Source organism: Hyaena hyaena, unplaced genomic scaffold (assembly GCF_003009895.1).
Source record: "Hyaena hyaena isolate Hyena2069 unplaced genomic scaffold, ASM300989v1 scaffold_211, whole genome shotgun sequence".
NCBI lineage: Eukaryota > Metazoa > Chordata > Mammalia > Carnivora > Hyaenidae > Hyaena > Hyaena hyaena.
The window spans coordinates 1199093-1268399 of NW_024080847.1; the positions used below are offsets into that span (position 1 = coordinate 1199093).

Consider the following 69307-nt stretch of genomic DNA (forward strand, 5'->3'; position numbering starts at 1 on the left):
GTCCCACTGTCTTGTCTTTCCCTCGTAAGCCCAGTGCTCTCCAAGGGCCCTTTCCTGCACACCTTCGAAGACCAAGCAGGCGGTGCCAGAACCACTGGGAAGTCCAGCCCGCTGTCTGTTTATTTAAATACAAGACTGTCCCCCTCTGATGCGAGCTCCTCAGCGACACGGACCATCCCTTGAAGCTTCTTCGGCGACCTCAGCAGGGTCAGCGCCTACTGGATACGAACAGGTGCAAGCCTGGTGTGCGAGCTTCGTATCTGGGTTCCTCTTAATTCTCCCCTTAACCTGCATGGTCAGGGCTCCTCGCCACATTAGAGATCAGGAAATCCAGCTGCAATGCAGCTGCCCGGGCCTCGCCCAGCATCACAGCATGTGGATGTGCGTTGACAATGGCAGTGGTGGGCCGGGCTGCTGCCTCTCTCGCCCTGATTCAACCCTTTGTCTCCTGCCACACGAACCTTCCCGGAGCTCCAGTGAATCTTCTCTACGGACCTAAAACGTCTCTCCTCTCCCTTACGTTTCCTCTCCCTACATCCCAGCCTCTCTTGCAGGGGCCCCTCCAGGAGCACTCTGGTCCCCCTCGCCCCCTTTGGTGACTGGCATCCGAGACTACATTTTATTAGCAGTTATTATGTGTTGTGGGCCCAATATGTGCCACTTTTTCCATATGTCATTAATCTCAACAAGCCAGAGATGCTCCAGTCTACGGATGAGGAAACAGACGCCCAGAGAGGTCATGAAGTTTCCCAAAGCCACAGAGCTAGCAAGTAGCGGACGTAGGATTTAGACCCTCGTTGGGCCGACTGCCGGAGGACCCGAGTTTTCTTCCTTGGAGCGCAGGGCGCTCAGCCCACCTCCATCAGGTTCTCAGCCAGAGAACTAGCCCTCTGAGAGCAGAGACCCCTCCGGTAGTTCCCTTGGTGTCCGCCCCCCGCTACCCGCCCCACACGCTTGGCCCATCCTAAAGCCCAGGCAGTGGCCTGATGTAGACAATCTGAGCTCCAGGTTCAAGAGCAGGAGGGCCACAGACCCCTAGTGCAACTACAGGCCTTCCGGTCTGGGCCGGAAGCTTCGGAGTGCCCCTCCCGCCTCCGTCCCACCCCGCCCCCATCGGCCCCGCCCCCGGCCCCGCCCCCTCCTGGCTGGGACTCAAGGCCTTTCAGCCCTGGCTGCCACCACGACCACCTTCTCCGGGAGGGACTGTTTTTCTAAACTTTCGATCCTGGGGTGGAGACAGAGTGCAGGTGCGGAGAGGTCCTGGGCCTGAGTGATGGGATGTCTCTGTGCCTACCGCGTGGAATGCGTCCCTGCCCTGGGCGTCCGCGGGGCTTAATTGCGGCCTTTCAGGATGGAAGGGACCTCTCGGTGTAAACATAGCTAGAGTAGCCAGGGGCACGTGTGAGTGCCCGTGTGTATCTGCACACGTGCTCAGGTGTACGCTTGTGTGTGGTCGTTGTGAATTCCCCACCTCAGACAAGGGCCTCTTTGTCCTCCCTGCTCGGACTCTCGGCTCCATCGGAAGGCCCCCGCTTGCTTATTTTTATAGGCTCCTCTCTCCCGTTCCCTCGGTCCCACAGTGGCTATTCCAAGCCCCAACTTACCTCATTCTGCCCAGAAGAGAACGGCAGCTGGGGAACTCTGAAGCCAGTGCCTAACTCCTGGCTCTGAGCCGCTCTTACCTCAGTTTCCCCCTTGGGAGTCTCCAAGAAGGGGTGGGGGTAAGGGGAAGGCAAAACAAATAGTGTCACTAAAATGCTGAGACTAAGCCACTGAGCCTCCCTCTTCCCTTTCCCCACCGTCGACCACGGTATTCCTCATTCCCAGTCCTCTATCTGTTAATCTCTTTGATTCCTGGGTCTCGATGTCCTCATCTGTGAAATGGGGATAATAACGGCACGTAACTAAAGAGTTGTTGTGGGGGATTACAGGAAACAGTGTCTAGAATTGTGTCTGGCACATAATGAGAGCTCATTAAATGTTAGTAATTATTACCATTAAACATCTTCATTGAGCCTGTCTGCTCGGTAGACTAGTCTTTAGAGACTACTTCCTTCTAGATCACTCAGTATTTCTCTTGCCTTCTCCCATTTCTGTTCAGGAGACTGCCTAGATCACCAAGTTGGAGAGGTCTGCGGAGTCCCCACTCAGCAGAAGGAACCTTTTTCTGCCCTGGGCCGGAGGGGTGAAGGGTTGTTCTTCTCACCGGAGGGCGAGCCCTTCCTCCCCACCTCCCAACCTCCTCAGACCCCCATGTTTGCCCAAAGGAGGTGCCCAAGGTCGGCTTTGTCTAAAGCGCCCTCTGCTGGCCGCTGGCAAAAGACCTCGAGCAGGGGTGGACAGTTAAACGTAGAGGGAGCGAGGGGAAGAGCTTTCTGAATGCGAGGGGGACTATCGCCCAGCGCAGAGCCCAGAGCACGACCTTCTCATCTCCAAAATATCCGGCTTGGGGTAGCCCTCATTTTTTTTTTTTTTTTTTTTTGGCCAGCCTGAGAAAGGGCTCAACAGAGAGCCTCCCTCTCCCCATCAGGGCAGAAACGCTGAGACCAGGCAGGATAGGCTGCCAGCCAGCACTGACCACCTGACCCACCTCCCTGAACAGGAGGAAGGAGAGAGAAGACCGCCCGCAGGGCTTCCTGACAGCAAAGCACGACGAAGGGCTTGGGGGGGGGGGGGTCTGGTTCTTATTTTGAAGAAGGTAATGGGAGAGGGCCCCACCTGGAACCTGGAAGACTAGTGAGAAAATGGGTGCACTCAGAAGGTGGTGGCCCACCGCTGTCTCCTGTCGCTCCTATTGCAAGCCCCTCCTCCTCAAAGCCTGATAGAGCCTCCCGCCACGTCCAAGTGCACTGAGCAGACATTTGCTGTACCTCTGGGGGGAGGAATTAAAAATAAAACCAAAAAACAAAACTCTAGTTGAAGCAGGAGGGACAGAAGTCAGACTGTGGGAAGGACTGTCCTGAGAGTGAGGCTGGGTGTAGTCTTGTCCCTTTAGTCTCTGGTGCAGGAGGGATGTCTCTGGGGCTAGCATGGAGAACAGAGACCTTCTCCCCAGGGTGGAGTAAGGGAACTGGGAGCTTGGCAGCAGATACCGCTAGATTCTCCGGGGCCTTGTAGGGGGTTGGTGGGCCCCGGAGGGAAAGTGGCTGCAGTGACATCGTAGGGGATTCTTTTATTACGTTGCAGGGGATGCCACTGTCCACCCAGATGACACCCAGCCAGTTCTCCTGGGCCAGCAGCCTCCACAGAGGGCCCGCAGGGCCGGGTGACAGCACGTCGCACTGCTGCTTCTTGACATAGTGCTGGTGGGCGTGCCTGTGGGTGGAGGGTTCGGGGCGATTCAGACTCCAGGCTGAGCCCCCCCCCCCCCCCCCCCCCCCCCCCCCCCCCCCCCCCGGCCTGAGCTAGCCAGGCCATCTTGAGATGCCTGGAGGAGGTGCCGGGAATTCACCCCAGGCTCTATGCAAGCAGCCAGGGGATTAGGGCAGGGGGAGGAGGTGGCGTGGACAGCAGTGAAACAGAGAGAAGAAACAGGAGGAGAAAGAGACAGAAGGTAACAGACCATGGTCGAAAGCAGCAGGAAAGGACAAGATGGTTCTGAGACAGAGAAGTCAGTGAAGACTCCTATTTCCAGATCCCGTCTCCTTTCCTCCCCACTTGGCTCCCCACGTCCCAGCTTGGTTTTTGGAAAGTTCTAGCAGTTTGGTGGGAAGGGCAACAGATTCCAAGTGGGTTGCTTTCTCCACACCCTCTCCTCTACCTCTGGGCTTCCCCCCAGGTACACACATTCTTTCTGGGGGCTCAGGACACAGGTCTGGGGGCCCTACCCTCAAGATGGAAGTGTTTGGAAGGTGCTTAAGGTGCTAGGAGAAGGGAACTGGTAGATGGCACTGGTGGGTGCTGGGCACTGGGGACTGAGGAGGCCAGAGGCCCAGGAACTGCTGTGGGACGGAAGGCTGAGGGAGGCGTCAGGACACGTTTGGTTTAACAGGTTAGACTTCCCTCCCTCCTTCCCTCCCTCCTTCCCTCCCCTAAAGACCGAGGGTGCCCTTATGAGTGGGTCAGAATAACCCCCTTTCCTGATCCTGAGCCCACCAGCACTACGATACTGACAGAGCACACAGCGGCAGGCCTGCGCCCACTGACAGCCCCACCCCCACACGCACATACACGCCCCTATCCAGGTGGCCCCACGGAAGCAGGGTGATGGGACCAGAAGGGCACCTGGGCCTGCAGGCACCCGTCTCCAGGGGTGGTGGTCCTGCAGCAGGAATCCTCTCCATCCCCGGGGGAAATCTCCCTGCTGAACCTACCCTTAAAGGAAGGGGTGGGGGGTGGGGGGAGGGGGGCAAGAAGGAATTGTGACTTTGGGAGAAAGCAGAATGATGACGAGACCTGGTTTGAAAGAAAATACCAGAGAACACCAGGATGACAGTGGAAGGAGCAGGCGGGAGCTGGGGACAGGCACCCCCCCCCACACACACATCCCTCCCTCCCGTTCCGCTCGCGTGCCCTCCCAGAAAGCACCCCTAAGGAGCCCCCACTGTCCACGGGGCTCCTTTCCCCAGCCCCCCAGAGCAATCTTTCCCCCCTCACCCTGGTGACACACGCAGGGCCCGGTGAATAGAGGACGTTTAATATTTCTGTGCTGGTCAAACAGAACACAGGTGGGGGGTACATAAGGGAGGGGGCGGAGGGCCCCCTGCCTCTCAGGAAGGGTGGCTTGTGAAGGGGCGTATGTGGGGGGGTTCTTGGGAAATAGTCCAAGGAGTCTTCTCAGCAAAGGGGCCTGGCCTGGGGTATCACGAGCATCCAACACACCCAGTCCGTGGCCTAAGATGGGGTCCCCCATAGGGGGTCTGTGGAGTCTCACTTCTTTTCCAGCTCCTTTGCTGGAATCCGCACTCCCAGTGTGATGGGGGGCTTGGTCCTAGGGAGGGGTCTGGAGAGCCCCCAGGAAGCGCAGCCCAGGGTTGGGACTGGGAGGAGAGGAGGACCCCCGCCTCCTTCCCTCTGCCCGCATTCCTTCCTCCTGGCTGGCCAAGAGCACAGTGGGGGTGAGCAGGGCCCCCGGCCTCTGCTGAGTCCCAGGGTCCTCAGGGTGGGGTGGAGGAAGGGTGGAGAGAGGGTCTGGGCCACCAACAGACACTGTAAACTTTGGTTTAAAACAATAACTTAAGTGGAGGGAGGGCTTCCAGCCTGGGGCCAGGGCGGGGGAGCAAGGAGGGTGAGAGGGGGGAGGCGACAAAGGAAAAAGCCAACAAAAAGTTTTGGTTTTTGCTTCCGGCATAAGAAAGGTCTTTGGTCATCGGTTTAACTGGGGGTGGGGAGGGGGGGCTGAGGGAGGGTGAGGGAGGACTGCAACGGGGGGACCCACAGGCTGGGGGTGACCTGCTGGGTCGCAGCGGCCACCTGCCCCTCAAGCCTGGTGTCCGCCCGGCCTTTCCTGGGACAGAGGCAGGATGCTTCCTGGTGGCTCTGGCAGCTTCCGCCTCAAGGGCAGCGTGGCTCCCCCTCCATTAGTCCACCGGGCACAGACCTGGGTGAGGAGGCCAACGGCGATGGGCCCCTTCCTCTGCTCCCTGGTGCGAGCGCGGCGGGGGAGCACCCAGTGAACGGGGTCCAGGCCCAGTTCAGCCCGGGGTCCGCCCTGCAGCCGGTGGCCTCGCTCCCCCAGACCCCCACAGGGCACACGACTTGTCCCACCCCAGCCGTGGCTCTTAGTGGACACCGCTGAGGGGGCTGGTTTCCTCAGGGGGAAAGTCTGGAATGGCAGCTCGCCTGCCCAGGCGGGGGCACGGGCTGGGGTTGGAGTTGGGGGCTTTGGGGGAGTTTCTTCACAGTACGGAAAAGACGGTGGAAAGGAGCACAAATTAGGCAAGTTGGGCAGGGGGGCGGGGGGGAGGCTCTGGTCAGAAAACACTGCCAGAGCCAGGTGCGAGGGGCCCTGGGTTTGAGAGGGGTGGCTTCGCCCCGCCTGCGGGTCTCCATGGCGCTGAGGGGCCCTGTAGGGGAGAGCTGGTGGGGGGGAGGGCCCTGCTGCTGCTGGTGGTTGGGGGGAGGCGGTATTCAGATGCAGGGCAGGGTCTGAGGAAGGGTCTGGGCCCTCCAATTCCTCTGCCGGTCCCAGACCAGGGGTTCGGTGTCCCCTCGGGGGCAGGGCCGTCCCTGCCCACCAAGCGTCTGTCAGGTCGAGTTGGGAGTAGCTAGCCCAGTCCCCCCCACCCCCATCTGAGTCCTGGAAGTGCCTTGAGGTTTGGGCGGGGCTGAGGAGTGGGGGTAGGTGGGGCCTGGGTTCCAGAGGGAGGGGTCTCACCCCTGCCCGGCCGGCCCCTAGAGGCCCTTAGGACAGTTCCTCTCCCGGCAGCTCCTCCTCCAGGTCCCTGTCTTCTGGAGGCCCCGCGGTGCTGGGGTTGGGGGGGCCCAGGGGAGGGCCTGGCCGCCGGTCTTCCTCTGCCTCAGCCGGCTCCTCTTTCACCTGCACCTGGTGGCTGCGACATAAGGGACCCCGTGTGGGCACCTGGCAGGGCGAAGGGGGGCGGGTTCCCAGAATTTGGGGGTGCAGCGGGGTGTCCACAGCTCACTTCCCTAGGACCACATCATCCGTGAGCCACTGGGGCCTGACATCTTAGGTCTGATCTCCCCCAGAGCCCACCTCCCTGGAATAGGGCTGGGGGCTGGGCAGAAGTTGCCTCTGCTTGTGGAGAAGACAGAGAACAGGGAGAGAGGAGGAAGGAGAAGAGGAAGAAGGCACGACGGAGGGAAATAAAGAGGAGGAGACAGGAGAACAAGAAGGGAGAGGGAACGGAGAGGCACCATGAGAAGGAAGGAAGAGAAGTCACTTGTCTGGGAAGACAGGTGGGTGGGGGGTGAGAAGGTGGAGATCCCACTGGTGAGGGGCCTGGAGCCGGCGGGGGGGGGTGTGTGTGGGGATCCATGCCAGTGTGCTCACCTGTACTGGGGAGGGGAGAGGCGAGGGGGGCTGCTGCTGCCATTGCTGGGCAGCGGCTCCACGGACGCACCCACATCGTCATGGCTGAGGGGCAGGAGGCTGCTGGCGGAGCCGGGGTTCAGCATGCCAGGGCTGTTGAGGAGGGGGAAGCTGCTCTCGGCCAGGGCGGCCTGGAGGGCACAGGGGTGGCCTTGTCAGCCGGCTCCATCCAGTGATGTCCCCTCCCCACCCCAAGAGAGCCTCCAGGGTGCCCGCTGCTGGCAGGTCCATCTCAGCAAGTCCTCAGCCCATTCTCGGGCTTTCCCACGCGGCACCCCTCCCAAGGCCACACGGTGACCCCAACCTGCTGCCTCACAACTTTCCTGGGAACGTGCGCCTGACCCATCCCTCCCCAGGAGGCAGAAGGCCCCCAGACTGACAAGCCAGGGACAGAGATGAGGTACACCAGTGGTCATGCCTCCCTCCCTCCCTGCTCTTGGTGCCCTGAGTGGGGGTGGGGCAGAGGGCTGGCGTTTGGGGCCCCCTCTCCTCAGACAGATGGGCCCTCTGCAGGGGAGAGCGGATGAAGGTGTGTCTGCGTGGGCAGTCAGCAAGGGGGTGAGAGGGAAAAGGGCTCCCGTCAGGGCGCACTCACCTGGTAGCTGGCATTAAGTGCTCCGTAACTGAGGCCCGAGATCATGTTCTTCACCAGGGTGGGGCTCCTGGAAGACAGAGAAGGCAGTGTTCCGTTCATTCATTCAGGCCTTGACCGTGACTAGGCCCTGGCCTGTGCAAGGCAATACTCCATCCCTGCTGCTAGGAGGCTAGAGCATGGTCAGCACTACCTGCTGAGCCCCTGAGCCCCGCATGCGCTCTATCTCCCTTAGTGCTCACGCTGACACCGCCATGGTGTGTGCAGACAGCCCCCTTCCCGGGTCGGGGCTCTTGGGGGCTCTGGAACGTGTGCAGGGTCTCAGAGCCGGCCAGTGGGAACAGGGGTCCCTCCCAATGCCTGTCTTCCCGTCATGTGGCCCACGGCAGTTTTTCTCTGCTGCCTAGATTTCCCGGTGCTCGGCAGGTCCAAGCTATAGCTGATAGTCCCTTCTGTAATATCCACACTCTCTTGCCATCGGGAATTGTGGGACATCTAATAAGCCATGGGTTCAGCCTGTCCCTACGTGCTCCATGCCAAAGGCTCGTCTGCACAGGAAGGGGTTCAGGAGTTGGGCCAGGAAAAACAGTGGCTCAAGGCTGTCCCTCTTCCATAGTGACTGACCCCCTACCGCCCATTTACAGAGCATCTAAGAGAGGTTAAGGAACTGGCCGAAGGGCACCCAGCCAGTGAGAAGCAGAAGTACACCTGAATCCAGATCTTCTGGCCAAGTTGGTAAAGAGACATAAAGATACCCGCCCCCCATGTCCGGGGGGGTGGTACCCTCAGAAGGGGATGGCTTTCCTTCCCTTTTCTAGGCCCCAACCCTGCCCAGCCCCCACAGCTGCGTGGGGTGGAGAGGCTCTTTTCCCAGGAGAAGGATCTCTGAAGCGGAAAGGCATCCACACGAATAGACATCCACCTACTTGCCTCGCTTCTCTCCCCCTCCCAACAGGCCTCTGGCCCAAGAAGCATGGGCGAAAGGTAGCCTGTGTGAGGGACATTTGGGGTGGGAAGGCCACTGGGTGTTGGAAGGGAAGCCAAGGGGAGGTTTCGACCCGCCCCCACATGCCTCAGTTTCCACTGAAAATGCTACAGGCTAGAGCAAACACCAAAGGTGGAAGTTCAGAGACCCAGTTCTGCCATGAATCTGCAGTGTGGTGTGACTTTCCCCCCACCCCTAGCCCTCTCTGGGTCTCCTCTCCCTCTAACACACAGCGGTGGGGCCTGGGGTCCTTAGAGATCAGCTCATCCTGTGATGAGATAGGGGAGCACAGCTCTGAGGCTGGCTGCCCCTTCACTGATGGCCACCTGGCTGGCATCTCCCCATGTCCCAGCTCTGGCCATAGCTACTTCGGGTCTCTCTCTCTCTCTCTCTCTCTGCTGCCAGGTCCCCCTAAGCTTCTTCCCTCAGTCAGAAATAGGGACAGAATAAGGCATACGCATCCTCTTTCTGATCGCTTGTCACTTCCAGATTCTAGGCTCCCCCGCGTTCCTCCACCCCAGCCCCAGCGTGGGAAGGACCCGGCTCACATGCGTGTCCTGGAGAGAAACTGGGGATGACCCGGTCCACACCCCAGGCAGATGCCTCTGCTCGGGGCTGGGCCCACATACCCCGTCATCTTTGGCGGCCTCCGCTTCTGATACTCGCGCTCGTCCACGGTCCACACAGCGCCCTTGACGTTCTCCACGCGCACAAAGCACTTGTGCAGGCTGAGGTTGTGCCGCACGGCGTTCTGGGGGTGTGGGGACAGGGTGAGTGCTCAGAGCCCCCTGCCCCGCTCCGGCAAGCACACATGGCCAAGTCCCCGTCCCACCGTGTCCCACCTCCCCGAGCCAAGGGACAAGCAGGCTGCCCCAGGGAGGAGTCCCAGCCTCTCTCCTGCCCTCGACCCAGGGACTGCCAGGGTCTTCACGGCCCACAACCTGTTTTATGATCTGCTCCCTTCTCCCTGCCACATTTTGGAAAATGCTGTCTACCAACTAAACGCTGTCTAGGTAGTGATCATTCATCTTCCCGGCAGCACTGATCAGACACACGTCGCTGTTACTTGGGGCTCCTGATCACGAGATCACACTCGGGCCCTGGCACGTCAGTGACCTGTCATCTCAGGTGCACGCAGAATTCCCACTAGGCTTTAAAAGTTCTGGACATCAATCAGGAACCCTTGCTGAGACTTCCCTCAACCTCTAGGAGTGCGGGAGCCATGGCGTGGAGAACAGACGCTTGTTAAGAGCATGAGGTAAACAGCAGGCCTAATGCATACTTGTTGAAATACACGGGGAGAAAGGAGAGCACGGGTTTAGTAGCTGGGAGGCAGGAAGACGAGAGAGAAAAGAGGGAAAGTCACCTTGTCGCTCCCACCTCCTCCTGGCAGGGTAACTTCAGGAATTGAGGCCATCTGAATTGTAGGACACTTGGGTGAGGGCGGGGGTGCTTGGCCCAGTTCCCCCCAGGGGGCCTAGATGAGGGCCCTAGCGCACCCACTCCCCGCACGGCCCTCTGTCGGGTCCCTGTGGCTCTCCTCTCCCAGTTTCGCCCCCTCCCCACCCCCACCGTCTCTGTCCCTGCTACCTGTCCTCCCTCAGCTTCCCCCGCCTTGTCCCCATCCTTGTCTCCTCTTTACATTTCTAAACGGGGAAGAAAGCCGGCAGGGCGGGCAGCCCGTGCCCCTGGAGATCCCCTCTCCCTCTCTCCCTTCCAACTCTTGCCACTTGCAACTGGCCCGATTTCATTACCAATTTTAATTTGCCTCTAATTAAATCCTGTGTATTTTTCCGACTCGCTTGCTAATCCACGAGGGAGGCGGGCGGCTGGAGAGGAATCTCTTGGAGCGATAATTACAAAGGGCCTAATCACGCCGGGGCTCCTGCCTCGGAATAAATTTGCCCGCATTACGGGGCTCCGATCCTCCGCTTTGCAAATGAGAATGACCCCAATTTCCGAGGATGGCCTCGCCGGGGCTTTTTTCCCTCATTTCGAAGCCTGATTCGTGATGAGAGACTAATTCGTTACGCTGAAACATTAACGGCAATTTAAGGGGTCTGGCAGGGGGCTGCGTAAACAAAAGGAGGGCCCACAACACGGGCCCTGGGAGGGGACAGACACCGGGGGGCAGGCTGTTGAGGACCATCAGCGTGGCAGATGGCAGCTCTGTCCCCGGATGAACGGCAGCTGGCTCGGCCCTCGCTGGCCCCCGACCCTTCCTTCTGCCCTGGTCTGAAGTGGACAGTGACGGAGGGAGCGGGCCAGAAAGGGTGAAGACAGAAGAGAGGAGGAGAAACAGTTGAGGAGGGGCCTCAAGGGGCAGACAAATGGGTGGAAAGTGGAAGAGAAACGGCTGGGTGTGGACAGGGTACGTTTCCTGAGGACCATGAGTGAAGCCTGGCTGCAAAAATCCTGAAGGTCAAAGTGGACCTCAAGCGGAGACAGATTCCGCTGTGGCACAGGGAGGGCTGCGACTTCCCTTAGGCAGTGCCCTAAGTGGCAGTCACAGCAGCAGGGCACTAACTAGGAAGGTCACCTACTCCCCCAGCTGGTGTTACACTGGGACCTACACTAGCTGAGGCGGGCGGAGGTGAGGCCCTGGGGGCCAGAGACACACCACTGGGCCGACCCTGGCTGGGCGACGACAGAAGGTGGCATGGGAGGCCAAAGGCACTGGGCTAGAGGGGAGGGGCTTCAAGATGGCCATCGAGGGTTTTCAGCAAGTCCCCCAAACCACCCTTCTGATCTCAAGAAAGGACAGTGGGTTGGCACAGCGAAGAGAACAGGAAAGGAGGGCAGGTGGCTGAGTGATACTGTGCCCCCAAGGAGAAGGCTCTCTGTGAGGCTGTATAGTCTCACCCCTAAAGATAGAGGATTAATCTGCATTATTAACATAAACATTAGATGAACACTGTAATGATCCTTTCTGTTTGTATAGGACTCTTCTCATTTAAAAGACCTGGTATCCAAACTGGCCTGGAGGTTGGACACCGGACTAGGTGGTCCCCACAAGGCCCTGCTGGCTCAGGGAGAGGGCAGGACTGTGGTTGGCAGGAAATGACATCACTCACAGCCAATCAGAGCTGCCGTCCCAGCCCCACAGCCGCTTTCCCAGGCTTTGGGAATTGGGCACAGCGATATGGAAGGTCATGGAGCGGGGTCTCCTGCAGCAGTTAGCACATTTCGGGGCAGAGGACTGGGCCCTGTGCAGCCCCCGCCCAATCCCGCACTGGTCGGGAGGGGTCCTCAATGACACTTGTTGAAACCTGGAGGGGTGGCGGGGAAGTGGCCTGTTTTGTTGCACTTTCTGAGCTGGCCAGCAGGGGGACTCAAGAGCCAGGGATCCAATTAAGGTTCTGAAGTAGGGACTCCTTCCTTCCCCAGTGTCTAACCTTCCCCGCAGGGTGCCAACAATCCCTTCTCCTTCTCCCCTCCTCCTTCCCAATTTAGATATCACCTTCCCACTCTGCTGCATAGACCCTCATACTCTCACCCATCAGACTCACTCACTCTCTCTCTCTCTCTCTCTCACACACACACACACACACACACACACACACACACACACACCCCATTCATCCATCCATCCATCCATCCATCCATCCCACCTTGGCTATGGAAAAAGAAATCGCTGAGTGCCCCAGTCCACATCTCTGTGTCCCATTTTTCTAGAGTCCCTCCCTTCCCTGCCTCTGGTCCCCCGAGAACACTCTGTGGCTGAAGGTGTTGAAATGACTAATTGGATGGAGACAATCCTCTCCCTGCGGCCATGGCAGAGCTGGGGACAGGGTGTGAGCGCCTGGGTTTGTGTCCACGGGTCTTGCTCGGTCCATCCATGCGTCCAGGCCTGCATACAGCCCACCCCGCCCCAGGCTTCAGAACATGCACCTTTCGCCAAGGTACCCAGACCCTTGGGGTGTCTTGAGGGTATAACCTGGGCCTCCCTAACAGGCTCGGGCTTTACAGACTCCCAGAGGCCCTACTTCACGGGGCTGGAGCCCTTGGGGCCTATTGGGGAGCACTTCAGAGAAGAGGAGCATTTCTTCTCAGAAAGAAGGCAGCACAAAGCTGGAAAGGAGGGGCTGTTAAGAGGTAGCTGGAGAGCATTCCATAGCCCATGCTGAGGTGGGGGTGGAGGGGCCCATGGTGCGGCCTGGGCCCTGCTGGGGCCATTTCTGTAGAACTGCCTCTCCAATGGGACTAAATATTACGCAGACTTGGTCTCGAGGGGACGTGGAGATGCCCGAGGGTGACCGGGGCCCTTGGCAAGGAGGAAGGAGCGGCCTCACCTTCCAGGTGGCAGTGTTTCTCCGGAAATAGGCGAACATCCTGGTGAACCAGTTATAGATCTCATTCAGGGTCAGCTGCCTGTCAGGGGTTTCCAGAATGGCCTACAGGCAAGCGAGAAGCAAAGGGACCCTCAGTCTGGGCCTTGGAGGGTCACAGGCCTGTGTTCTCCCCTCCTGCCTGGCTCTGACTCTCACGCTGAGGAGAGAGGACACCTGCGACAGAAGCCTGTGGGACAAGAGGACTGGTGGTGCTTGTCAGTCCCCTGAAGGGAGCAGGCTGGGGACAGCCCAGCCAGGGGCCAAAGGAAACACGAGCCTCAAGGGCTACATGCACTGTACAAGCAGCACATGACTCCCTTCTGCAGGGAAACTGGTTTTAAGTGCCCTGCGCTGGAGTCGGAATGAGGCGGTATTCTCGGGAGAGAGATGTCCTGGGGTGGGGGTGGGGAGATGGCGTTTGGAATTTACCCTAATTTTGGCAAAGGGCACCCTTTGCATGAGATGGGCTGTGTGTGCATGTACGGGAATAAGTGTGAGGATGTGCGTGCTGGTGTGTGCAGATCAGAGCAGGCGGACGTATGTGTAAATGTACATTAAGCATTAAGGACATGAGGGAGGGAACGGGGTGTGTGTGTGTGTGTGTATGTGTGTGTGTGTGTGTGTGTAAGAGCATTGGGGGGGAGAGGGAGGGTGGTGGAGAGGGAGAGAGGGGGAGGGGGGCAAAGAGAAAGAGACAGAGAGAGAGAGGCAGGCAGACAGAGGGCAAGTCTGTGAGAAAATAATCTCTCAGGAGTGTATTCACACGGGAGTGAGAGAATGAATGACAGTGGGTGTGAGCAGCAAAAAATAGTGCGTGTGCCCCCAGAGACAGGTCTGCACCAGCAGCACGCTGAGGCCAAGGCTGTGCCAGAGGCCGTACTGCTGGGAAGGAAAACCCACAAGCCGGGACAGGACAGGTGCTGAAGGGGAAGTCTCTCCTCTGGCCTCGGGACACTCCTGGCGGCTGGGGCGCCGAGGTGGGGGCCCGTGTGCCCTGCCACCCCCTCTACCGTCCATACTCACCTGGCGGATGAGGGAGGCGTAGGTGAAGGGGGGCCTGACGTCGGCGTTCTTGTAGAACTCGTGATTCTGGGCCAGCTCTGGGGGAGACAGGCAGAGGGTGAGGTAGCCAGATGGGGGGTCTGGCTCGCCAGGGGCGGGAGGGGGGGGACGGGAATGACCCTCCTGGCAGTCCTTACCTGAGGAGATGGGGGAACAGAACTTGTCACTGCTCCTCCGCCGGGCAGGGCCCCCGCTGTGCAGGGAGGCAGAGCTGAGGCCGGGGGGCCGTAGGGGGGTGACAGGGGCAGCAGCCGAGGTTGGGGGGTGCACGAGACCATCTGGGAACGAGTCTGCTGCAGAGACGGTCACCTTGGAGAATGAGGAGGAGCCGGAGACCGGGTTCAGCTGTGAGCAATGGGGACGCTGCTGAGACCAGCGCCAAGGGTGGGGGAGGTCCCGGGGGGTCCCGGGAGGGCTGCAGGGAGGGGAGAGTCACTCACTGGCTGACTGAAGGGCTTGGGCTCGGAGGGCCGCATGTGCAGATGGGCCATCATGGCCTGCAGCCTCTCACTCTCCTTGGCGAGCTGTGGAGAGGCGGGAGGTGGGCAGGGGCTGAGCCCCAGGGGCATCCGGTCCTCTTCCTCCTCCACCAGACACCCAAGAGAACCCCTATTCCCACCACCCCTCTCCTCCACACCTCTGCGTCTGGCTCCCACTGTCCCCTGCTCCTGGAAGGACTCAGCTCTGCTTTACACGCCCCCCACCCCCCGCACACCCTCAAGGCCAGGGCCCGGGGCTGCTGGCTCTGTACAGCTCTCCCCACTTCTCTACACTGTGTGCCCCAGGCTCAAGCTCAGGAAGCCGCTACAGGTCAGGGGCCTCCCTCCTCACGGCATAGGCCTTTTCCCCCCATCGAAGGCAGAGGCTGTGGTTGAACAACACCCAAGTTCAGTGGCACTTGCGTGTGAGAGGGTCCTCCCGTGATGAATGGAGACGTGGGAATGGATGAATGATTCATTCACCCCCATTCATAAATTCAATAGATCTTTCACAATTGCCCTCTCATGGCAGGGCGCTCCGCGAGGCGCCAGAGGGAAACGGGTGAACGTTGACTGGCTGCTTGATGGACTGTCCTGAGTGTGCCTCAGGGTGAGGACTCAGGAGACGGGCTGCCTGCCTAGGTTCTAGTCCCTGCTTGGCCACCCACTGGGTGAGTGACCAGAAGCAAGTTTCTTCACCTCTCTGGGCCTCAATCTTCCGTATCTGTAGAGTGGGGCTGGTAACAGTACCTGCCGTGTAAGGTGGTGAAGATCCCTTGAGTTACACGGGGAAAGTATTTAAATCAGCACAAAGGGCGTGCTCAATGTTAGCTGTTAATATTGTTATTGTTTTTAGAAGGATGGCGCTCTTCTGGGCGCCCCCCCCGGGTTTGCTCAGAATCTGACTGCGATGACCTCGCGACATTGGCACACATGAGAAGGGATAAGATGACCCTTCCCTGAGACCCTCTCTAACCCCCTCCTGGAAAGTCCCCACGTCCCCGCAGTGCACACCTGGATCTCCAGCTGCTGTACCACCTGCATCTGCACCCGGCACTGGGCTGTGCTCCGGTCGTCCAGGGCGTGCTCTGTGTTGAGGTGTCTTCCAGAGGGCAGGAGGGGTCAGAGCAGAGACAGTTGGCCCTGGCTCTGGGCTGCTACCACCCTCCCATCCCGCAGTCTAATCCTGCCTACAGTCTGCAAGGCAGACAGACCAAGGGATACAACGGGAAAGAGGTGGGAAAGAAAAAAACAAAAAACAAAAAAACGAAAAACGGGGCAACGGGGCGAAGAAGGAAGCCGCCTTCTCGTCAGCCTCCTTTGATGTCTTTGCTAAAATCGCAGCTACAGAGAGATCTAATTGCAAATGAACTAATTAAGTAAACCTCTGACGAAGCGTGAAAACAATTTGTTTGACCCTGATGCTGCAAGGGTCTGGGAGACAGCGGAGTTAATCAGTCAGTGACAGAGCCTGGCACGGCTGTGGCAGCTGGCCGCCTGCTGCCAGCCGCCTGTCCGCCTCCCGCCCTGCCTGTCCACCGGCCTTCCGGCCTGTCACCAGGCCATCAGTCTCCAGGACTGAGTCTGGGGGAAGCTGAGGAGGGTGGCGGGGGAGTCCAGCTGAGGAGGGTGGCGGGGGAGTCCGCTCCTGCTCCTCACGCCCCCACCCTGCTGGGCTCTGACAGCCTGGGGATCGGGTACACAGAGGCTGCAGGCCCTGCAACATACTGGGAGGGGGGGCGGAGTGATCAGAGCTGGCGGGAAGGAGCTAGGCACCCCAGGGGTGAGGAGCGCAGGACAGCTAGTGGCTGGAGGCCCAAGAAGGGGCAAGCTAGGTGGCAGGCTGGGGGGTGAGGGGCCCCATGGAAAGGCTGCTGCTGGGGGGGGGCCACAGAGAGTGGGGGTGACACCTACTTGATAAACTGGCCGAGGTCTTCACACAGGGTCTCACAGCCTGGCCACTTACACTCTCCATGTCCGTACAGGGGGTGGGAGCCTGGCGTCTCCTCATGGGAGGAGCTGGGAGGGCAGGACGGAGGCAGTGGTCAGGGACCCTAAGGACTCCAACAGCCCTGGGCCCAGCTCAACCCCCACTCCCCCGCTGTTGATGCTTCTGTCTCTGCTATGGGTTTCCCAGAGACGGAGAATTTTGTGTGCCCTGGGAGAGCGGTGAACTTCCGGTCCCGAGCTCCACGTCCTCCCCCCCATCCCTGGGGCTCCAGGGGCGCCCTGGGGGGCAGGTGTGCAGCACCCTCTCCCAACCTGGGCCCCCGCACCTGTCTCTCCGAGGTGTGAGCACAGTGGGCTGTCCGTTGGGCAGGGTGTGGTGGGAGAGGGGGGGTGACACTTTAGGGGGGGCGGCAAACGAGGTAGCGGTGGTGGCTGAGCCAGTGAGGTCCAGCCCCTCCTGCTTGACGCTGTCCTCGGCGGGCTGCCCAGGGGCACCCTCGCCCTTCCACAGCTGGGGCAAGTCTGTCGGGCACACAGCTGCTGCGGGAGACAGAAAGGCAGGAGGCTGGCAGGGGCCCCCCATCTCTGCCCCTGGGGGGACCTCCCACCTCATCCCCGGGGAGGGGAAGCGCAGTGACAGCGGGAGGGGAGGCAGATCAGGGAGCGAGGGGCACTCACCTTGCGGGAGGGTCTGGAGGGGCCCTGAGGCTTGGCTGGGCTGCAGGCTGACCAGCCCCTGTCTCTGCAGGTTGAGCAGGTGCTGCTGCTGCAACTGTTGCATTTGCAGGAGCTGCTGCTGGAAGGCCAGCTGCTTGTTCCCCAGTGCCTGGTGGGGGGCCCGAGGGGGCGGGCAGAGAGGGGTGCCATCAGCGGAGGGCGAGCCGTCTGGCCCCCACCCTGCGGCCACCCCCTCCCAGGGCCTGTCGGCCCCCGGAGCTGTGGGAGCGGCGTCCGCGGCTGCCGCCTCTCTGCTCCCGGCCCAGCTTCCATAGGGCTGCATGCCTCCTCGCAGTAAACACACGCACGCACGCACGCACGCGCGCAAACACACACACAGCGGACCCAGACACGCAGCACGACGCCCTCCCTGCTCCCGCCCCCCTCCTTCCGCTGCCTCGGCTCCCCGCACCGCAGCTGTGCTCGCCTGGAAATGGGGAGGGGGGCTCTCATCACAATGATCGATGAGCCTGTCAGACTCCGGGGCCACTCCCGCCTGGCGGGCACCCTTCCCACATGCCCCGGTGCCCCCCTTCTGCGCCGAGGAGGGGGCCTACCCCCTCCAGCTTCTCTCTTGCTTCTTAGATACAGGGAATCAAAGAGTCTGACCAGACTTTCGAAGATCAGCATCAGCTGGTCACTGGGACCCAGGCCCAGGGAAGAGCCATCGCTACTGCTCAGGCGCACACTAGCTCACTGAACTGGAGCTCTGCTCTCGCCCTGTCTCTCCCCCCCCCCCCCCCCCCCGCCCCCATTCAGTTCCTCACACAGGCACTGACAAGTCAGGCCAGCAGCAAGTCATTTCTGAGTCCCAGGAGTCAAGCATGTCCCGGGTGCTTGGGAGGCAGGGACCAGGGACGTCTCTGCCTGCCTGCCTGCCCTGGGGGTGGGGTGTGGGGGGCTGGCTATTCAATAACCCCAGCCTAGAGATAATGCAGAGAATGCAACAATTACTAGACCCAGACGGTTGAGGGGGAGGCTGTGGGGCCTTGGGCAATGACTAGGCATCAGCAGGGCGGGCTTCTGGAAAGAAGCAACTCAAGACTTGGCTGTGGTTTGGCCAGCAGGAGGGAGGCACATGTCTAGGACATGGAGGGAGAGCCAAGGGGCCTGATATGGAAGCCCAGGAGACATGGTGGCTCAGATGAGGCGAGTGGGTACAGGCTGGGGAGTTCTCTGGAGGGAAAGGGCAGGATATCGCAAGTGGCCGAGGCTGGGGCTGGGCTAGGGAAGGGGGGTGGGCGCAAGTAGGCAGGAAGCTTCCCCATAATAAAGCAACTGATCCTGAGCAAGGACTGTCGGATGCTCACATACACGCATCTACATGCATCTTCACGCCTGTGCGCAGTGGAACCCGGGGCTTAGCCTTCTGCTCTCATTAACCCAACAACACAAGGGCACATCTGCCCCCCACGCCCCTTACCTCTTTGGGTTGCTGCTTCCCAGCCTGCTGTTGGGTGAGGAGCTGTAAGTGGAGCTGCTCTTGCTGCTTCTTGTAATATTCCTGCAGCTGGGTGGGGGGTTGGGGGTGGGGGGGGGGCAGGGGTGGGAGTGGGTCACCATGGGCAGGGGACTGCAGACCCTAGTGCAACCTCAGCCTGCTCTTAACTGGGCTCCTGGAGGCAGAAGGAGAGTCTCACTGGGGTGGTGAAACAGACACAGAGAGAGGTCTGCTCTCCCTAGTTGTCTCTGAGGGTCCCCAGCAGGGCCTGGAAGGGGAGGCAGTGGGGGAGAGAGTGCCCCCCCCCCCCCCCCCCCCCCCCCGCAGCTGCTGCTTGGTGGGTCTCCTGAATAGGTCATGACAAGGTGCCTGGATGTTCCAGTGCTCTGCCCTTCCCTGGGGCTCTGGATACAGAGGTGGGGCCGGCACAAGGAGGAGTCAGGGGTGCTGCTGTGGGAGAGGCCTGACCTCTGACCTCTCCCCAGCTGCCCCGGGGGGAATGCAGATCAGTCCAGCCCGGGCAGTCTCTCTGGTTTCCGCCACTGTTCTGGCCCGCAGTGATGTTGGCAGTAAACAGGGTGAGAGATGGGAAGCCTGCGCCTGCCCTGCCCCACCCTCCCCTCCTGGGCTTCCCAGCTGCCCGGGGGCCAGACTCACCTGCTGCAGCATGAGCGCTTGTTGCTGCTGGAGCAAGGCCTGCAGCTGTGGGGGTGACAGGATCTGCTGCATCTGTTGGGGGGTAAGCATCTGCGGCGACATCATGGCCACCGACACGGGCACCTGTGGGATTTGGCCCCATTAGCCTGCTCACCTCAATCCCACCCACGGTATGGCAGCATGGACCCGAGTGCGACAGCCTGGGTTCGAATTCTGACTCTGTCACCCGCTAGCTGGGTGTCTTGCGACAAGTGACTTAGCTCCCTGTTCTCTGGTCGCTGAACCAGGAAGTAGCAGCAGTGCCTACTCCTTGTGGCTATCATGAGGATCGAGGTGATGCTTAGAACAGACCTGGTACACGGCAGGCGCTCCTAAGGGCTGGCTATCATTGCACGATGCGCTGTCTCCAGAGAAGGAACGGCAGACCCTAGTGTCAGGGTCAGGAGAACCCACACCTGTGCGTGCGATGCAGCGCTTCTCCCTCAGGGGATAGGCCACACAGAGCCAAATCCGGGTCTTGCTCAGTCCAGTCTGATGGCACTGTCTACAAGGTGGGCCTGGCCAGGGGGGTGGTCTGCAGTTGGGGGAGGGGCTCAGAAAGTGGCCCACATGGCATGGGGCCTCCGGCTCTGATCACATACACGTCACATACTCTCGCACACCTGTCTAGACGTTACATGCAGAGGCCCAGAGCTGAAGCCCTGGGGGTGCCTTCCCCGGTGTGTACAGGCATAGTTAAGTCAAAATGGGCTGGAAAGAACGCCAGGCAGGGAGTTGGGAGGCACTACTGCTGCTACTCCTGGCCCTGGAATGAATTTGATGGGTGACCTCCAGGCCAATCGCTTGCTGTCTCTGGGGCGTCAGTTTCCTCAACTGTGAAACAGGGATTGGACTACAAGAGAGGGCTCCTCCCAGCAGGAATATGCAAGATTCTCAAAGTGGAGCTGCCTTCTATCCCCTGCCCTGGGTTAGGCCTCTGTGTGGGAGCTTGAAGGACCTAGCTACCAGCAAGAAGTTTCTGGAGAAGCAGTAACATCATTCTTTTCCCAGCCCCACCTCCCTGAAATCCCCAGGCTTGGGCAGTCATCTTGCCGGGGGGGGGGGGGGGGTCAGGGGGGGACAGGCTGTCTTGTCCTGCTGTTTTGGCAGGACAGGTGCCCTGGTGGGGCTCTCTGCCAACCCCACCACTCTGAGCCCAGCTTGTCTAATCTCCCCTCCCACTGCCAAGCCCTAGAAGCGCCCCCGCAACCCCCCCTTTCCCTTTCCCACACACAGCAGGCACTCACTGTTTGCACCCCTGAGCTGAAATACCTTCCCCAGCAGATCAGAGGCCCCTCTGCCAGCCCAGGGGTGGGGAGGGAGGGGTTCAGGCAGCCCAGTCAGGGAGGAATATTCTGCAGGGACTTGTCCCGGGCAGGACATGACAGGTTATGTCCTCAGGGGACTTGTGGCCCTGTCACCTCCCCCTAGCCTCGTGGGTGGGGCAGGGGAGAGGAGCTGGTTCCCTTGCAGATCCCTGGCAGGGGCAGTACTCTGCCTCAAGCCACCAATTAGGGAATCCCCTGGCAGAGGAGCAGCAGGGGAGGTGTGGTGGATCTGGGGACATCGGGGAAGTCCCAGTGCCCCCAATTCTTCTCCCTCCACCCCCCCCCCACAACAACTAGTGGCTGAGCCCCCACCCTGGGCTCCTCTCCTTTATCCCGGCCATCTCTGTGCCAACAGCCCGGGGAGGGGTACACCCTAGCTCTTTAGCTGTGATGCTGTGTGAATGAAGGCTCCCAGGAACCTTAAATGGCAGCATGGGGATTCATGCCCAGGTCTATGAACCCAACGGCTCCTGGTGTCTCCAGGTCCCACACTGCCTTCCCTACCCCAGAGCTGGTCTTGAGGAAGGTCTGGAAGAGTGTGTGGAAACCGAACATATCCAGGGAACTGAGGGGTCGATGGGGCTGGAGACCCAAAGGCCGACCTCCCCTTTTACAAGTGTATCTGGAGGCACCTCTAGAAAGCCAGGCTGTAGGGGTCTTCTGGTCCTCACTCTTGGAGGGGCCGGGGCCGAGGAGACAGACAACGGCACAGACCCACCCCGCTTGCGGGATGTCCTCAAAGCTGGGAGGTGGCTCAGCTGTCCTTTTTTTCCCTCCTCCCATGGGGGTGCCCACCATGGTGGTATTGAGCTCAGTCCTGGATTTCTGGGGCAGGTGACCTAAGTTCCTGTCCTTGACACTGACCATCCTTTGAAATCACCCCATCTCACCTTCTCCCAGACCTCCAATTGCTCATTACGTGCCTTTAGGCACCCAGACCCTAAGTTCTAGAAACTTCTGAAGCTGGCTCCTTTGTGTGTGTTATTTCACAAGTCTTCACAGCACCCCCAGGGAGAAGGTTCTAATCCTCATACTATTTTATAGATGAGGAAACTGAGGCCTAGAGGAGTTACATCACCTGCCCTTTCCTCAAAGGCACGATGTGAGAAGGGGTACGTGAAAGTGATCTGTAGGCCATCAAATTCCACACAAATGTAGAGAAAACTACTTTTAAAAACATTCTGGGTTTTTCTCTTCTCTCTTCTCTTCTCCTCCTTCCCCTCTCTCTTCTCCATGACTGCCCCTTAGGCCCACCAGGGGCCCCGGAAGGGTACTGCATGGCAAGGGTCCCCAAGGATCAGAGTCTGGGGCCTGTCGTTCCCAGGGAAGACTCAACTAGGGATGGACACGGCCCAGGCAGGGAGAGACAGACCGGACACCAGGGATCTTTCCAGTCACTGGGGCTGTGAGTCACGGTGAGTGGCATGCAAGAAAGGATGTGGCATTTCCTTCCTTGGGGCTTTCCTACTTGGACGCAGGGGAATGGAAGAGATGACCTTGGAAGGCCTCCCTGGCCTCCACCATTCCTGCCAATTGGCCCAACGGCTGGCCAGAGAGGCGGCTACAGAGATGCGGACGGATTACCTTGTGTGTACTTGTCCAGTGGGCCCAGGGGGTCAAGAAAGGTCAGCGAAGTGGCTGCCGCATGCCGCGCTCCTGAGCTGCCTGACCCCGTCTACCTCCCCCCAGGGCCCCTTAGGGTTCTGAGGACTGAGCTGGAGCTTCCCTGGTGTCCGTGCTGACCCCTCACCAGGCTGGGATGCGTCAGGATAGGCACTGTCAGCTTGTCAGCTCAGCAAGGCCCGTGAGTCACTGTCTGGAGAGTGGCCAGGACAGCTAAATGCTTACTAAAGCCCTGGCAGGGTGAGCCCTGGGCTAAACGCCGACGGCTGCCTCCAGCCCCTCCCTCGGGGACCCTGCCCAGGCCCCTGAGTCCCCCACCCACCGCGATTACAGCGTGCTGGGCTGGGGGGCCTGACATAGAGGCAGCTTATCTGGGACCTGAGGGTTTGGGAGGTTGTGCACCCCATGGATGCAATTTGGTGCTAGAATCAAGAACCTAAATTCGCCCTCTTAAGTGGGGTCTGAGGTCCTTGGCTTGCTGGAGAGACCAGGCCAGACAGGCCAGAGCTTGGTTTAGAATAAACTCCCTTGCAAATGACCAACAGGAAGTCCGCAGGTTAGTTCTGGGATAAAGCTGCAGCAAGAAAGAAGTGTTGGGGACACAAGATGAACTTCCAGCAATTCTGGAAGAGTCAGCCTGGGGGAGGGAGGGAGGGGGTGGCCTGAGAAGATGGGCAGAGCTAAGAGGCCTGGCCCTAGCCTACCATCCCGCTCTGTCCCCCAAAACTCCCAGCTACCTTTGCTGCTTTCTATAACTGACTTCTCCCTGCTGGGGGCCCAGGCTGGGGCCCAGGCTAGGCCATCTCCAGCCTAGAGCTGGAGACTCCGATGGTTCTAGAACCTTGTGAAGCTGGCTGCAGGAGAGAAGTTGTGAACATGGCGGGGAGGTGAGCGGGGCAGCCAATCCTGTCTCGAGATGGGGAACAGAGCAGTGTCATGTGTGGGCCCCTGGAAAAGGGCTGCTGTCTATCTCCCTTTGTTTAGCACATCACTCACAGAAAAGCTATTTCTAGGCCCTGGGACCCAGGCAGAGACAGAAGGTTCACCTCCTTAGACACAATCAACTTAAGGGTAGAGAGGAGAGGCAAGGGAGGTATCCAGGATTGGGCGAGAAGCAAGACCAACAGTGAGAGCTCCGGGCTTCTGGGGAAGCGCAGACGTGGCCCCAGGAACCCCACCTCCCTGGGCCCAGAAAATCCTCCCTGGGGATTACTGGTGTTCAGTACTGTGCAAAGCACACACCATGTCCCAGTGTTGGCGTTTAAGTTTAAATTCTGGAGCTAGTTGCTTGGGGTCAAATCCTGGCTCCATCCTCATTAGCTGTGTGACTTTGGACACGTTACTTAACCTATCTGGGCCAAGGTTTCCTCATCTGCAAGATGAGACTAATAATAATAGCATCCGTAGACCTCACAGGATTGTGAGGATGGAGGGAGACAGAGGACACTCGGAAAGCATATCGCATCTACCCCCATGGTAAGAACTCTGTAAACGTTGTTGGTTTCGTCAGCACTAAGTATTTGATGAATGGATGACTCAGTTGGAGTCATTAGGAGGAGGAGGCCCGAGAAAAGGATCTGTCCCTCTGACCAAAACGTCCTCCTCTTATGCCAAGCTATCCAGGGTTGCTTTTATTTGGGGGAGGGGGCTCTCCTCAGGAAGATTCCATGGTGTCCGTTCCCCCCTTAATTATTTCAGATCTCCTACACCTCATAGCCGGCCGTAAAGTCCTTCTTGATGCCTGACCTCGGTCCCTCCAACCACCATCTAGCTCCTTCCCTCTTACCTTTGGGTCAGCAGGCCCTCTCTGGCTGGGGGAACACTCCCCAGCCCACCCTGCCTGTTTTTAGAAGGAGGTGGGAGGCAGGGCCCAGGGTCAGGATGACCCAGAGCAGTAGCCAGAGGACCACTTCAGACCCAGGGAATATGTGGGGGAAGGGAGGATGCCTAATTCAAAGAGACCCTGTCCGGACACCACATGGGCATGAGAACCTTCTTCATCATTCCAGTGTGAGAACTTTCTCCTCTGCCCATTATTGACCTTCCAGATTTGGTTCTCACCTCTCCACCCAGACCACAACCCATCTTGACCCAACTCCTCCCCCTTGAGGGGTGTCTCATTAGGTTCAAGACTTTACAAGGGGGCCACTGCTCAGGCCCCACATCTGTCACCTTGAACTTCTTCAGAGCATTTTCTGGAACCTAAGCTTGTTTGACATAAAACTCAGATACTCCTCAGAGCACAGGGATCTTCCCCCACCCCCACCCTCTGGACAAAGCCTTGTCCTGGGTCTTCCAAGCACCCTGCACCACATCCCTGCTTACCTCCTCACTCCCCTCCTTCCTTGAGCAGCCCCCTCCCCAAACTCCAGAGCTTCTAGCTCAGGATCGTGCTCACCCTTCCTCCCCTGGATAAACTTCCTTTCAAAGCTCTGCTTAATCCTCTCCCCAATTCCAAGCCTCCCCTGCTGCTGTGGGGAGGGGTGGCGGAGTGGGGGGGGAGCTGGCTGCCCCAATCCTGACCCACCAGACTAGACCGCAATTCTCCCAAGTTCTTTGTGACACAAAAGGTAAACAGAAGGCCCGGCTTCCCTCCCCCCCCACCCCCCACCTCCCACAGATCTCCCCTCCCCCAGCCAGCCAGATGGGCCGGCAAGCTGGGGGAAGGGAGAGGGGGGAAAAAAGGGCAGATTGTGCAAAGGAAAACAAAAGAGACAGAGAGACACCAAGAGACAGGAAACTGGGGTAGACAGAGGTGGTGGGTGAGAGATGGGGGGGCACGTGGGGACCTCAGATCTAAGAGAGAGCTGGGGAGAGAGGGAGAGGCTGAGTGACCCACAAGGACAGGGAAGCAGAAAGCTGAGAAGGGCTAGGGACCCCGAGGGCAGAGCCAGAGAAGGGAAGCCAGCAGAGAGAGCTGAGTGCAGACACACACTCTGAGCCACAGACAAAGAGGCTGAGCTGAGGAAGGCCTGGGTGATCAGGTGGAAACAAGAGACAGAGAGGTTCCTCCACCCCACGCTGGCTGCATCTGCTTCCAGAAAGCTGCCCACTCTGTGGCACCGGGGGCTGGCAAGAGCAATCCTCCCACTGGCCCTCCCCCTGCACCCCCCCAGGGCCCAGTGCCCCCCTCCCGACCTGATCCCTGGCCCACACCCTCCTCCTCCTCACCTGCACCGCAGAGGCCGACTGCTTGCTGTCATTGCTGCCCGGGGAGCTCAGGCCGGAGGCCTGCTGCAGCAGGAACTGCCGGGCCACCTGCAAGGCCTACAAGACAGAGGCCTGTCAGCGCAAGGCTGACCCACTCCCACACGGCCTGAAGGGCCCAGCGCGTGTGCTCCGGGGTCAGTGCAGGACCTGGGATTCAGGGAGGGTCCGGCAAAGGGGAGGAGGTCAGGCTAGGGTGGAAGGTCCTGGGGTTAGTGAGCAGGTCCCAGGGTCCACTCAGGCTTGGGAGGTAAGGCTCAAGGTAGGAGTTTCTGAGTGCCCAGAGCGCCAGGCCTTTAGGTCTTGACTCTGGAACCAGAGAGGTTTTACCGGGACTCAGTGGGGGCAGCAAATGGAAGGGACGGTGGCCAAGAAAGGACCCCAGGGGAAAGTGCAGCGGACGGACTCCAGGTACTAACAGTAGGTACTACTCGCACGTCTGCTACGTGTCAGGCCCTTTGCACACAAGACCTCATGGAATCCTGCCTGTGAGGCTGTGGATTATCAGCTCCATTCTGCAGCTGAGGACATGGAGTCTCCAGGAGGTAAGGTAACTTGCCCAGGGTCACACAGCCAGGTGTCAGAGGGAGGCTCTGACGTCCAGGAGGCCTCAGCTGGGTGGCCGGGGCTGGAGGCTGTGGGAGGAGCATTTCCTTGGAGTCACCACTCAGAGTTGAGGGGATGAGGGCAAGATCTCCGGGCCTGAGAGCTGTGCGGCTCTCTGAGTTCAGGGATCTGGGTACAGGGCCTCATGGTATGGGGGAATTGGGTCAGAAACTCAAGGGCGTGTCTGAATTACTGGCGAGCAGCTCCAACATAATGGTGGCGGTCCGGGCTCAGAGGCCCTGGTGGCTTGGACACGACTGTGAGCCCACAGGGTATGGAGTTTGCAGGGGTGGGGAGGGCAGGTCTGGCCCATCTGTGAGCCTGGAAGGTGAGCAGTGAGAGGTCTGGTGGGGGAGTAAGGGGTCAGGGAGGCAGGCCCAGGAAATTCTCCATCTGTAAGGACGGCCAGGCCCTCCATCGCTCAACTCTAGGTCACTGGGCAGGAGCCGGGGAGAGATGGGGAGTTCAGGGGCAGGGGACGTGGGGACCTGTCCTGAATCCACATTCCAGGAGCACAACCCCCCAGATTCCACGAAGATCTCCTGTGACACCCCAGGCACTTATGTCCAGGCCTTTGATAGGGGTTCTGACATCAGAGAGCCCTGGGTTTGAACCCTAGCTGTGCTGCTTCCCAGCAGTATGACCCTGGGCAAATTACTCTGTCTCTTTTGTGAAACCGGACGCTGCCCGTCTCTGAAACACCAGGGGTGGTGAAAGGACCCATGCCTGGCACCAAGGTGGCATTGCAAAGAGTCCGCTCCCGTCCGTTCTTGGGAGTCTCCTCCTGGGCTCTCTCCCTCAGCTCCTTTGGCTGGTCCCCACCCGGCACGGCCTCCTGCCCAGTGCAACGAAGCATGCTCACTGCAGCTCCCTCACCTCTGTCCACACACACACTTGTTTGTCCTCACGTGGATTTCTGCTCCCTGGCCTCACTGCCATGAGGCGAACCTTGTGCAGTGCAATATGGACACACGCATACACACTCAGCACCCAGCAGACACTCACGGGGGGCGCACTGCCTGTATACACATGGCCTTCACGGCCCTTTACTGCCATTCAACAGCCGAGCCATCCCCAGGCTTAAACCTAGCCCCCCTTAGCATGGTCTCCAAATACTCACTGGTGTATCTATGGGCACACGCCCCCCAGCAAACCTGGAGTTCCGATGCCCCCCCTCAGATCCTAGACCTTCCCCAGCACCTCCCCCCCAGTCCCCTAGAGAGGTGGCCTGCACTGTCTTCTCCAAGATTCACTTCAGAAAGTCACAATCTGACCTCTCTGAGTCAAAAGGCTCTCAGGGGCTTTGAAAAGGGGGAGATGGGGTGAGGGAAGGGAGGGAGGTGACCAGACAGTCATCAGGAAGAAGCCTCTGCCTCTATCTGCCTTAGGGACCTCCCCCCCTCCACCCTGGGTCTACGGAGTCAGACAAATGCTCTCTGTCCTCCAGAAATAGAGGTAGGGTAGAGAGGTAGGTCAGAGGTCAGGGGCAAGTGGGGTGGGGGGTGAGAGGAAGGCTTGGAGAAGCTAGCCAGCCCAGGCAACCCAGAGGGGAGGGGAAGCTGGTCAGAGTAGGGAGAGGGGAGGTGCAGGAGGGGCTGCCAGGGGAAGCTGGGGGGAGTTGGATTCACTCCCTACAGACTCTCTTGCTTTGTGGTCCCCTGAAGCACGAAATTACAAGATTTATAAGGAAAAACGACAGCCCTTAGAGTCTCAATCTGCGACAGGCCCTTCACTCCCCCTCCCGCCCTCCTTCCACCCTGGGCCTCCCCTGCAGCCCAGGTGACAGGGAGCTTGCCCCACTCTTCCCTCGCTTCTTCCCTCCCGTTCCTGGGCGCATGCCGTGTGCCGGGGCTGTGCTAGGTGTTGACACACACAGAGCCAGCCGAAGCAGGCCCGCCCTGGGACCCGGGACTCAGGGCTGCGGGTCTGTGCCTACAGCCGCCCCTCAGAGCTTGAGCAGAGCTGAGCACAGGGCACCACGGCCCGGAGAAGGTGCACCACGGCCCGGAGAAGGTGCCGGCGGCACTGCCTCGGGTCCCCAAGGGCGGGTTTGTGAGGTAGACCAGGAGGCTGGCGCAGCGAGCCCATCGTACAGAGGAGTGAAACGGCCCAGCGAGCCCAGGGATCTTGAAGCCATTCCTGGGCTGGCAGCAGGAAAGGCTGGAGGGGCCCACAGGGGCCCCTCAGGTCATTAGGGTCAGAGTGCCTGCAAGTACTTCATTCATTCATTCAGTTACTTACACCCATGGCCACCCGCCATCCACCGGCCCTGTGCTCAGAGGAGACAGAGAGGTGTTGGTACACAAGGTCATTTCCTGTAATTTGCTTACAGAGCTCAGCCCTGACCCGATTTTTTAAAAAATAATTTTTTTAATGTTTTATTTACTTCTGAGAGAGAGACAGAATCAGCATGAGCAGGGAAGGGTCAGAGAGAGAGGGAGACACAGAGTCTGAAACAGGCTTCAGGCTCTGAGCTGGCTGTCAGCACAGAGACTGACGCGGGGCTTGAACCCACAAACCGTGAGATCATGACCTAAGCCTAAGTCGGACGCTTAACCGACTGAGCCACTCAAGCACCCCAGCCCTGACCTGATTTAGAGTGGTGTGGGTACCACCTAAAAATCACGCCGTACGTTCCCAGAGTTAAGGGTGATGGGCAGACCTTGGACTTGGGGCCCAAGCTCCCACCCCCCCACCCCCAGCTGGCCTGGACAAGGCCCTGACTGCTGTGTCCTCCAGTGTTGCTCAGTTCCCCACTCCCCACCGCTGTCCACACATCCAGACCCCCAGCTGGGGACAGTGCTCTGGAAGCTAGGGGGCCCCTCCGGCCCAGGATTCCCTCTTCCAGGGGGGTCACCCAAGGGATCAGGTAGGTTTGAGACTTTCTACAGCCCAACCTGAGTCCCAGCACCACTCTGACACGCCAGGCATCCTCTACACTGGCTGTTGGTCCCAAGGCCTGATGACATCACCAGACTGCCTGCTGCTGAGAGCTGTGGACACCAATGACCCCCAACCTCAGACAGATCCAGCCCACCTTCTCTGATGATGCCGACCATCATAGCCCCCTTGAAGGTCACAGCACCCTTGAAAACACAGATGTTATGAAATGTACCTGTGAGCCCTCTCCCCAGCAGCACACACACCTGCCAAGTTCACTTTGGTCTAGGCTGGACTGGGTGGGGCAGGGCGGGTGGACAGAGCTGGCACTTGTATAGGGCCTTCTAGATCTTGCTGAAGCCCGGGTCGCTGTCTCCATCTTACAGACAAGGAAACTGAGACCCAAGGTCCCAAGGCCAGGAAATGGAGTCTGGACAACCTCTGACGGACCAGCCCCCTTCACCCACTGGAGGCCGTTGGTGATCTTGTACATGGTCCCTCAGGGGCTGTGAATCTCTCCCCTAAGCCTGTGTGCTTTCTGCTCTCTACGTATGAAGGGGAGGTAAAACTGGCTCAGGCCGGGAGACAGGACCAAGACAGGAATCTTCGGAAAGCTGGGCTCAGTGTCCTTTCCCTGAGAGCCAGAGATATCCAGATACAGCCTTGGGTGGGAAAAGGCATTTAGAATCCCACTCCAAGGAGAAGCCATGATGGAAAACCTGGGAGGGAGGGAAGAAGGAAGAGAGAGGGAGAGGGGGTTCAGGGGCAGAAGAGAAAACAGGGAGTCATCTGGCCTCTAAAGAGGCCCTCTCTCTCCTCTCTCTACCCCTTGGCCCTAAAACCTAATCTTCAGCTCTGTGGTTTGGGGGATAAGGTTTAGTTTTCCTTAAAAAGAGGCAGTACCAGGCCATTCAGTTCATGGATGTGGGTTGGACCTCTGGATGCAAATCCTGGCTCCACCACACACTGAATGACCTTAAGTAAGTCACTTCACCTCGCTGAGCCTCAGCGTCTTCCTCTGCAAAGTAGGAGAAACCCTGTCTGTAGTCCCTGGGGTTGTTGTGAAGCATGTAGTACTTAGCACAGTGCCTGGCGCCCAGTGGGTCCTGGGTGGACCTTAACTTTTGTGGTTACTATTAATCTGCCCCTTCCCAGGAAGCTCCCGGTCATTTGTCCAGTGCCACCCAGCAGGACTTGCTAACCCGACCCTCCTCCAGACTACCCCCACTCCCTTTCCCCCTCAAGCCTAAGAACTGTCTTGCTAATGAAGGCGAACTCTCCTCCCCACACCGCCCGTTCAGAAGTCATTAGCAGGATCTCCACAATTAGGAACAAATGGCTTATAACGGATGGCATCCAGGGAGGGCTGCTGGGGATGGAGAGGAATGAAGCCAGAGCTCTGAGGGCCACGGGTGGGGGGCTGTGATGAAAAGAAAAACAAGTCTGTGAGCAGTAGGGTCTCTGCAGGATGAGACCACACCCTCACTTCTGTCTTTGGGAATTCAGGGGGGAGGGACAGGCATCCTCTCAAGGGAAGCCAGGTGCAGGGCTGCTCACTGGCCCCTTCCCCAGGCTGAGGATCAGGCGGGCAGGGATGTGGTGCTCGGAGGTCAGCTTGAAGGGCTGAACTTTGAGAATGGAGCAACAAAATCACCCAGACCTGGTAAGGCTGGAAGTGTTACAGCGATCTGGTCTTGCGTGTTCTAAACTGCTGCTCATGAGCTAATGGTGGATCATAATATCAATTTAGTGGGTCCAAAAAGTAGGGACGCATACACTCACATATAAGAAAGCATAATAGTTTAAGCACTGTCTTGTGAAGCCCTGTGTGCTAGGGTTCCATGTAAAATCTATCTCTTACCATGGATCTTAAGCTAAATGGTTTGTAAAGCATAGCTGTAGTTCACTTCACAGAGGTGGAAGTGGAGATACAGAGGGGCAGTGACGTGCCCGAAGTCACACCGGAGCAGCAGAACCTGAACAGGCTCTGTGCAGGGAAGAGGAGCCAGGGGCGGCCAGGCAAGATGGAGGACCTTCTAGCAAATTCTGGTTTCATATGGATTGTGGGGAGGGGCAGCCAAAATAAATTCCGAACTTTCTTTTGTCTGCATATAGCTAATTTTGGCAAAATTGAGATAGAAATTATCTTGACACTGAATTTCGACTGGGGCTGGCTAGATTTAGGGGAAGGGGCATGAGGAGGTAGGGGAAGGGGGGGGGTCAGCCTATCCCAAACCCCCAAAGAGCCCCAGGAAAGCCCATCACCTGTCCCCCCGAATGGCCATAGTATGGCTCTATTCACTTATCAATAATTCAGCAAGTATTTGAGAAGCCCCACAGGGCACTCGCACTGTCCTAGACACTGGGGACATGAGGTATTTGCTTTAACAGGGATTACATTCTAATGGGATGAAACATAACACTAAAGCAAAGATAAGCAGGTGAAGAGATGGGGGTCAGTGTCACACAGAGAATGGCTGGCTGGTTACTTAGGTCGTGTGGACAGGGAAGGCCTCTGTGAGGATGAGGAGGGAACGCTTTCAGGGGACAGTCTTCGCAGTGGACAAAAGAGCTGGTGCAGGAGCCCTGACATGGGACTCAGCTTGGAGCATTATAAACTACGAAGGCCAGTAGAGCCATGCTGAGTGCCATGGGAGCAAGTCCCAGAGCTGAGCAGGAGCCAGATCATGGAGGGACAATGGTCTTTCTCTCTTTTAAAAACATTTTTTTATTTTTGAGAGAGAGAGGGAGAGAGCGTGCGAGTGAGCACAAGCAGGGGAGGGGCAGTGACACAGGATCCAAAGCAGGCTCCAGGCTGGGAGCTGTCAGCACAGAGCCCGATGCAGGGCTTAAACCCATGAACTGTGAGATCATGACCTGAGCCAAAGTTGGACACTCATCTGACTGAGCCACCCAGGTGCCCCTGCCCTTTTTATTTTTTTTTAAATAAAAAAAATTTTTTTTTTCATTTTAGAAAGAGACTGTGTGTGTGTGAGGCGGGGAGATGGGCAGAGAGAGAGAGGATCCCAAGCAGTTTCCACACTCAGTGCAGAGCCCTACATGGGGGCTGGATCCCACAACTCTGGGATCATGACCTGAGCGGAAATCAAGGGTCAAATGCGCAACTGACTGAGCCACCCAGGTGCCCTGACAATGGTTTTCTATTTCATTTTATGCTTGAGGAAAAATTGCTGGAAGATTTTAAGCAGGAAGCGATATAATCTCTAAGGGTAGATACATAACCCACTCATTGTGAACAGTAGGTGCTTAATAAGAACTTGTTGATTTGAATTAAGCAGGAAGCACTGTTTGGTCCACTGCTTGAAATGCAAATCATCTGAGGCCAGAGAGAGGAGGGAAGGGGCCCAGGGAGAGGGGTCAGAGGTCAGTGGTCCCTACCACTAAAGGTATTGACCTAGGGAGGTCTAGGTTCTCTGCCAGCCCTGCTTTGCCCTCCAGCAGAGACATAAAAATGAAATGACACAGAGAAGGGGGGCAAGGAGGATGGGGAAGAGGAGACCATAAAACCCCCGAAGTGATTCTACACCTTTTTCCCTTGGAAAAAAAAAAAAAAAGCTTTTTGGAAAGGCTGTAAATTTTTTTTACACCAACCTCGTAAAAATGACATCGGCGCATTCTCAAATTAGAACCATTAAAATGAAAACCAGCAACGCACTGATACAAGCAGGCCCACGTGGGTGGGAGACTCAGAGCCTGGGCGCACAGCCGGGTTTCAGGCCCCCTTCCCCACCAGCACCAGGAACGGGCCCCCCACCTCCAGGAGATGAGAATTAACAAGTGACCCCAACTGCTCTGAAACGGGTAAGGGGCTCCTCTGTGGCTCCCTCAGTCCCTCCTTGCTCCGCGGGGGCGCTCGATGGATCCCTTGGGATGCCTCCCAGACCCGCAGCAGCCGCGGGGTCTCTGGAAATGGGTGTCTTTCCAGGTCTGCCTTCAGAGCCACTGTGCACCGGGGCACTACCCTCACACTAGTGCTTCTACCAGGGGCTCAAGTGTGGAGCGCAGAGTGGGGCACGTAGGGGCATGTGAGTCCCTTCCCAAGGACTCCCCCTGGGGCTTCTCAGAGTAAAGGGGCTCCCCTGGTACAAAACTACCTGACCCACCAAGGGGTGGCCCTGGGGTGTGGCCCTCCCCGCTTTAGTCTTTCACTCTCAGAAGAGGAAACATTCGGCCATGCCTCCCCCAAATTCTCCCCTCTCCAAATTCCCAATCAGTACGGACAAGAACCCTGGCATAAAGGGGGGCTGGCACGGGAAAGGGGGGGTTCTCAGAATTCCATACCAGAAGGGAAGGCTAGCGGTAGAGTGGGCTGGCTCCCTCCCAGTCCCAGCAAAGCAGGGACCCAGGGCCTCTTCTCTGCCGTCTCCACCCTTCTGGCCCTAGCACCCTCCTGGGAGACTTGGAGGCAGACACATAAAACAGGGTGGCCATCAGCTTAGTAAGCCAGGAAGGGTATAAGAAGGGGGTGAAGGCCCTGTCCCCACACAACCCCACAAGCTGCCTTCCTACCGAGCCCCACTCACCGGCCTTCTATTCGCCAGCCACGGCGCAAAGTAGTTTCCATGCACTGTGCTACAGCTGTGGGAGAGTCAAGGGCCTCACTGACAAGTTCCTAAGTCACCGCTCTGGGCCGCTGGGGCCCCAACTCTCCCTTCAGGCCCCCAGCACCTCGTGGGGAGGAGCTCATTCTACCAAAAGAAGAGTCCAGAAGATGTGGGACCAGAGAGGAAGAGTAGAATCTGGGGCAATGAGTCCCAAGGAGACATGGGCCCCAGACTTGAAGACTAAAGACCCCTGCTGACTGTGTGTGAGGTGGGGGCGTGTGTGCTAATTCACCCTAGAAGGCCCCCCTTTCCACCACATCTCCCTAAGTAGCCTGGGCAGAGGAGAGCCAGATGGGGGAGGGCAACAAAAATGTCTTCCATTCTTCTTTTCCTCCTCGCCCTAGCCACCCCCCCCATCTCTTAGGAGGGGGTGAGTTAAAAGCCCATTAATGTGCAGAGCCCCCCAACCTCTTTGAATCTCCTCATAGGATGTGAACAGGGTGGGATTTGGCCTCAGTTGCCACAGCAACTGCGGTGGGAGTTCCCAGACGCTAGGCAACCCTCCTGTGACCCTCGCTGACCTGTCACCCCTGAAACCTGAGGACAATGGAAGGGCAGGCTCCGGAGGCCCAGGACGCCTTTCAGCGTGGCCGCCAGCCCCTACCCCGCCTGGCCCAGCCCTCGCGGCCCCAAGTCCAGCTCGCCTGGGCCAGAGCAGCCGCGCCTGTCCCCAAGACCTCTGTGGGCCCTCCACCTCCCACACTCGTCCCAGCCCTCACAGCCCCCCCATCACAGAGCTCAAAGGGTATCCATGCAGTCCCTGGGGAAAATACCCCCCCCCCCCAAATACACACACCCAGGGAGCATTTCATACAGGTGACATCAGATTAGGAGAAAATGCAAGGGCAACCTTCAAAGAACAAAGCCATCGCAGGGGAAATAAGGGAGGAAGGAGTGATGAGGAGGGAGGCTTTGCCTTGCTGAACGAAGGGGATGGAAGGGCAGGCAGCCAGCGGGTCTGCTGGGTCCAGGGTATTCTTTAATAGCAGCTGGGGACCATCACCTCCAGCTGGCCAGCAGGGTGCCCAGTATAAATAAGGTTCAATGCTTGTCTGATGAATGAATGCACTCTCCAAGGCCTACTGCGCTCTGGCCCTTCTTCTTAGGGTATGTTCTCCATAAGGGGGTGGGATTGGAGGCCCTATGAAAGCCCTGAGGACAGAGTGGAGGTGGCAGTGGCTCTTTCACTCATCCATAAGGGGGCTGAGAGGAGGGAGCTGGAAGCTGGGGCCTTGACTGCTGAAATGGGGCAGCCAGCCAGGGACCCTCTCTCTAGTCAGATGGGGCCTGGCAGCCAGGCCATGCCACCTCCCACCCCCGGCCCCAGGCTCTGTTTAAACAAGCTCCCTGGCCTGCTGTTGCATGGAAACGAGTGGCTGCTCTTGTTCCAAAGTGATGCGGCCACCCTCTTCAGCACTGTTTGTTTCAGCCTGAAGTCCTGTCACTGGCCTGACTTCTGACTTGCCCTGTTTCTCTCGCTCTCCTCTGTCAACTCATTACTCCCAAAGGCTAAGACTGCATTTCCAGGGCTCGTTTACCCAGAGTGCAGGGACAGAGACCAACAGGCAGATGGAAAGAGGGAGAAGGGGCTTGGAGGCCCACGGAGATGGAACGGGACCAGTGCACAGCCTGTACACCCACCCCCAACCTCCCTCTACAGTGGCTACTTAAGGCTGGCAGTGTTGCTTTTCTTTTCTTTTCTTTTCTTTTTTTTTTTTAAGAGCTTTCAGGGTAGGGAATGGGAATGCGCTCATGCACTCACCAACAGACGTTTAACTTAGCACCTACTACGTTCTAGGCCTCACTCCCTCCATTTCCTCCATGGGACTGTGTGAGGGTGGTAGCAGCCAAAAGGAGGCTGTGTTGTGCCCTGAACTAGGAACTGGGAGACCTGAGGTCTAGCTGCAGCTGGTCCTGTGTCACCGGGACCAGCCAGTGCCCCCTCACCTTTGAAATGGGAATAATAATAACAACACTTTCCAGGGCTGGCCAGGCAATCAGATGACGCCATGTACGAGAAAGACCCAAAGCATCAGACAGAGGCAAGGTATTTGTTGGTTTGTCCTCGAAGGACTTCCCGGATGGGATGGAGGAGAGGGAGGAGGAACCCACTGGGCCAGGCTTTCTTTCCTACAGTTATTCTACCCCACAAACAATCAGGAACATTTGTTGTTGGGGGTACCAGGGAGTGTTACCCCTGAGGCTTTCCCCAAAGCCTCGCTCATACATTGGGGATAGAAGGGCCGTCCACAGACTTTCCTTTCAATCGAAACATTGATAATTTTAATTCTGCAGGGTTCTCTCATAGTTTGGAGCCAAGAGAACCTTTTTAAAGTCTCAAATGTTTTCCTTGGCCCCGGGCCTCAGGCCCACAGTGAGCCCGAATGGATAAAACAGCCATCCGCCTGCCTCCAAAGCTACACCCCAGTTTATTTATGAAACAGATATAGGATTTTCCAGGACTTTGGGACAGTCCCCAAAGCAAACAGGGAACAACTAGAACATGGAATATAGATGGCGAACCATGGCCCGTGTGCAATGCAGAATGCAGAAACCTGATCAGTACGGACAGCTCGGTCTCTCCCCAGCCCGCACATCTCCCCAGTCATAGAGGTATCTGTGTTTACGCTGCAGTTTTAAGTTAACTGTTTTAAAAGAGGCTTTCCAGGGGCGCCTGGGTGGCTCAGTCGGTGAAGCGTCCGACTTCGGCTCAGGTCATGATCTCACGGTTTGTGAGTTCAAGCCCCGCGTTGGGTTCCACGCTGACAGCTCAGAGTCTGGAGCCTTCTTCGGATTCTGTCTCATTCTCTCTCTGTCCCTCCCCCACTCATGCTCTCTCTCTCTCAAAAATAAATAAACATTAAAAATAGTGTAAAAAAGGGGCGCCTGGGTGGCTTAGTCGGTTAAGCGTCCGACTTTCGCTTGGGTCATGATCTCACGGTTCGTGGGTTCGAGCCCCGCGTCGGGCTCTGTGCTGACTGCCAGCTCAGAGCCTGGAGCCTGTTTCAGTCTGTGACTCTCTCTCTGACCCTCCCCTGCTCACGCTGTCTCTCTCTTTCTCTCCTAGAAATAAATAAAACATTAAAAAAAATTAAAAAAAAAATAGTGTAAAAAAATAAATGAAAGACACTTTCTGGTTTTAGTATTCCCCCCACATCCCATCCCCCACCACACTGGAGCTCTGTGTGCACAGAGGTGAGAGAGGGGGAGAGGTGGCTGTATAAAATGGGTGGCCCTGGAGACTTCCGGTGGGGTGTGTTTGTTATTTTCCTAAGGGGTAGGGTTTTGCCCTTTGACCTTCTGTCCCCAGTAGGTGGCACAGACTCTGAGGGTCTCTTCCACAGAGATCCTGCTTAGAAAGGCTTGGGAGATGCTGGCAAACTCCGCAGGGCTATCTCCCCAGGGAAAGGGGACAGGTCCTTCCTGTTCCCATGTCCACAGTTCACAAGAGGAAGCGATGTCTAAAGTCCTCGGTTCTGTAGGTATCCACATCAACCCCTCAGTGTGTACAGGCATCTCACACTCAAATTGTACCTGATCCTACAGACCCTGTACTGTAGGTATCAAGGAGGCCAAGGCTCAGGGAGGGCCCGTGACTTGGCCAAGGTCACACTGCTGGTAGGAGGCTGGCTGGGACTGAACCCGGGTTTGTGCAGTTTGTGTTAGTGGTGGCTGAGCGACTCAGTACGGGGTGCCGGGCTTCTGGCGGTCCTGCTTCCAGTCTGACCTCGAGTTCCACCAGTGTGGTGGGAAAGGGCCCCTCAGGGGCCACGGTGTGGAAGGAGGAGCCCCAGCGTGAGCCTGGGAGAGAGCGTGAGAGCAATATGGGTACACACCTGTGCACACTTGAGGCCCGGGCGGGGACCCTGGGCGGGGACTACATGCAGGACCTGACTTTTCCACGTTCCCAGCAGAGCCCCCAAGGGGCAGTGCCGCCAGTGGGCCTGGAGGAAGTCAAATGAGAGGAGAATCCCAAGGCTGAGGCTGGCTGGGCCGGTTCTCCTGAACTTGTCAAGCATGATTCTCCTTTTTTCCAGGGGTGGGGCCATGGGGCCAGGACCTGGGGCCTCTGCTCCATCATCAGCCAACCAGGCTCCCCACCCCAGGGCCTCTCGAACTTCAGCGGCTGGTCTTGAACTCCTGAACTCTGCAGTTGAGGGTGGGAATGACGGAGGGTGGGGCAGAGCGGGGAGGAAGGGAAGGGGGACGCAGATAGGGATTCCCAGTCTAAGCCCTAAAAATGGAGGCCTGCCTTTGCCTTTTGCTCTTGACCTTTTCCTAGCTGCTTTGGACTCTGGTGCCTGGAAGTTTAATTTCCTCACAGCCTGGGGCAGGGGCCCAGGCAGAGATGGAGGTGGGGAATGTTTTACAACACAAATAAAGTGAAGATGGTGTGTACACAGCCCCTTCCCTCTAGGGAGCACCTGAAGCAGGGGTCTCCCTCTCCCAGCCATGTTAAGAAGCCGGTGCCCAGGAGGAGAGCCCAGAGGCCCAGCCCTCCTAGGCGCACACTCTCTGGCCTACAACACCGCCCAGGTGTCTGTCTTTGTGGGCCTTTCTGAGACTGTCCTAAGCTCCCCTCGGGGCCCTTCCGGGTCCCACTTCTCCCAGGAGCCCTCCATTCACCTTGCCTGCCCCAAGGTGGCCACGAGAGTGGGAGGGCACAGGAGTCCCTGGAGGGGCTGGACCTTTTCAAGAAGGTTGGAAGTGAGGCTGCTTGGCAGGAAGCCTGGGGCCCACGTGTCAGGATGGAGAGGGAAGAGGCCAGACTGACCCCCTCTTCTTCTCCCCAGGGGCTGCGAAGGGGTGCCTGCTCCTACCTGTTGCTGCTGGAAGTGCAGCAGCTCCGCGGGGCTCATCTCGCCGTTGCTGTCCGCGCCCCCGGCTGCCTCCCTGCCCGCGCCGCCTCCACCAGTGCCCGCGGCCCCGGCCCCGCCACCTCCGCCGCCGCCATCGGCCTGCCCGGAGATGCTGCCCACGCCGTTCTGACCAGACGGAGCCGACCTGATTGTCTCCGAGGCGGATTCCACCATCATGTCGCTCTAGCGGGACCTGGAGGGGGAGGAGAGACATGGGGGAGGGGCTGAGACTCAGGGCTAGACGGGTTCTATGGGGGGGGGGCAGCAACGGAAGCCCCTCAACACCGACAAAAAGTCCCTTAACCCCCCAACATCACACCACCACCCCCTAATGCCCCATCCTCCTAATGCCCCAGTCCTAGGGCATCTCCTCCTCCTCAACTTTTTGGAAGCAGCTTCTGGGAGCCCTCTTGGGGTGCGGCCCCTCCCTATGTCACCCTCTCCCCTCAGCCCTAGAGAAAGGGCAGCTTCAGGCTGACCCTGAGGCCACCCCACTGCCCTCCTCCCCCACATTTCCTAGACTTCCCCAGGAAACCTTGGCAGGGAAGGGGAGGAGGTGATGCCTTCCCTCCTGCCCCTGGGGAGGGTGGTGTCAGAAACCTGTTTTGGCATCTCCCTCCAGGCCAGGACCCTGGGGAAGCTAGGGTCCAGCTCAGATAGCAGAGCAGAGGAGCTATTCACGGGGACCAAACAAATTGCTGCACCCCAGCCCCACCAACATGAATGACCTCTGTGTTCCCCTAGACAGAAACTTCGCAGGGCAGGACCTCCTTCCCCAGGACCCAGAAAGGCTCTAATCTGTTTGTTCCACAGCAAAAATGGTTGCCCCTTGCCCAGCACCTAACTGGGAGCCACTCAGCGGGGCCTAGAGGTGGTCCCACGCCTCTGACCTTGCATTCTAAAGCTCTCAGCCCAGCACCTGGCCAAAAGCAGAGACCCAGTAACATTTCCTGTTTCTACAAGCACCATGATTCCTTCTCACAAGGATTGTGAGAGACAGTTACTAGCATCCTGATTTTACAGATGGGAAAACTGAGGGTCCTGGGAGTTCGGGGCAAAGAGTCAAGGCCTGAATCCTGGGCCTGCCCTCCCTTCTTCCCTCCCCACAGCTGCTTCTCAATGAGAGGTGGAAACATTCCCGGAAAGACAGGGAATGTCTGGAGCGGTCAAAGGTAGCTAGGAGAAGGAGGTGGCCCTGAGCTTCCTTCTACCCATCAAGGAGGTTCCCACATCTGCGGGCACAGGCAGGGGGCATATAGGCGCACACTGGGATGCAGATGGGCGACTTTAGCATGCAGGGCTGCTCTCAAAGTCTGAAAGGTCCCCAGTCCCCGGCCAGCCATCCCCAAAGCCACAGCCCCTTGAGAGGAACATGGATTGCAGTTAAAGGGGACCTGGCTGGTATCCACCACTGATCTTTGACTCATGTCTTAAACTCCCTAAACCTTGGGTGCCTGGCTGGCTCAGACGGAAGAGCATGTGACTTTTGATCTCAACGGGTCCCATGTAGGGTATAGAGATTACTTAAATAAGAAACAAAAAACAAAAAACCTTGGTTGTTTTTTTTTTTTGTCTGTAAAAGTAACTAATTTTAGCCTCTTAAGAGTACTGTGAGGAGTAAATACAACAGCACATGTAAACCACCCGTTCACCCATCAGTGTTGGCTCCAGTCCACCCCTTCTTCACCTGCCCTATTTGTAACAGTGAAGACTCTTAGGCTCAGAGAGGCCCAGGACGTGGCCCAGATCACATAGAGATTGAGGGGCCTATAGAAACCAGCCAGTGTTCTTTCTTCCCTTCTTGTTGGCCTAGGCAGACCCACAATCACCTGGGTCTCCCCACAGATAGGTGGATGAGGGCCTTTGCAGGAAGCAGATCAGAAAACTGCTGGGAGAGAGTGGATTATCTCCCTACATCTCTTTCCCGCCTGAGAATTCTCTCCCTTCACTCCAGAAGAACTCTTTTCCCTCACTCTGCTGGGCCACTTGCTGTTTTTGTCCCTGCTGGAAGCAGAGTTGGGAGTAGTGTGAGGGTATTGGAGGGCATGGGGAGAGGGGGGACAGAGAGGTGCTAAGGGTCCACGGGGAGCCCACTGGTCACCTGTGCCACATCGCTGCTCCTGTGGCCCCTCTCCATCTGTGACTCTAGGTTTCTTTGTCCTGGTGGATGGATCTGTGTGGCTTCCTGGGTGACCCTATGCTGTTGCAGTGTCCCACGTTTGTGTGTTTCTGTGTGTTTCCAAGGGCCTGTCTCCCCACCGCCCACCCCCAGTGGCCGCTCCCACTCCTGAGTTCTGAGAGGAGGTGGGCCAGGGGCGAGGGTGAGGTTGGGGGCGATGGTTCGGAAGAGATTGAGCACTTGGTCCCAGGCCTTAATGGCCATGTCAGCCTGAGGGCCAGTGGCTGCCAAATGATGGATGGGGTGGGCGCCATCCTCCACCCGTCAGCGCACAGGGCCCCAGCCCCCTCCTCCAAGCCACCCACCCCGATCTCTGCCATCAGCCTACAGAGCACCTTCCCCTACTCAGGCCTGGGCCCCAGCTCCACATAAGGGGGATGGGGAGACAGCAGGGGCCCACTCTGTTCCCTCTCCCCCAATCCTGAGATCCTGAGAGCAGCTGCCTGCCTTGATTCCAAGTCTGGCTTCTCTGAGATCTGAGAACTCCTGGGCCCCAGGGGACAAAGACTGGAGCCTCAGGGGTGTGCGTGTGCACAGGAGAAAGGAAAGAGAATCCCGCAGTTACTTTCCCTGGGGTAAGGGAGAGTGCTCCCCTTCGGACACTCACACACACTGTAAAGTTGTAGATCAGACAGCAAGTTTGGAAAAAGGGAGGAAAAAGGAAGGAGGCTACTAACAGAGGTGTCCCTTTCTTTTCCGTCTTTTTATTCGGGGGGGGGGGTACAGAATGACACCCAGTGAACAACATAATTGCTGCAATGTGGCGTGTAATAATAGCTATTCAGGGGCCGATCATTCATATTAAACAGGGTGAAGCAAGCCTCTCATTTGCATGCTTGAGATTATATGCATTTGAAAAGTCATTTCCGCAGGGTGTATGAATGGCATTAATTCCCATGTGGCACGCTCTCTGCCCTCTCCGGGGCTTTCACCTCCTTCCATGCTCCCGCCCACCAACACGCACCCAAACCTGCATGTGGTCCCTGGCATGTCCGCACCCTCTCCTTCTCTACTCTGGGACACCCGGCTCTCCAAAGATGAGCACACCAGCAACCTCATGCCTCCTGCCCACCTCGCTGCTGGGTGTTGCAACAGCACTGGGGTGTTCCCTGCACTGTGGGTGAGCGGGCTCAGGGAGCCAGGGCAGCCAGGCATGGGGCAGGGTGCAGAGGCAGGCCTTTATAGCAATGCCAGGAGAGCCCGGACCCTGGCTAAGGAGAAGGCAGGGGCCTAGGCTCAGCTACAACCAGTTGTGAATCTTTTGCCTTCCTCCTTCTTTGGGCCTCAATTTCTCCCTCCCTGCATGGAGAGGTGGTCTTGAAGGTCTTCTCTAACTTTGAAGCTCCAGGAGTAAAACTCCCTCTTCCAGCATGTGCACATGAAGCCACAGTGTTCTAGGGCCAGTGGGAGCCACCAAGGTCCATTTGAATTACAGCTGTGGTCCCTTGCCCGAAGGACTCCACCCTGTGTCCACCTGAGCTTCCTCCTCTGGTTCTGTCGGGGCTGGGGGCGAGGAGTCTTCTCCTTTCACTCCGTTCCTTCCCCCTCTCCCCACACTTCCTCCAGTCACCCATTTCCTCAGCAAAGAGCAGCTGATATCTGCAGATGAGGAAAGAAGCTCTGGGAAGCGGAGCATCTGGTTTCAAGGGCCAGCTCTGTGACCTTGGGCAAGTCACTCTCTCTTGCCTGAGTCACTGGGTTGGTCTTTCTTCCTTCCTGCAGCAAGTGAGGGGGGGATGAGCTCTTTCGAGGATTCCCTAAATTTGAGGCCCTCCCTTCCCCAGCCTTCCGTGACCCCTCTTCTACCACATGTAGGAGGCAGGGGAAAGTGACTGAGACCGGGCTGTTTTAGGTGGTCTAGGATTTCTCTCTGGGGATCTAGTCCCACCCTTAGGCAGCTCCCAGTCTCCTATCTCTCAGGGAACCCCTTGGGAAACCCGGGGACCTCAGCCTTTGGCCAGGACCCTAAGCTCCCGCAGACATCATAGGAAGGAAGGAAGGAAGGAAGGAAGGAAGCTGGGTCAAAGCCGCAGCCTCCTCTTCCTCTCTAGGGGAGGCTGCGGGCCCCTGGGGACTCCCACGTCCCCTGAGGCTCCTGGCCCTTCAAAGAACCCAGAGGGCATTCAACAAGGGGCACCTCCTTGTAACTTTTCCTTGTCCGCCTCGTCCCCTCCCAGGCCGGAAGTGACGGGTTCTACCCACCTTGTGACTAAAAGGAGAACCCGAGGGCTAGGGTGCTTTCGGGGTGAGAGGAAGAGGGACGGGGAGCCCCACACGCGGAGAAACCTTTGTGCCTTTCCCGCGGGCACATATGGTGAAGGGAGTATTAATTACCGTAGCTTTTTAATTAACAATCGCTTAATCTGAGCGGTAACATTTGCCACGACACCCTGCGCCTCCCCGTGAACCCGCGCCGCCCGCCCTGCCAACTCATCAATTAATTTTTATTGACGTTTTCTTCCCCAAACAGGCACAATACCAGGGTTTTCCAATTAACACCTCCGCGATCTCTAATTAGTGCAATTAACAGACTGATGGATGCCCGGAGTTTACCCGCGAGGGAGGGAGGGAGGGAAGGGGCGGGGCGGCCCCCAGTGCACACGTGCATGCGCGCAGCTGGACAGCCGGGGAGGCACTTCTGGCTCTAACCCGAGGAAAGCCGGGTTTGTGGGAGCGCGACCACAGGTAACCTGTACCCATAGCAATGGTGGCGGTTTGAGTTGAAATAAGTGGACACGGTTTCCAGGGCTTCGCAAACACATAATCTAGTCGGGGAGATTGCTGAAGGCCTGAGACTGGAAGTTGGGAAACCTGGCATCTAGCCCCAGGTCTGTATCACCAACTTGCCGTGTGACTTGGGCCAAGTTCATTCCCCTCTTTTCTCCTCTGTATAATGGGAAAAGCTACACTAGGTGCAGCTATTTACAACGTACACCCCTATCAGCGTCCAAGAAAGATCAGGAAGTAGACTGCAATAAAAGACGGATGAAGCTTCTTAAAATATAACATCATGGGGTAGTAGAAAAGGAAGAACAAATGAACCAAAACCTTAAGCCAGAGGATCTCAAACCTGAACACATCAGAATTACCTTGGAGGGCTTGTTAGAACACAGATTGCTGGACCCCAGACCCAGAATTTCTGATTCAGTAGGTCTGGAGTGGGCCTGAGAATTTTTATTTCTAAAAAGTTCCCTCTTAATGTTGAGGCTGCACATCCAAGATGACAGGTGTCCCCAATGATGGCCACTGACTTTAGTTTATGAGCTGCCTGGTGGCCAAAATGAGATGCTCCATCTCCAAGGCCATTTATTCATTCAATATGGATTTAGTGCCTGACTAAGACAGACACTGAGGGTGGCACCTGGCTGGCTCAGTTGCTAGAGCATGTGATTCTTGATCTCAGGGTGGTGAGTTCAAGCCCCACAATGGGTGTGGAGGAGGAGGAGGAGGAGGAGGAGGAGGAGGAGGAGGAGGAGGAGAAGAACTTTTTCAAAAAGAAAAAGACAAATACTGAGGATCTGTCCTGCAGGAAGGAACCTGGAATTTGTGCCCTGCCCTTTGCAGGTTTAAAAATCTTGAACAAGCCAGTGCAGTAGTGTCCTAGATGCTTTGAAGGAAACTTGTAGTAATGAGGGTCCTACTCCCTCCCACACACCCCTTTTTACTAGGTAAATCTGATATTTTTTTTCAAAATTTCCCTTATTTTTAAAATTAATTTTAAAGTTATTTTGAGAGAGAGAGAGAGAGCATGAGATCATGACCTGAGCCGAAATCAAGCGTTGGACACTTAGCTGACTGAGCCACCCAGGCACCCCATGCATTTGTCATTTTGGACATTTAGCCACTAGTAGAATTCTGGCCATGAAAGAAGTTCTTCTCTCTCCTCCAGTGGATGGCCCAGAGCATATTTCACCAGCAATGACCCTCCAACCATTCCCAGGTTCAACATACGCATAAGCACCTGCAGTGCGCCAGGCTCTGAGGACGCAGACTTGTACAGAACAGGGCACAGGCCCTGCTATGCTGGGGCTTATGGTTCCCATGAGGGGAGGCAGATGATAAATAAGGACACCGATAAACAGATAAGCTCAAATAAAATAGGTTCTATCAAATGTTGAGAACAGGGAATAAACAGGGGAATCTAATTTAAACGGGGCGGGGGTGGCACAGGGAAGGCCTTCTTTTTAAGGAAATGGCATTTATGCTCAGAAATGAAAGATGAGTGGGTGTTGGCCAGGCGAAGTGTACACTGAATGCAGGAGAAACGGCATATGCAAAGGCCCTTATTTTATAAGAGAGGTTGCCAGTTTCAGACTTCTCCAGAGCTCAGAGTCCTTGAAATGGACACACTGCTAGATTACATAAAAAGATGTGGGTACCACACGGAACAGAGCATGAAGACGCCTTATATTTCCTTCTTTCTTTTCCTTTTTTTCTAGCTGTCCTACTATCAGATCTTACTTGTGTCAGGGACACAAAGCAGAGGGCTTTTCAGAGCCATAAGCACTGACCTTACAAGTAACTGCAGGATGCTTGCCAATTTGTCATCCACAAAGGCCCCGGAATCCCCCTCCCTCATTCAGCTCAGGCCCCCAAGGCCTACTGGCTCAGGCCGCTGAAAGAGCTGAGGGTTTGAGTGGCAGCCACTTTTGGCCTTGGCCCTTCTTCACTAGCCACTAATTCGCCATCCTACCTGCTGACCCTTTTCTGCTCTCTCAGGATCTCTGTAATGAGAGCACTGAGCAGTAGTGTCACTAGTCTGAGCCTCGGTTTCCTAATCTGGGGCTAATACCAGTAAACCTTCCTTTCAGGGTTGCTGTGATATCAAATAAAACACAGTGCATTGGGGAAGACATTCAGAGAAGGGTAGTTAGTATAATTATGGGAGCCCAGAAAGACCTGCTACAACTCCACTCCGAGGCGGCTATGCAGTAGGAGCCCATCGCCTTACCGCAGCTCTGGTTCAGCATTTGAGGACAGGGAGGTAGGGGCCCGGTGTCAGAATGTCTCTAGTTCCAAAGTGGGTCCCCAAACGAGAGAAGGATGATGGGAGTCTCGTCACTGCCTGGTTTTCTGATTAGGCCAATTCCCCGGCCCCCCACCCCCAAGAAGATGGGGCTCTCCTGGGTTCCAGAAAAGGCTCAATCCCTCTCCAAGTCCATGTCCTGCCTGTACTTCGGGATTCTCCCTTGTGTGGGCCAGAGGCAGGCACCCTAAGCCTCCCGCTGCACTCCAATCTCTGCCCAAGCTTCTCCCTAAATGACACACTAGCAGCCACCTGCCCCAATGTTAGGGGCCACTCAAGACCTCTTGGCACAAATCTTCAGGGCCTGAGGAACTTCGTGCAGGTGGGAGGTGAGGATGTGCCTCTCTCAAAAGGTGGCAATGAGCCTCGGTGATTTGGACGGTGAGCCGCCATCCTGTGCTGTTCCAAGTTCTCCTCTGAGTTTCAAATAACTTTGTTTCCCAATCGTAAATGTAACAGACACCTTGGTAGAAAATTTTGAAGAGGGAAAAACCAAAAACAACACACACACACACACACACACACAGCACAAAGGAAACAAAAGGCGTACCCATCATTCTGCCACCCGGAGAGCTGGCCTGTTGGGATCTACCCTTTGTCTTTGTGATCATCCTCTTCGACATATAAACATTGAAAAAGTGAAATTGGGGTCATAATCTGTACATGGTTTGGATTTTCCTATTTTTCCACTCGCCACTTACTATCATAACCATTTCCACATGGCATCAAATATTTTAAGCAACAGTTTTTAGTGGCCACAGAGTTGCTCGAATGAGCTGTGTGTTCCAGAACTTATTAGCCAATCGCCCAGAGTTGGACACCCGGACCATTACCGATTTTTTTTTTTTTTTTTTTTTTTTTTACTAGGAGTCTGCAATAAACACCCTTCGGTGAATGGAATACTCTACATTTCTATTTGCTTATGATACATGTTTAGGTAGAACTGCCTCTTTTTTAAAGCTGTTAAGACATTTATTCATCATGTCCGAAACACATGGGCCAGTATTCTCCTCCCTTCAGCAATGCACCCATATCATGGGGGACTTTGAGGCCCTTTTTAGCATTTTTCCCTCCATTCTCTTCAGGCCTGTCTTCAGAAGACTCTCAGATCCTGCAAAAGGCCCTCAAAATGCAACGCTGTCAAGTCTGGGTGAGTTTACAGCTGGCTGGTGGCCCTCTGAACACAGTAGGTACTGGGGTCAGGGCATATGGAGGGAATAAAACACAGCGCTGGCTTTTGGGGGGCTTACAAGTTGGTGGGAGCCATGCAGGAGCCATGCAGGCAAACAGAGTGTTAAAAAAAAAATTAAACAGTACCAGGGTCCACTCTGGATCAATCACATTGGACTCTGGGGTGTGGGACCCAGGCATGGAAAATTTTAAAATCTTTTCCAAGTATTCTAAACTTCAGCTGTGGCCAGGGTTGAGAACCTCTGCTGTATACAACACACAACCTTACAAATGTTATGTTAAATTGACACTGGGGGGCTGGTTATGGGTGCCTGGAGGGAATGGGGATGCTCTGGGAAGGCTTTTTGGGTGGGAGGTGACTTCTAAGCGGAGTCGCAAGGAAGTGAAGCCTGGGCACACAATCTGTGACTCTATTTTAATAACAACCATTCCACTCACAGAGTCCTTCAAAGCCCTTTCCCATACCCCTGTCGTCTCCCCATTTCTGCACACAATCTGGCATGCGTTTGACAGATGAAGGAACCGTTCTTTGAAGATTGCCTAGTGACTTGACAAGGTCACCTGGCTGCTAAGAGTCTGAGCCAAACTGAAACCCTATAGCTCTTCTGACTCCCAAACCAATGCTCCTCTCCTGACTCCCACCTCAGAAGCGACAAGCCCCAGAGGGCAGTCACTCTGCAATCTTCCTGGAATCTGAACCTTTCCTGGCCACTGCCCCCCTGCCCCCCTACACAGTGTCCTATCTCCCCTGGCTCTGGCCCTAAAAGTGCCCCACCAGGCCCTAGCAAGGTGGCCTCCCTCAACAGTCCTTCCTAGAACCAGACCAAGAGGAAGATTAACAATAAAAAAAAAAAAGGAAAGAAAGAAAAAAGAAAGAGAACCAAAGATCCCACTCCATCTCATTAAGAAAGTAAACATAAGAGCCATCTAAGTGTCTAATTAAGCTTCTAATTAGTCCCTGCTTGTTACTAATGCAAATTAGATTACTCCGCTTAACTACAGCATGTCCACAACACCCTTGTTAATTGCGGCCTTTTGAAATTAAATTACTCCCTAATTAGCATATCAAAGCCATTGATTCGGAGCTGGGAAAGATGAGGGCAAGAGAAGCCGAATGCCAACTTTGGTTAATCAGAGATGGCTAATTAAATAGTGACGTCTTACGTGGGGGGGCCTGCCGGTTAAGGGGTGGGGGCAACTCATCCAGAGCCTGAGTGGCCATCTGGAGCCTGGTTCTGGTAGTGCCCTTGGCACCAGGGGGCTCCCGTGAGCAAAGGAGGGGCTCTAGCCAGCCTGGGACAGATCGCTGGTCTGGCCCTTCCTGGGGCCTTGACTGCTTCATGCCTAACCAGCCGCTGACACGCCCTGGGCCCTCTCTCTGTCTCCCCTTAAGATATTTAGGTGTGGCAGTTACAGGGATCTTGAATACCAACTCAAGAGGCGTCCAAACACATCCACATCCGAGTACGTAAGATTCTGCATCCTTCCTCATCTCTTTCCCACTTCCAAACGAGTTCCAGAAAGGTGACTTATGCCTAGTGCTTCTCTAGTTCCCACCTGAGATCCCATTCTTGGAAGAAAGTCTCCCCCCTTCCCCAGCAAAAAGTAAGTAAGTTTGGGGGACAGGGAGGAGGGTGGTGATGACTTTCAGAGACATGCTCACCTGGGCAGGGATGGGATGGTTTTAGCTTGGAACAGGCTCCTGGAGACGCAGGACCCTATAATACCCACCATGGTAGAAAACAGGAAAATTATCACCACCGTCAGTTTTTAACAGCTGTGTGGGAACTCGACTGGGGTCAGGGTGTCCTTAAAGGCTTTCTCTGAGTTCTAGTAAAGAGCTTACAGAGTCTCTGACACCAGCCCTCTTCCCCCAGCTCTTCCTTGAAGAATACTGAAGACGGGTGAAATCTCCAAGACAGAACCACTACCCAAAATGCCCTCGGGGGCGTGGCTGGTCACCTAGGAGGGCAGGTGAGAAGTGGAGAAGTGTGGGGCACTCAATCCCAGTCTGTCCTTACCACACACAGAAATGCAAGCTGACTGTTGACAGGGTTTGGGTTATTCAAAAGAAGCCAAAGTGGGGATATGCAGTGAAATGTACCACTGTAAAAAACTTTGTGTGGACCAAGAAAAAACTCATAGGGGGTTAAGTGAGTCAATTTATGACCTCAGCCCTTACGGCCAGCATGCCAGAGAGGCAGATTCCAGGTAACTATGTGGCCCTGGGCAAGTTACATTTCCTCTCTAGCCCTGGGTCCCTCACTCGTCAATTGAGAGTAATACATATCACTGCCTGGGGAATCTCTCAGGCTTGTTATGGGGATCTGAACAAGAAGGCACGTGAAATGGCAAGGCACAGCTCCTCAGTCAGGGTCTAGCGACCACTTAGTTGTACCCTGTGCCTGCTGCAACCCCCTCCCAGATCAGGATGTCTTCTAGAGCCTTCCTCCTTCATCTTCCATTTACCTTCTTGTTCCCGCAGCTGCCTGACTTAGCTTTGGGGCAGTTAGGAGGCAGCACACATCTGTGCCTTCTGCCCCTACAGTGAACAGATCAGCCCTGGCAGGGGCAACAGCTCCTAAATGCCTCTTCTAGAAAAAGATGAAAGAACAGAATCCTGATGGCTGACGCGTCCCTAGCCTGGTCCTCCAGTGTCCCCTCCCCCATCTAGGGTGTGTGTGTCTAGTGGGAGAGGCTCCTTGGAGTCTGTCTCTAGCTCTCCCTCCCCGAGTCCTCCTCTCCAAGTTTCTTACCAGCAGCCCCTGGAGTGCACAGGGTCAGGGTCAGGGCCAAATTCCCAAAGGGTGAGGTTTTGTTGACTGAAGGACGGATGGAACAGGGCTCAGGGGAGAGGAGCTACCCCCGTCCCCAGCTCAGGAAGGTGAAGTCCATGGGTACCCATCCCAGCCAAACTGGGCGAAAGGGTTCCCAGCGGCGGTTTTATTTTAGAAAATAGGTGGAATAAAAGCAAGGCAGGAACAGAGAAATGGGGAGGGGGTAAGGCTATCCTGATGCGAAGGGGAGGGCAGAACGGCGGCGCACAAGGGCCAAGCCGCGGCCTGCCTTGCTGAGCTCTCTCTCCCAACGAGATTCAATTAATTGATAACAAGAGGCATCAAATTAATTTCTGGAGGATGTGAGATTCTGATGAAGGGAAATCTCGGCGATGGAGATCGGGCAGGAGGGGGCGGGCAGCACCCCCTTTTAATCAGGCTCCGCTGACTAATCGGGAAGGAGGAGACCTGGCTGGGCCGCGGGTCGCCTGCCCCGCGCTCCACAGCGCCCCTTTCGGGAAAGCGCGTCAGAGGCAGTAGGCTCTGGACGCGGGGAACAAAGGGCGAGGGCACTGAGACCTTCCGGTCTCTTCTCTGCCTGATGCCCAACCCGCAGTTTTGGCCTGCGGAGGCCCAGCAGAGGAGACTGCGGTGTTCCCTCGCCGTCTGTGCAGTTAGGAAAGCCGACACCCAGAGAGAAGTCGGCCATGCCTGAGGTCTTAGAGGGAACGAGGAGGCTGGTAGCAGCGTGCCGACTGGTGAATCCAGGCCTTGTTTACCACGCAGACCTGCGAAGTCATCTCCACAGGAGCGAAGTGCAGCACGCGGGGCACAGGCCGCCCTCCCAGTGGCTAAAAGACAAGCAGCCCCTCTTCCAACATTCCCTAGGCCCCCAGGCATCGGGCTTTGTGGGTCCCGCGCCCCAGGCCCCTTCTCCGTGCTGCATCCTGGAGCTCAGGTCTCAGGGATTAAGAAAGGAGCTTCGTGCAACTCGCACTGATGCGCTCGCAGAAGCTCAGGAAAAGGTTGGGGAGGAGAGAAGCCCAAAGCACAAGCGCTGAGCTGGGGACGGGAGGCCAGTATCCCTGGCTCTCTGGTTGGGGGTGGGGGGGATGTGGCTATCCCGGAGGCTTCCTAAGGGAAGGATTCTCCCAACAGGACCAACTCTACATCCTTAACAAGACCCGACCTTTGCAAGCGCGCATCTTGCTCCCATCCAGTGATGTGGGAGCCTTGAGAAGATAGGGAGCTTCTCCATGCTCCGGCTTTGCTCCCTAAGCGCTTACAGCTGCAGCCACTCCCTGGGTGTCCCGCAAATCCTGCCATTCAGTCTCTCCCCCCAATTCTCCCCAGCTGCGCGGACTCACATCTGCCCGGGGGAACTTTCGAAGGCAAGGAAGAAGTACACCGCTATCCTTTTTTGGGCCCATTTCTTTCAGTCTGGGTCTCCCGGAAGTGTGGGCTCCAGAGCTGGGGAATACAACGAGAGGGAGCTCACTGGGTTGAGGAAGTAAGACTGGGAGCCCTCTCTCCTACCCACCCCCACTCCAGTTTCCCCTCATACCGTGCAGCCCTCCTGAGGGCTCTTGCAGGCCAATGTAGGCATCCTGCCGTCCCTGGGGGAGCATCAGGACCAGAGCTCGCCAGTCCCTATCTGAAAGATCAACCCTGGGGCACCTGATCCATTTCTGATTTTCCAAATTGCCACAGAGTCACCTCTTACTAACCCTCTTCCCCTGGAGCCTCTAGCTTGCAGCTGCACACAGTAAGCGCTCCACAATGTTTGGCAGAGGCGGAGTCCTCGTCTCCATTCCCCAGTCACCTGCCCTCTAGTCCCCATCATTTGTCCCTTCTTTGCCATTGGTGAGAACTCTAGGTAACTTCCACCTGCAGACCCTACCTTGAACAAATGCCAGAGGGTCGCTATTCTACACACTCCACCCTTACTGTCTGAGGAAAATCCACTGTCTTGCCCCACCTCGCCCTATTTGCACGGCAGCCCAGGTCAGGTGCCATTGGAATCAGTCCTGAGCGGGAGAGAAAACATTATTCACCTCTGTCCAGTACCACCAGTGAGCCCGATGGCCCTCAGGTCCCAGCTCTAGAGGCTCCAGCTGGGCAGGGGATGGGGACCAGTGAGGTCAGCAGAGCTACTGAGATTCTGGGCCCAGGCTGCGCGGCTATGGTCAGGGTGGGGAGAAAGTGCCAGGAGGCACTAGAGTGAGGGACAGCCTGGCAAAGGCCCGGAAAGGAGGAGTCTTGGGACAAGGATCCAGGGAAGGAAGGCCATCCCTGGGACCCAGGCCTGGAGGGCCCCCCAAGGCACTGGACGCCCCACCTCCCGTGGCCTCGTCTACATGTGCACTTTTGGTGCTGGGAGCTCTGGATTTCTAGCTCGGGCAGGCATGTCCTGAGTTCTGGCTCCGTGAGGGGCCCGCCCAGGCCACCGCCTTGGCAGCCACGAGGTTAGGAGTCATAGGGTTCCTTCCTGCTGTGACCCCAGCTTGGCGGGGCTGGCGATGGGTGAAGGTGTGCGTTCCCATGGAGAATTCAGTAAGGCAGTGCAGAAAGCCAGGAGCTTTAGGCTGAAGTTTCTTTTGGCTTCTTTGAGATGATCCATCCATAGTAGGTCCTAAACTGATCTCAGATGGGTGGCCAAACTTGCCTTCCATAAGACTGTGTGGGCCAGGGTTTCAAGCCCCAGATGTCTCCCTTTTTGGAGAGAGATGGTGCCAGCCATTTTTCCTCCTCTACACCCGGGGGAATTATCCCTCCCATTTTTTATTTGTCTCTATGAGCACCTTAAAAGGGCATGGCGGGGGTGGGGTGGGGTGGGGTGGGTAACGTATGACTGGACTCTTCCAGGGTGGTGTGCGGGTGGGAAAAGCCAGGTTCTGGACCTAGACCCTCCCCCACTTAAAGGGAAGGCAGGAGAAGGGTCTCCCGGACCCTTGTCACTGGAGGGCAGAGGGGCAGCCCAGGCCCGAGTTTGTAAAGGAGGGAGGGGGGAGTTCATAGGTCCTCTGCAGCCCCTCCTTTCTCCCTTCTGCACAGCAGAGGCCCAAGCCCTACTGGCTGCACCGGGAGTTAGGAGCCCCACATTTGACTCCCAGCTCTACTGCTAACTAGCTGTGGAACATCAGACAAGTTGCTTCCTCTCTCTGGGCTTCATTTTCCCAGCCCATGAAATGCGAGGTTAAAACTCAAGCATTTCCAGTATTCTGTCCCATACTGCAGGCTGGCGGTGCTGGGAATATAATAATAACAACAACAACAATAATAATAAAAGCCACCCATAGGTCAGCACTACCATGTGCCAGGCACGGTGCTAGATACTTTACATACACTCTCCCACTCAAGTCCCAAAAGGATCCTCTAAGGTGGGTATTATTGACCCACTTTACACATAAACTGAGGTTCCAAGAGCTTAACTGAGTTCCCCAGAGTCCCATCACTGCTGGCGAGTTCTAAAGCCTTTTCCAGTCTCACCCACGGTCTGCCCTGGGCTGGCCCCGAGTTCCTTGCCCTGGATCCGGAGTTCCGGAACCGAGTCCAAGGGAACCATTTCAGCCAATGGAATCCTGTCACAAGTGCCATCTGCCTGGCCTCGGTCTAGGGAAGCGGGGAGAGTTGTAAGATCAAGAAGGGAAGCTGCGTGGAGCCCCTTGGGTAGAAGAAATTAGTCTTTTGCACAGTTTGGGCTAGTAAGGAAGTGAAGACGCTGTGCTCAGGATAGGCATGGAGGGGCCTGGATTTCAGCTGCGGAGCCAGGCAAACCACCAAGGCAGTGATGAGTTCGGATGTAGGGAAGGGTGGGGGGGGGGGGGGGGGGGGGGGGGATGAAGCCACCTGGTGCCGGGCGCTGGCAGAGTATGCCCGAGCGTGTGCCCAGGCGGGGCGGCCCCTGCAGACCTGGAGGACCCAGCTCCGGCAATGCGGTAGGTGTAGCCTGGGGGGGGGGGGGGGGGGGGGGGGCGGTGCAGGGAAGTCTTCTTGAGAAAAGGACCTGTCCTTCCCCTCACATCTCACACCTCTCCGAGACAGACACCCTGCTCCCACTCTCCCCTCCCTGATGTGGTATCTCTCCTACCGGGACAATACGAGGATCAGAGAGCAGACCCCAGCCCTCACTGCTTGGGCACTCTAGTGCCCAGCCCGGGGCCTGCCCAGACAGAGTAGGGGTTCAGCAAACACTTAGGGAATTACTGCATCAAAGGAAGCCGCCCACCCCCACGTCCTCCCGATTTCTTCCCCCTAAGGAAGAGGTGTGTTTGGAGTAGGGGCCCAGCAGGATATGCACATTCCTGGCAAGAAGGGACCTACCTGCCCGCAGCCAGAAAGGAAGTTTCTGGCCAAAGGCAGAGGGAAGGGGGTGGGGTGTTGGTGTCTAGGTGTGAGGAGGGCACCCCACAGAAAGGGACAGGGGCAGGTCCCGCTGCAAGTTGGGCCCAACCTGCCCTACCTCCCCCTGGCATCCCCCAGCACTGGTGTCAGACCTTTCTCTTCCCAGGGCTCAGGGGCTCCCCAATTCTAGAACTCCTGGGAAACCTGCCCAGGACTGGAAGAAGGATTGAAACCCCCCACCCAGAGGCCCACCGGCTTAGCGCCGAAAGAGAAGGTTCCTGTGGACCCCCCTAACTTAGTGCTAAGGCTGGGACCTGGGTAAAATAGTGGCCGGAGGGTCTGGAGAAGAGATTCAGAGCTTCTCGAGGTCCTGAGTATGTCTGGGGGGCAGGGCACCCACAGCACCCCTTCCTCCCCATTCAAACTGGCCCCGTTGACAAGACTGGGAGCAACACCCCAAGGGAATCTCCCCCAAGCACATCCCTGCTTTGGAGAGGCTCAGATCCAAGGGAGCCAGAGCAAGCACGCCGTCCAGGTGCCTCCCTCCAGCCTGCCAGGTGACAAAGAGCCCCAGAACCCTGGGCAAGACAAAGTTTCTCAAGTTGAAAACAAAACAAAGCAAGCCTGCAGACCTCCCCCTTCGCGGAAGCAATTTTCTGCCGGGTTGCACGCGAGGCTTGTCTGGGGTAGAGGCTGTCTGAAGCCAGTGTCTCTCTTTGGGGGGCATCGGAGACACTTCCATCCCTGCCTTCCGGCTCCTGCGACCACCCGCTAGCTCACCAGGAGAGGCAGGGGCTTGAAATGCCCAGCACCTGAAGCGTTCAGTCCTGGTTCTCTGCTGAAAGTGAGTTCCTGGGTTCGAGCCTGGGTTACCCACTGCGTTTGCCCAGAGGGACTGGTCAGACCCTCCAGCAGGTACAGGCCATATAGACCATCCGCTTCTTCCTGCGTGGGAGATGGCGGCACCCTGGCCAGTCTCTGCTCAAGCTGCCCCTCAAGCTTCACTCCTGGGGCCTTAATCCCAGACCCAGCACAGTTCGCCCTGGGACAATCCAGGCGGTGCCTTAAAAAGGGGATGAAGATGTTGAAGTTCAAGTAAAAACCCGCATTGGCCAAAATGCTCCTGGGCTTTATCAGGAACTCCCCCGCATGACAGCTTCAGACTCTGGTTTGCTCCTTCAGGCCCCCCACCCGAACCCCTACTCCAGGCTCCCCGGCCAATCCGCAGGGAGACCCGGTGCTAGGGTGTGAGGCATGTGGCGATCTCCTGAGCCTTAAACCCCAGGCACCCGGTGTGCAAGGAAATCCACCAGGCGGGGGTTAGAAGAGAAGTGCGGGGCGCAAAAGGATGAGACACCCGCTCTGCAGGCTCGGGGGCTCCGCATTCCACTATCATCTTCCCCCAACCTAGAAAGTCTGGGTGAGACGCGGCCGTGTTCACGAGGTGCCCTAATTGTAGAGAAGGAATCCGCAGCCGTTAGGGCCTCTGTCTCAGAATCCGCGTCCCGCGAAATCGCACCGTCCTTTGCCGGGGAGGCCGGGACCCGGGTCGCTCAGGGAGCCCCTCATTCTAGCGCCACAGGCTTTGCCCGGGCTCAGCCCCAAGTTAGTTTGTTTGGCGTTGATGCGGAGCTTGAGGCCAGAGCGCCGCCGGGGTGACCGCCGGTCAAAGAGAGGCGTCCGTAGGGGGTTGTCCAGAAAAGACACTGGGGTCGTCCCGCTTAGGCTTGGTCACTTGGGAACCCTCTTCCCTGGAAAGAACCCCGCTGCCATCCTCCCTTTCTCCCCACCATGGTGGGGCGGAAGGGGGTGGGGGTGGTTCTCCCCAAATGCGATTAATAAAGGTATCTGCCGGGTCCGTCCCCAGCCCTCCAGCACAGGCGCACAAAATCACGGGGGCCGCTTCCAGACGTTCTCAAGTCCCCAAGAAGTTTTCCGCTCTATCTCCGAGCCGACCGAGCGATGGAGGAAAGGGGTTGCCCGGTCCCTGAACCTCCAAGGTAAGACCCCAGCAAAACAAGTCTGCCTCTCACTCGAGGAGACGCGGCGGGTGCCACCGAGGTCCACCCCCCCTCCATCTGTCTCCGGGCGCGTCTCGGGGAGTCCTGGACAGACTGGGGTTGAGGGGAGCTGGCGCTACCACTTCCCTCCCCAGCTCTGGAAAGTCCGGGCCGGGAAGTACTCTTTGTTTGACTCGGGCGGGGGACGGGGGTGGGGGGGTCGCGCCCCCTTACACCCCACTGCCATCGGCCAGGCCGGGAGGGGGCGGGGCCCAGATTCTGGGGGGAAGGGCGGGCCTCAGTAGCCTTTCCAGCCAGCACCCCCCCACACCCAGCCGTCCTCCGGCTGCCCCCACCTCCCGCCACCGCGCCGCAGCCCCCACCTGTTCCCAAGGCGGCTCTGGGCCGCGGGGGCCCAGGCCGGGGGCGGGGTGTGGTGGCGGCGCGGGGTCAGGGCGCCGCAGCCGGCCCCGGCTGGAACAAAGTGCGCCGGCCTGGGCCCGGCTCCTCCCGGCGCCCGGCGCGTCTCCGGCGGGCAGTTTGCAAACACAAAGTGAGCCAGTGAGCGGGGAGAGAGTGCGCGAGCTAGGGAGTTGGTCTGGTCGCCGGCCCAGCCCCCACCCGCGTCCCCGGGCTCGGCCCGCCACCTACCTGTCCGGCCCGGCCGCTCCGTGCGGGCTCCGGCCCGTCAGCCCGCGCGGGGCATGGGGCTCGCTCGGGTCGCAGCCCGGGCCCGCCGCCGCCCGCTGGGGCTGCCCCTCCGCGCCGCCCGGCGCCGCGCAGCTCTCGGGCGTCCTCCCTCCGCGCCGCGCCGGCCGCCGCGCGCCTCAGCCCCGCCGGGGCATCGCACTTTGTGGGCAGCTCGGCTCGCTCCGGAGGTGCTCCTCCTTCTCGGTCCTCCCGCGACGCTCGCTCGCTCGCTCCGGCTCCGGGGCTCCGGGACCCCGGCGTCCCCGCCCCCGGCCCAACCCTGGTTCCGGCCCGGGCTCCTCCCCGCCGCGCCGCCGCCGCCTGCGCCGCGCCCTCCTCGCGGGCTGGGGGCTCCGTCCCGGCCGCCGGCCGCGCTGTCCGGTCCGCAGGGGCGGCCGGCTCCGGACTCCGAGGGGCTGCGACTGAGCCCGGGCTGCGAGTGGCTGCGAGCGGGCGGCGCGCGGGCGGGGCGGGAGGGGGCGGGGGACGCGGGGTGGAGGGGGAAGGAGGGAGCGCGCGGAGAGCCGGGGAGGAGGGAGCGAGCGAGCGAGCGGCGGAGGGAGGGGAGACCAACTTCTAGCGCTACCATAATTCGCCTAAAGCAGGTGCAGCCGCTTTCACCCGGCCAGGCCGCCTCGGCGGGCGAGAGAACACCACGTGGACCGAACTTTAGGGGACGGAAAGTGGGGACTTGGGGAGAAGACACGGGGCTGCGGACCTGAGGAAGGCGGGAGGTGGAGAGACCCCAGGGATCCTCCCTGCCCTCGCCAATCCTGTGGCGCGCTTTGCAAACCCCAGGTTTTCCCTGGAGTCTGGAGGTACGGCCGAGCCCTGCTCCCACACGGTTCATTGGTTCCCGGCGGGCTGCGCTCGGCGCGGGGAGTGGCCGGGGGCTCGGAGCCCGGGGCCGGTGTCCGGCCCGGGTCCTTCCTGGCCTCCCTTCTGCTCGCCACTGCGTGGGGGCTGGAGGTGAGCTTTCTGAACCGGGGGTGGGGGAGGTGGGGAGGCTCCTCCTGGGGTTTGTGAACGCTCACCCCGGGCGAGCGCTGACTCCCTTTCCGGAAGGGGAATTTCCCAGAAAGTGCTCTGCGAACCGGTGAAGAAGGGGCCCAAAGCCGGATACACGCGGGCCGGGCGAAGCGAGGTGCAAAGTCAAGGCAGTTATCTGGACAAATTCGATTACAGACGAAGCTCAGTGTCTTTGCCTTGGGGTGGGGGTGGGGGCTGGCTGGAAGGGTGGGGGATTGGAGGGACAGTGGTGGTGCCAGTGGCGTGGGGTGGGGTTGGGGTGGGGGCAGGGATGGGGTGGGGGGAGTCCAGATGGGGAAAGGCCCGAATTCCAACGCAGAAGGGTTTGCTGCTGGCAGCCGCCCCGCTCAGAGACCCGTGGAAATCTGAATAAATCTTCCACCCCCCAACATCTCTTGTCTGTCTCTGTGTTGCGCGTGGGGAGAGGTGAAGGACGCCCCAGAGATCTTCAAGGAGTGCCCATGAGCAAGGGAGGGTCCTGCTGTGGGAGGAGGGCGGGAAGACTGGCTCTGGAAGGCTTTCCTGGCCCAAATCGCAGGAGCCAGGTGGAGATTGATGGCCCCGTGGAATGTGAGCTGGGGGTGCTGAGGGTGAGTTAGCCCTGTGGCCTGGGGAGCGAAGGATTCCTCGGAAGAGGTCTTTCCAATGGGGCTTGGAAGAAAAGGATCTCAGGAGAGGAGGCTCCCTTTTGGGTTGTTCTTCAATTATTCCATCCCTTTTCTGTGGGTTACAAATCGTCAGAAGTAGTTGTAAGGTTAGCGGTGCCCGTCCAGCTGGAGCCATTCAGGTATCTAGGTGCGAGACTGTGGGGAGGAGGATTCTAAGCGTCATTCATGCGGCTCCACAGCGCCCATCCAAGTGCAGCCAGGGCCGCAGCTGTAAGAATAATGGCTAATGTTCGAGTCCTGCCACAGGCTAGGCAGGAGACATTTCATCTTCTCCATAACCCGATGAGGTGGATAATACCAGCATGCCCATTGTACAGAGGAGAAGGCTGAGGTGCAGAAAGATGGAGTCACTTGCCCAGGCTTATGGAGCCCGTGAGTGGTGAAGCAGGATTCCAACCAGCACTGCTTTGGTGAGGACAGGAAAGACCCTCACGCAGCCCTCTAAAGCCGTACTGCTTGGGGCTTACCTGAGAAGGAGGGCAGTGTGGGAGGAAGGAGGTTCTTGATAACAGGATCCAATTTAGCTTACATGGGGAGTCAGGCTGGGTGGACGGGTCTGGGCCTGGCCTGGGGTTGGCAGGCCCTTGTGCAAGCCCAGCCGGGCCATTGGCTGTGCCCCTCAGGCCTCCTTCACATCCTTTCCGCAGAGGCTTGGAGTGGGGTGGCTTGGGACCCCACTTGGGACTTGAAACCTTGGGACTTTCAGTAGAAGAGACGGGACTTTTGCAGGGGGGAGGTGGGGTGGGCTCTTCCACCTCTGTTCTGGCTGCCTCTCAGCCCCACCGAGTCCTTTCCCCATGGCTTTCTTGCCGCAGCCCTCCATGCCTCCAGCATGGGCTCCCTTGCCGAATGGAGTTCCCTGGTGAATGCTTCAGTTTTTATTCCAGGTTACCGGTCATCTCCAGGCCAGCTCAGTTTCCAGCAGCCCGGGAGTCACAGTGGGCAACACGAGAGAAGCAAAAGACCCTGACTTATCCTCACCTAAAGGGCATTTTGGTAAGGAAGGCCAGGCCTCACCCGAGAAAGCAACAGAATAAGCACCCTGAAATCAAAGCAGCCAGTTCAAAGCCCCTCCTTCTGGTACAAGAGCTCTGAGAGAAGGTTCAAAAGAGCGCCTGGGTGGCTCAGTCAGCGACTTCGGCTCAGGTCATGATCTCAGGGTTCCTGGGTTCGAGCCCCGCGTCAGGCTCTATGCTGACCACTCAGAGCCTGGAGCCTACTTCAGATTGGGCTGCTGTGAGGTGGCCTTGAGTTGAACTTCAGCCTCTGTCTTGGCCAGCAGTGTAACCTGGGTAAGTTACGTGCTGTCTGGGCGTTAGTTTCCTCATCCGCAACCCGGGGAGAATGGCTCCTTGGGTGGTGGGCAGGAAAGAGCATGGGTAAATCATCCAGCTTTCCATTAGTGCTCCCTTTGCCCTTTGTAAGTCCCAGTTTCCCCACCTCAAAATGCAGGAATACTGACCTCACAAAAATGCAAATCATTTATACAACAGCCGTTGATACTTACTAAATGCTGGCTGCGTGCCATCCACTTGACTCACGTGCCTTAGAGCTTTATCACCCCAGACATGGTGGCTCTTCTCATTTTATTTTATTTTATTTTATTTTAATTTTTTTAATGTTTTATTGATTTCTGAGAGAGAGAGAGAGTGTGAGCAGGGGAGGGTCAGAGAGAGAGGGAGACACAGAATCTGAAACAGGCTCCAGGCTCTGAGCTGTCAGCACAGAGCTAGATGTGGGGCTCAAACCCAGGAGCTGTGAGATCATGACCTGAGCCGAAGTTGGACGCTTAACCTACTGAGCCACCCAGGTGCCCTGGCTCTTCTCATTTTATAAGTGAGGAACTTGAAAGTTCAGAGAGGTTAAGCAACTTGCCCCAGGTCACACAGCTGGGAGGTGTTGCAGCAGGGGTTTGCTCCCAAGCAGAGGCTCCTCCCCAGGGTCCGTTGCCTCCCTGTTTGTGGGGATGAAGTGGGCCAGTGGCTGAGCTCATTCCTTATACCAGGCCCGCTGCTCTGGCGTGGTAGTGGGTATGTGTCCAAAAATAGTCGTCTCGTTAATCCCAGAGTCCCAACACATCTAGGCGCAGATACTTGATGTTTCCGTTCATCTGACTGACTGGTCCTACCTTTTTCCCCCCACAGCCTTATTGAGGAATTAGCTTTCCAGCCTGACACGGCAACTCCATTCCTAAAATGTATACATATATGTGTTTGCCAAAAAACATACGCTAGGATGTACTCAGCAGCACTAGGCACAACAGCCATCAGCAGTGGACATATCAGGGTATTCTACACGGGCGAGTACTTGGCCATGAGAATGAACAACCCGTCGCCATGCACAGCAACGGGGAGGAATCTCACATGCAGAACGTGGCACATAAGAACAAGACATAAGAGAAAGCACCCAATGCGATTCTGTTGATCTGAAATTCAAAAAGTGGTCGGATTGATGGCAGCAGAACTCAGCAGAGAGGGGGCATGACCAGGAAAGGGGACGAGGGGTTCTGAGGTGGGAGGTGGCCTGGGCATGGGCATGTTCTAAGGTTTGTTTCTTTTTTAATGTTATTTATTTATTTTGAGAGAGAGAATGTGAGTGGGGGAGGGCAGAGAGACAGGGAGACACAGAATCCGAAGCAGGCCCCAGGCTCTGAGCTGTCAGCACAGAGCCTGATGCGGGGCTCAAACCCACAAACCGTGAGATCATGGTCTGAGCCAAAATCAAGAGTCGGAGGCTCCACTGACTGAGCCATTCAGGCGCCCTCGTTCTGGGGTTTTTGAATTTGGGAGTTGGTTGCAAGGGGCTGTTCACTTCGTGAAAAGTAATTGAGCTGATGTATATTTCTGGTTTGTGTGCCTTTCTTTGTGCTTCAACTAAAAAGCTTCAGCATTGTTGCTGACATAGTGGAGGACCTCTCTGTCTCCCTTTGACTCTTCTCCACCCTTCCCTTGCCAGAGGTAGCCAGGTTCTTGCGGGTGGGGGGAGCCCTCCCAACTTAAGTTTTACACTATTCATCACGTAGTGTCGCTTGGGCATCTTGAAATTTTAAACGGAAGGTATCTTTCTGCTCCTTGCTTTTGCTTTTTGTTCTGGGTGTTTATTACTGAACTCCATTCTGGGGAGATTCATTTAGGTTTGCTACATATATCTCTAGGTCAATCATTGAAAAGGCTGGTGGAGAGCATTCCACTCTAGCAGCGTGCGCTGGTTTCTTTGCCCAGCCTCCCAGTGATGGACGGTGGAGTTGTTACCGACCTTTGGCCATTGTGGTCACACTGCAGTGGGCTTCCTTCTGTGTCCACCTCCCCTCCCCCATCCCACCCGTTTCCCTCTCCTCCTCGGCCTCCAGCTCTATCAAGTGGTCCCCCTTTCCGCCTGTGGTTCCTCCATTCTGGAGTCTTCTCCCCTCCTTATTTCCCAGCTGCTCCTCCCCACCCGGCTTCCCAGTCTTTCTGACTCAGAAAGACCCCGGGGTCTGTGCTGGGTGGAGGTGGGGGAGGGATGGAAGGGGGAAGCCTTTTCCTTTACACAGGCCCCTGTTCCCCAAGATAAATGATGATTTAAACAAAAAATATTTCATTAAGGGTTGATATCTTAATGAACTGTGCCAGGAACCCTCAAGACACTCTCTAGATACACCGCCCCCCCATTAAGGGAGGCTCCTAACTCTGGGGAGGGGGGAAGCTTTATCAGTTTACCATATTGCCCTGAGTAGAGGACCATGCACTGTGTGGGGAGCCGTCCCAAGGGGCTATGAGGTGGCGGGGACTCAGGAATGGGGGCGGGACCCAGTTGCTCTGCTTGGGGCCAGGCTGGTTGGATGCTTGGGCCTTGAGAAATATTTACAGGGCCCCTTGCAGTCACTTTGAGGGACTCAGAGACTTGGGCCTTGTCCATAGGGTGGCGAGCATGTGACTCTAGACTAACTGGTGGAAAATCAGTCATTACGGATCAGGAAATGAACAATAACTTGATAAGCAGTGGACAGTTTTCCATCAATTAGAACACGGCGTCTTTGGGTCAAGTGAGACTTCTCTGGGGAGAGATTTCCATGGAGGGATAGGGCAGGTCACATACAAGGAGGGGCCGGGAGAGCACACCCGTTGCCCTTCCCCTCTCCTGTGCATGGCACCCAGCCATTCCTGGGAGAAGGGGTGTGCCTTGTGACAAGGCCAGGAAAGAGCCCCTTCTCCCTTCATCCTTCGGGAGCTGCCCCTCGATTTCCTTCCTTGTGAAGACGCTTGGGTGTTAATCTCAATTCCGTCCCTTTCTAGCCTGGAATCCCATAGCAAGGGGGACTTACTGGGTTTCTTCAGCGGCAGAATGGAGAGAGAAATGAGGGTCAGGCAGAGAGAGGTGGAGAGGACTAGTGTAAGTCACGTGGGCTCCTCGGTATCAGCACTGGGTAGATTGGAGCGGGTCATTATTCCTTGATTACCTGGCCGGCTTGCACCTCCTTCCCTCTCTTGCACTCCTGTGACAATACCTTGTTGGCTAACTTTTATTTAATAAGCACCTAGGAACTTTTAACACATTCTGTTGTTTGTTAACTGTTTAATCATTTATGCCTCATCTCTCCAACTACATAACAAACTTGAGGTCAGCAGCTTACAATTCTAGTCATTTTGGAATTTCCTGTTGCGCCCAGCACAGTGTGTTTTACATGGTACGCGCACAGCCAATGCTTGTTGATTGGATTTTATTATGATTTGATACTTTAGAGCCTGACACACCTCAGAGCAAGTTGGTGCCCTGAAGGTATCAGCGGGGGGTTGGTCATAGAATGTGGGCAGGAAATGCATCTTCACTGATGGAGGGACACGGCTGGAGGTCAAGGGAGCTGGGGTAGGTCAAGGTGGCACTCTCACACCCTCAGAGGCACCCCTTCTCCCAGAAAACTTTGCTGCCATTCTTCTCTACACTTCTGCCTGCTCCCCTACTGCCTGCCCATGAGGACGCCTTCAGAACTCTGTGCTGAGCAAGGGAAGCATTCCTTCCCAGGGGGAACCTTGAAAGCCTAGGGTTTGGGGTCTCAGCCACTGGCGCTGGAGGGTGAGATGGGATGTAAAGGAGGAAAGTCAAAGCCAAGGTAGCCTCACACTGGAAATGGCTATCATCTATGAAGCATCTATTATATGCCAGGCCCTTCTTCTTTTTTTAATTTTTTAAAAAAAATTTAATGTTTATTTTTGAGAGAGGAGGGGGAGAGAGAGAGAGCGGGGCAGAGGCAGAGAGAGAGAGACAGAATCTGAAGTAGGCTCCAGGCTCTGAGCTGTCAGCATAGAGCCCAATTCGGGGCTCAAACTCATGAACAGCAAGAACATGACCTGAGCTGAAGTTGTATACTTAACCAACTGAGCCACCCAGGTGCCCCAATATACTGGGCACTTCTGATATGTTGCTGATATTATCTCTGATCCCCACAGTGGTCCTCATGTGGATTCTTCCTTTCTTCCCCTTTTCCTTCCTTCCTTGCTTGCTTGCTTGCTTCCTTCCTTCCTTCCTCTCTTTCTCTCTCCCTCTCCCTCTCTCTTCCTCCCCCCACTCTCTTTCTCTCTCTCTTCCTTCTTTCTTTCTTTCTTTCTTTCTTTCTTTCTTTCTTTCTTTCTTTCTTTCTTTTCTCCCTTTCATCCTCTCTCCATCTTCCTCCCCCCCTCTTTCTCTCTCTCTTCCTTCCTTCTTTCTTTCTTTCTTTCTTTCTTTCTTTCTTTCTTTCTTTCTTTTTTCTTTCTTTCTTTCTTTTCTCCCTTTCATCCTCTCTCCCTCCCTCCTCTCTCTTTCTTCCTTCCTCCCTCTCTCTTCCTTTCCTTCTTTCTTTCCCTTTTTCTCTCTCTCCTTCTCTCTGTCTTAGAAGGCAGTGTCCCAAATGACAGAGGCATCAGATGTAGCGTGGATATAAGGAGAGATAAGAGAGAGGTGTTACACATTCCTTATTGTGTGTATGTGGGTCCGGCTGGACCCACGGAGTGGAGCTCACACATTTTCCTGCAGCTTTCATGTTGTGTTCCGAATCACATTCCAGGCCAGGCCTGGGCTCCAGGGCCTGCCTCCTTCCTGGCTCTTTTGCACCCTCTCTTCTTTCTGGCCTTCTCTCCTCCAGTCCCTTCTTCTCTTGACCCCTGGCCCTCTAGTCCCCAAGACCTCCCTCATGGTCACTAAGCAGCAGGAAGCCTCTGGAGGCAGGCATCAGAAGGCTGGATCTCAATTAGAGATGAATCGTGTGTGCATCAGGCACTGTGTTAAGCCTTCTTCGTGTGTGACCTCATTGCACCTCCTAACAGCTCACAGATGCTGTTGGTGCCCCATTCCAATGCCTTCCCCCTGACCTCTTATACTCCTAAGACTTTCAGTCACCAGCACCTGCCTGTCCTTGCCTGAGGCGCCCTTCTGGGCCTCAGAATCCACTTTACCACTGTGTGGGAGGCCAGAAGTGCCGATGCATCAACCACTCTGGGAAAGCCCCACCCCCCACCCTTCATCCCCTTCCTTCCCTCCCTTGCCTTACGTCTTCACTTCTCTACTGGTGTTCACCTCCTAAACCAGCCACGTTTCCTGGAATAGTTGTCTCAGGACCTACTTCTGGCAGAACCCACCCTACGTCAGGTGAGGACTGTTATTTTTTTTTAATCTGCATTTCCACGGGCACCTGGGTGGCTCAGTCGGCTAAGTGTCCAACTCTTGGTTTTGGCTCAGGTCATGACTTCATGGTTCATGGGTTCGAGCCCTGAGTCAGGCTCGAACAGTGTGGAACCTGCGTGGGATTCTCTCTCTCTCTCTGCCCCTCCCCCACTTGCTCGCTGGCTCTCAAAAAAAAAAACTTTAAATTTGCATTTCCTTCATTGGGCGTAGTGTTATGCATCTTTCACACGTAAGGGCCACTTTTGCCCCCTCATATTAAAGAATTGAAGTCTAGTTGACACGTTACATCAGTCTCAGGTGTACAATACAGTGATTGCATAGTCTGTGTATTATGCTATGCTCTCAAGCGCAGCTGCCATCCGTCACCATGTGACACTGTGACAATACGCTCCACTATCTTCCCTATGTTGTATCTTTCGTCCCTGTGACCTCTTCATTCCATGACTGGAAGCCTATACTTCCCGCTCCCCTTCACCCCATTTGGCCCATCCCCACACTCTCTCCCCTCCTCTCGGTGGCAACTAGCATTTGCTCTCTGTATACAGGGGTCTGTTTCTGTTTTCCTTGTTCGTTTGCTCATGTGTTTTGTTTTTTCGATTCCACACGTAAATGAAATCATATGGTATTTGTCTTTGTCTGACCCATGTCACTTACCATAATACCCCCAGTCTATCCGTGTTGCAGATGGAGAGATCTCATTCTTTTTTATGACTGAGTAATATTCCTGTGTGTGTGCACGCGCGCGCGCACACACACGCACCTTCTGCCTTATCCATTTGCCTATTGGTGGACACAGGTCACTTCCGTATCTCATCTATTGTAAATAAACAATGTCACAATAAACATAGGGTGCGTGTATCTTTTCAAATTAGTGTTTTCATTTTCTTTGGGTAAATATCCAGGAGCGCACTGATTGGTTCATAGGGTCCTTCTATTTTCATTTCTTGAGGAACCTCCATACTGGTTTCTGCACTGCACCAATTTACACTGAGGTGGGTACTGTTATTAACCTCACTCTACAAGTGATAAGACCACAGCTCAGTGAAGCTCAGGCACGGTTCCACAATTACAGACGCCAAGTGGCTGTGTCCACACCCTGGCTTGGTACACATCAAGCGTCCACTTTGTGGCTCTACCATATGGCTTCTTGAGGGCCCTTCCTCCCTGCCCCCAGAAGTGTGGTTCAAGGCTGTTCTCCTTCGTTTCTCACCTTGAGAGATAAGAGGTGGAAGTGGGGAGTGTTTCCAGGACACCCAGCCTTCTCTGCCTCCTCTGTGGGCCACTGCTGGCAGTCAGAGCCAGTCCCCGGATCCCAGACAGAAAGAGAACCTGCCAGCCTGGACATGTGACGGACGGAAGAAAGTGCCAGAGGGCTGGAAAAGGAGAGGGCTGAGCCGGGGGTCCAAGGAGAGGGTGCTCAGGCTGAGGAAGTCCTTACTAAGCCTCTGCAGTATTCAAGGGAATGTGACCACACTTCCCTGCACACAGGAGGGGCTGAGGTGAGGAGGTAGGAGAAGGATTTTTTTAACTTTATTGTGAGAGAAAGAGAGAACGAGTGAGGGAGGGCAGAAAGCGAGGGAGAGAGAGAGAATCCCAAGCAGGCTCCGCACTGTCGGAGGCAGAGCCCAACTTGGGGCTCCAACCATGAACCACCCAAGGCCACGACCTGAGCCGAAACCAAGAGTCAGCTGCTCAACCAACTGAGCCACCCAGGTGCCCCAGAAAGGATTTTTTGACAGTGAAGTTTACTCACCCTCAGGACAGGAAAGCTTCCGCTGAGAACCTCGGGATCAGGGCGACAATAATGTGCCTGCTTCTTTATGAGTGTGGAGGTGAGCTCGGTGCAGTGCAGTGCAGTGATGACCCCATTCCCTCCAGGCAAAAGATACCTGGAGGGAGCGTCTTGAAAGTTTCTACTTGTTTGGTTTTTCATGGCAAGTTTAGAATCTCCCAGAAGCGGACACCGAGACAAAGATTCAAGCACGAGTAGTCTGTTTGGGAAGCGGTCCCAGGAAAAGCCTGTCGAGGAGTGGGTAGGTGAGAAGGAAGGCCAGGAAGGCAATCGAGGGAGTGTTCCCATGCACTGGCCGGGAACTCAGAAAGATCTGTGAGATATGCCTCAAGTTGTCCATACCACAGGGCAAGACAGCTGGGGTATTTATCTCCTAGTCCCCCCCTTTGCCGTTGGCTCAGGGCTGCTTCAGGGCATGTTAGCTCTCCAGCACTCCCAGCTTGCCCTGAGCTGGGGCCAGGGGTGTTTCCATGGCCAGAAAAAACCCTCTGGCAAAGAGCAGGTATTGGCAGTGAGCAGCTTGTCCATCTAGAGGTATGTGCCCACAGACAGGGGGCTGGGTGCCAGCGCCTGGCACACTCTGCTCTCTGTTCTCCTCCTTGACTTTCCCTTTCCATGTGCCTTTGTGCGTGTCATCTCCCACTGCCTCCCCGCCCCGCCCCCCAAATGCTTGGTATTTTCAAGGCCTTAGCCTTGACCCGCTGCGCTTGTCAAGCTGCATGTCCTCTTGGGCAATCCCACTCACTCTCGTGGTTTTAACCAAATCCAGGTTGGTGGCTCCAAGTACTAACCCAATCCTGGACCTCACTCTCACCTCCATGACTGTGAGCCTCCAGTGATGGCCTATTCCACATATCCCAGACCTAAATCATCATCTGCGTCCCAAAACACACCCCACTTTTGCATTTTCTCCTCAGTGGTGGCATCCTGATCTACCCCATCCCTCTAGAAACCGGGCGTCACCCCTTGATTCTCCCTATCCCTTCATTTTCACATCCAACAGTCACCAAGTCTTCTGGATGTGACTTCCAGAACATTCTCAGGGTCATTCCCTCTTCTCCATCCCCACTCCCGCGGGTCTGGACCCTCATCATCTTCTCCCTGGGGTCTTCCAGTAGCCTCCTAAGTGCCTCCCCACTTCCAACCTCATCCCCTTCCTATACCTCCCTGTATCATTGGTCAAAAGTTCAGTCCTAAGTGCCGACCTGAGCCTGTCATGTCCATCTCCGTGGGACACCTGGGTGGCTCACTCCATTAAGCAGTTAATAAGCATGTGACTTCGGCTCAGGTCTGATCATATGGTAGTTGTGAGTTCAAGCCCTGGGCCCCCATGTCAGGCTTCAGTGCAGAGCCTGCTTCAGATCCTCCTGTCTCCCCCTCTCTCTGTCTCTCCCCTGCTTGCACGCTCTCTCAAAAATAAATAAACATTAAAAAAATTCCATCTCCAAGGAGCTAAATTCGAGCACCTTGGCCTGGTGCACAAGTTTCCTTTCTTAAGCCTCTGATTCCATCCCTGGCCGCTCCCAGCTCTGCCACTTGGGACCTGCTCTTTCTTCTGTTGTGCTCCCTGCTTGGAATAGCGTTTTTCTTTCTGCTCTCCTGGCTGACTCTAAGACACAGCTTAGACGACACCTCCTCTTGGAAGTTTTCCTTGAATGCCCCGCGCTAGATTAGACACTCTTATACTCTTGTATCCATGCAAGCGTCAGAAAACTCACTTCAAATAAGCTCAAATAACAATGGGAATTGATTGGCCCGCATAACCAAGAAATCAAGGAGGAGGGCTCGCTGCAGGTGATGTCTGGTCCAGGGGCTTCCACCCATGCCATCGGGTTCTGTACATTGTTTAGCTCTGCCTTTCCCTGGGTGGGCTTTGTTCTCAGAGTCCTTGGAGGGAGTCCCATCAGCTTTAGACTCACATCCTGCCCAGTCCAGGCCGGTGAACCGTTCAAGCAAACGTTGGCTTGTCGGGACCTGTCTAGGAATTTACTTGCCTCGCTCCAAACCAATCAAAATGGCCAAGGGCTTAGAGTGTTCTATTTGGGGATTGGCAAACTATGGCCAACTTGTTTCTGGAATGGCAGAGTTCAGTAGTGGAGGCAGAGACCAGCAAATGATTTCTGTAACAGGCCAGATAGTAAATATTTCAGGCTTTGTGGACCAAGAGGCAGAATCAAGGATGTTACGTGGGACTCCTATAACAAGAAAGAAAACAAACTTTCACAAAATTTTTATTGACGGGATCACAATTACAGTAATAACTGAGTACATTTTTTGCAGCTCATATCTGCCAATGAGAAGAATGGGTTTTAGGGGGAGGAGAAGCGTAATGTTTTGTTTGATTGGAATTCAAAGGTAATGCTCCCTATCATAAAAGTGATGGCAAATGTTCGTCTATAAAAGTCATTCATCATTCACAGACCGTACAGAAATAGGCAGGGTTTGGCTTGGGGGCCACAGTTTGCAGACCCCTGAATTAAATCAAACCATGAAGAAGCTAAGGGAAGAGACTGTGGCAAGCTGTAAAAGGAGACAGAAAACCTCCCTGATGGTGGAGATATTGATACCACAGGTCTTCACATGTGGGGCTACCTTAGTGA

General features: G+C 56.5%; 1 protein-coding gene across 7 annotated transcripts; it reads right to left on the reverse strand.

The window, feature by feature from the left end:
* Positions 1–4620: 4620 nt before the first annotated feature.
* FOXP4 (forkhead box P4) lies at positions 4621–56625 on the reverse strand. 7 transcript variants are annotated; one of them, XM_039242682.1, is made up of 18 exons: positions 56541–56625; positions 38334–38565; positions 25367–25462; positions 19206–19328; positions 18531–18617; positions 17069–17216; positions 16717–16930; positions 16355–16459; positions 15455–15542; positions 14402–14485; positions 14099–14306; positions 13923–13999; positions 12861–12962; positions 9198–9319; positions 7587–7653; positions 6953–7122; positions 6317–6491; positions 4621–5539 (listed from the first exon to the last, which is right to left on the reverse strand). In XM_039242682.1, the coding sequence occupies exons 2-17, from the start codon at positions 38547–38549 to the stop codon at positions 6344–6346; spliced, it is 2055 nt and encodes a 684-aa protein (XP_039098613.1). In that variant the 5' UTR covers positions 38550–38565; positions 56541–56625; the 3' UTR covers positions 4621–5539; positions 6317–6343. The 7 variants fall into 7 exon arrangements, with proteins under 7 accessions (XP_039098613.1, XP_039098612.1, XP_039098616.1 ...); XM_039242681.1 differs by having other exon boundaries at positions 4621–5582; XM_039242685.1 differs by having other exon boundaries at positions 4621–6491; positions 14099–14270; positions 16717–16927.
* Positions 56626–69307: the final 12682 nt, after the last annotated feature.

Bases quoted from the DNA above. Each gene is read 5' to 3' on its own strand.
- FOXP4 (XM_039242682.1), bottom strand. From the start codon at position 38,549: ATGATGGTGGAATCCGCCTCGGAGACAATCAGGTCGGCTCCGTCTGGT. The intron at 18,618-19,205 runs GTGAGTCTGGCC...CCCCCCACCCAG, and splicing joins AAGCGCTCATGCTGCAGCAG to CTGCAGGAATATTACAAGAA. The intron at 14,307-14,401 runs GTGAGTGACTCT...CATTGCTCACAG, and splicing joins CCAAGCCCTTCAGTCAGCCA to CTGAACCCGGTCTCCGGCTC.